This window comes from Acanthopagrus latus, chromosome 21 (genome assembly GCF_904848185.1).
Source record: "Acanthopagrus latus isolate v.2019 chromosome 21, fAcaLat1.1, whole genome shotgun sequence".
In the NCBI taxonomy this organism is placed as follows: domain Eukaryota; kingdom Metazoa; phylum Chordata; class Actinopteri; order Spariformes; family Sparidae; genus Acanthopagrus; species Acanthopagrus latus.
In genome coordinates this window covers 1,128,892-1,200,362 of record NC_051059.1, presented here as the reverse complement: position 1 = coordinate 1,200,362, position 71,471 = coordinate 1,128,892, and the positions used below count along the sequence as shown (strand labels likewise).

General features: G+C 41.0%; 3 protein-coding genes across 15 annotated transcripts in view; 1 reads left to right on the top strand and 2 right to left on the bottom strand.

The window, feature by feature from the left end:
• depdc5 (DEP domain containing 5, GATOR1 subcomplex subunit) overlaps positions 1–34,102 on the top strand; it is a 35,244-nt gene extending 1,142 nt beyond the window's left edge. For 2 of the 10 annotated variants that reach the window (XM_037084604.1, XM_037084601.1), the window contains 40 exons: positions 36–82; positions 1,763–1,848; positions 1,952–2,035; positions 2,136–2,185; positions 3,345–3,414; positions 4,892–4,970; positions 5,114–5,175; positions 5,255–5,324; positions 5,406–5,478; positions 5,593–5,696; positions 5,793–5,867; positions 7,111–7,245; positions 7,353–7,414; positions 7,491–7,564; positions 7,669–7,738; positions 7,829–7,865; positions 13,291–13,411; positions 13,500–13,723; positions 13,826–14,026; positions 16,671–16,806; positions 16,910–17,001; positions 17,843–17,902; positions 18,913–19,096; positions 21,211–21,371; positions 21,758–21,878; positions 22,533–22,700; positions 22,878–23,097; positions 23,755–23,891; positions 23,998–24,100; positions 24,343–24,405; positions 25,295–25,410; positions 26,735–26,815; positions 27,451–27,583; positions 27,761–27,860; positions 28,019–28,258; positions 30,243–30,412; positions 31,262–31,433; positions 31,522–31,582; positions 33,324–33,406; positions 33,496–34,102. In XM_037084604.1, coding sequence (XP_036940499.1) covers positions 36–82; positions 1,763–1,848; positions 1,952–2,035; positions 2,136–2,185; positions 3,345–3,414; positions 4,892–4,970; positions 5,114–5,175; positions 5,255–5,324; positions 5,406–5,478; positions 5,593–5,696; positions 5,793–5,867; positions 7,111–7,245; positions 7,353–7,414; positions 7,491–7,564; positions 7,669–7,738; positions 7,829–7,865; positions 13,291–13,411; positions 13,500–13,723; positions 13,826–14,026; positions 16,671–16,806; positions 16,910–17,001; positions 17,843–17,902; positions 18,913–19,096; positions 21,211–21,371; positions 21,758–21,878; positions 22,533–22,700; positions 22,878–23,097; positions 23,755–23,891; positions 23,998–24,100; positions 24,343–24,405; positions 25,295–25,410; positions 26,735–26,815; positions 27,451–27,583; positions 27,761–27,860; positions 28,019–28,258; positions 30,243–30,412; positions 31,262–31,433; positions 31,522–31,582; positions 33,324–33,406; positions 33,496–33,794 — 4,624 coding nt within the window. In that variant the 3' untranslated portion in view covers positions 33,795–34,102. The other 8 variants (XM_037084602.1, XM_037084605.1, XM_037084603.1 and 5 more) reach the window with 8 other exon arrangements.
• Positions 34,103–37,342: 3,240 nt separating this feature from the next.
• On the bottom strand, positions 37,343–48,057 carry LOC119011463 (major facilitator superfamily domain-containing protein 12-like). The gene is made up of 11 exons (XM_037084609.1): positions 47,230–48,057; positions 46,200–46,319; positions 44,863–45,073; positions 44,648–44,777; positions 42,093–42,287; positions 41,894–41,986; positions 41,701–41,793; positions 40,572–40,742; positions 40,383–40,477; positions 38,518–38,648; positions 37,343–38,403 (listed from the first exon to the last, which is right to left on the bottom strand). Exons 1-11 carry the CDS (start codon positions 47,375–47,377, stop codon positions 38,360–38,362), a joined length of 1,431 nt encoding a protein of 476 aa, XP_036940504.1. The 5' UTR covers positions 47,378–48,057; the 3' UTR covers positions 37,343–38,359.
• Positions 48,058–49,179: 1,122 nt separating this feature from the next.
• Positions 49,180–71,189, bottom strand: LOC119011464 (casein kinase I-like). Of its 4 annotated transcripts, none has more exons than XM_037084610.1 (12): positions 70,887–71,189; positions 62,654–63,604; positions 61,986–62,055; positions 60,432–60,580; positions 60,117–60,351; positions 58,659–58,744; positions 58,433–58,517; positions 58,155–58,303; positions 57,333–57,413; positions 52,996–53,097; positions 51,668–51,774; positions 49,180–50,323 (listed from the first exon to the last, which is right to left on the bottom strand). In XM_037084610.1, the coding sequence occupies exons 2-12, from the start codon at positions 62,915–62,917 to the stop codon at positions 50,269–50,271; spliced, it is 1,383 nt and encodes a 460-aa protein (XP_036940505.1). In that variant the 5' UTR covers positions 62,918–63,604; positions 70,887–71,189; the 3' UTR covers positions 49,180–50,268. The 4 variants fall into 4 exon arrangements, with proteins under 4 accessions (XP_036940505.1, XP_036940506.1, XP_036940508.1 ...); XM_037084611.1 differs by having other exon boundaries at positions 58,155–58,300; XM_037084613.1 differs by lacking the exon at positions 52,996–53,097 and having other exon boundaries at positions 58,155–58,300; positions 70,887–71,182.
• Positions 71,190–71,471: the final 282 nt, after the last annotated feature.

The window sequence follows — 71,471 nt, the reverse complement described above, 5'->3', positions numbered from 1 at the left end:
GTCTATAATCAGGCATTGTCTCTTGAAATTTTCAGTCCTCTGCTGTTGCAAGTGAAAAGCCTAAAGGAGGACCTTCAGAAAGGTAAATGAATCATGATCAAACACTGTTGGCTTGAATATGCCTTACTTATGCTGTGTTGAATTAAAAATGAATGATCTCAGTTTTACAGCTAAGGGTTGGTTGTTGTTACAGACAGCAGGATAATTGTAATTGTAGTAAAGCATAGAGCTCTAACGATTATTTGATAAGTCGATCAGCCGAAGATTAAAGAAATGGTTTTTGTGAGTTTTTTGTTAAAAATGTCTTAAAACGACTTGACCTTTGTTATTCATATGCATATATATATTTTTTTTTTGAGTTGCATATTTTATCCCAAATGTTAACAACAAGAACCTGTGTTTAAACCCAGAGAAATCCATGTTTCTGCAAGGCAAAGAATCAGAATCAAAATTCCTTTATTTGTTATGCAAACGGGTAAATTTCTGTGTCACAGCAGCCAAAAGAGAGTAATATTACAATAAGCAATAATAATAGTAAAAATAAACAATATAATAAAAGGGTAGGGTCTTCTCTTTGTGATGCTTGTAATGTTCAGGGTGTTGTTGCGCTGCGTCAGAGTTGTAGATCAACTCTGAAGTCAGTTTCAGTCCGTAGTTAGTGGTGTTACTGTATTTGATTAGAAAATTCAAGGTTATTTCTGTTATTTCGGCTATCTCTTACAGAATAGAGCAAGGATAGACAGATAGGCATTCAGTGTACATGTCCTCCTTAAAGGGATATTCTGAGTTTAATCCATGGCCTAACGTACCGTGACACCAAGTAAGACCCACCCTCCAGAGATCACTGTTTTTCCGACCGCTAGCTTATGTAGTTTTAGCAACCTCAGAAAAGACAGCACGATAACAATACCCTGCAGTCTCTGCCTCCAACCAAAAAACACCATCAAAAAGCCACTCAGAGCCACAAATAATGCTCAGAACAGCACCAAACTTCAGCAACAGTACAAATAGGGTCACAGCATGTAGTTTGATTACCGGCTACAGTTAGAAATGCTCAATTCCGTTCTTTTCCCTGTCCGCTCTCGATAATAACTGTTTTAAAGTGGTAGGCAAGACACAAATGAACTTTGATTGCTTTTCCTTGGAGTAATAATCAAACATTTTCATCCTTGATCGGTGGATCTCTACTGCACTCAGTAATCAACTCACAGGGCTTCCCCACAATGACCAAGCTGCTGCAGGAGAATTGTGAGCTGTGTTCTCTTTTCAGTAGAAATCCAGCAAAGCAAGCTGATGTTTGATGCCTCGAACTATGTGCTGGGACCCTATTTGTCCTGTTGCTGAAGTTTGGTGCTGTTCTGAGCATTATTTGTGGCTATGAGTGGCTTTTTGATGGCAGTTTCTTGGTGGAGGCATAGACTGCAGGGTATTGTTATCGTGAAGTCTTTTCTGAGGTTGCTAAAACTACATAAGCTAAAGTTTGGACAACTTGATCTCTCAAGGGGAGATCTTACTTGGTGTCACGGTGTGTTAGACCATGGATTAAACTTATACCTGAATGTCCCTTTAAAGTGAAATTCTCACCAAGGCTTTATTTGTGAATGTATATGAGTAAAACCTTCGTGTAAATGCATAATTATGACGAAGGAGGCACTTTTAAGATTTACCGTAGTTTAGTTTTCGGGCAAGTTAATTTTCAATGGAGGGATTTTTGCCAAGAGTTTCACTTTCACTACATAATAGATAATTTACTCTTGTCTAGAGACAATCAGTGTGGACCAGACTGTAGCACAAGCCTTCAAACTACGTGCTTACCAGGATGTCATTGTTAACATCGTCGACCCAAAGGTATGTTCACAGATTCTCCTTCTGACTTTGAGCCGTTCTGACTCATTTGCCAGTTGAATAGAATCTCTCACGTACAGTGGTTGTTGTTTTTTTTGCTTCACAGGATGTAACATTGGACCTGGTGGAACTGACATTCAAGGACCAGTATATTGGCAGAGGAGACATGTGGAGATTGAAGAAGAGTCTGGTGGGGCATTGTGAGGTTTCTGTGTGTGGATGTAATGTTTAACAGTACATTTACGCAAGGATTTAAGGACTTTTTACTCTTCTTCCCATCTTTATTCCAGGTGAGCACATGCGCTTATGTGACACAGAAAGTGGAATTTGCTGGAATCAGGTACTCTGCAAACATTTCACTTACACTTCATGTCCTCTACATGTACCAACATGTCATGTTTACTGTGCAGTGCGTACAGATGTTTAATTTAGTTTACATATCTTCAGGGATATAAAATACTTTCTGTAAACAAAAAGTACCTTTTTCAAAATAAAGTGTTAATGAAAGTTATGTTCACACTTTATCAATCCCAGTATGAAAACTGATCTGCCTTTGTAATAGCAAGCAATCTGACATGTTAAATTTATGTTTACGAAAGTTTTTCATCAAAAAGGCACACGTTCTTTTCAAGTAAGTTTGAAGGTGCACTGTTTAAAATGGCAGGGCAATTTCGTTTACACTAAAAGCATTAGAGTAAAAGCAATGCATTTTATAATTTCCTTGTCATTTGTAGTTTGTTTTTAAGAAGGATTTTTTCTTTTTATTAAAATCATGAATCGAGTTTAGTGTGAAAAAAATGGCAGATTAAATGTTTAGGCCATATCGTCCAGCCCTAATTTCACTCTACACTCATTTGCATGAATGTATTTAGTTTGACTCATGGACTGTGGAATAAGTCAAGTCAGTTTTATTTGTAAAGTGCCAATTCACAGCAAAAGATTTTTAATTGGAGCTGTTCCATACCATACTAACATACTGGACAATACTGCAAGCTTTTTCTGTGATTGAGCAGCACCAGAAGCAGCCAATATACACTTTAGGGCTGGGTTGGATGGACCAAATAAAACGGTTACATTTTTTGTCTTTCTTGTGATGCATGTAGGCACAGTATTTTCCTCCTTTTAAAGTAGGGATGACCATTGCTCTGGTAAATGACATCACTTTACCATAATGAGTCTTTAAAACTAGGATAAAACAACACTTTTGACCCATCACTATATAACCATATCCAACACCTTACACGATATAGTCTTATATATAGTCAATATGTTGCCCTTTGTGTCAAGAAAAAGAGAAGAAGTCAGTTTTGGTGTTGGAAGTTTCCTCAGGTTAAAAAACGAAGTGGACATTTGTACTATTCATGTGGCAGATTCTTTGTCTCAGCTGTGCCTTACCTCATTTTCTTTGTGTACAGTGGTATAATAACTTCGACGACACTGGGCTGAAGAGTTTGTCTGTTACCACATGCATGCTCAACATGTCTCTTTTCATTCATCAGAGCTCAGGCCAGTGAACTGTGGGTGAAGGGAGAGAAAGTGACCTGTGGGTACATTAGCGAAGACACAAGGGTAAGAACAGTTTTTAAAAGCAGTTGCCTGTGTGTGCTAGAGCTGCACAATTAGTCGAACTATGGTTAAAATCATACATGACAGTAAGTGCGATATCCAGATCGCAAAAGGCTGTAATTATTTGATGAAGGTAAACTGAGTGACAAACAGCAACATCAGGATTTCAAAGATTTTTTAAGAGGAAATGAAAATTGTGATTGTCTTCATGAATTACATTGCAATATATTTCAAAATAATAGCAACATGATTTTTAATTCACCATAAAATTGCAATATGGCCAGGGGCAATATCCCAAAGACATGGGCTGCAATTTGCTGATGAGGATCAAGTGTGTCATCATATGCCATTATAAATGAAGCATTGCAGTGCTACAGAGACGTCCTGGTCCACAGATCATTATGTCCAGATGTAAAGGAATATGCTTGTTTGGTATAGACCCCCAAAATAACATCTAAATGCAAAAATTACCATTCCCACAAAAACAGCATGACTCTTATAACAATCACAATAGAGTACCAAAAAACCCAGAAATAACTTTTGGTTCCCCCGTCTTGAAATCATTGTAATTTTTTAATGGGTTTAAGGTGTGGTGCCTGAAATAAGGTCTGTGGTTAACACATGATTATGACATTAATAATGATATGTATTAATTATTATACTACTAATAATAATAATATTAGTATCGGTAGAAGTCAAGCATTACCACAGCACCAAGGCCAGCTACCATCCACGTGAACCTGCAAGATGAGAGAGCACAGAGACTCCGGGGATGAATCCAAATTAGTAATGTGTATTATCAAGAGAGGAAGGGAGATGACCTCAGTGCATCATGGGAAATCCCACAGCAGTCTAAGCCTATGGCAGCATAGCAGAGAGCCTGTGCTGGCCCTTTCTATAAGCTTTACCAATAAGGAAAGTTTTAAGCCTACTCTTAAACACAGAGCAGGTGTCTGCCTCCTGAATCAACACTGAAAGATAGTTCCACAGGCGAGGAGCTGAACGGCTGAAGGCTCTGCCTCACATTCTACTTTTGGAGACTCTAGGAACCACAGAGTAACACTGCATCCTGAGAGTGTAGCGTTTCAGTGGGGTAATAGGGTACTGTTAGCTTGTCGGGGACATTAAACGTCCTCACAGCAAACATGGAGACTCTACCCACAAGTCTGTCTGTACAGGTGTTAGCTTCTTACTGCTACACATTTAATTCACTCTTCAAAAATCACAAACTGGTGTTCCTCTGTGAAGATTATCTCGATGAACAGAAGCTGGAAGGATCAGAAACGTGTTTGTCACAAAGATTATTTCCGAAATCCAATTCAGCAATCCCACAGAGGGAACCAGGACCATGCTAACTTCAGTAATCTAGGAAAATATGCCATCCTATTTGTCAAAATAATTGCAGCACATGCTTTTTGCATTTTGTCCAGCCTCAGTTTAAGTTATTCCTTTTGCCCAAATGTCTGACCTTGTGACACAGGTGGTGTTCAGATCCACTTCTGCAATGGTGTACATCTTTATCCAGATGAGCTGTGAGATGTGGGACTTTGACATCTATGGTTTGTCAAACCTCTCTGATTTGTAACTTAAACTTTATACGGCTGTTTTGTCTCTTTAAATTTGTTTTCTAACGACAAAGCGTCTCATGTCGACGAGTCTCTGGAGAAGAATTTCTCATTTGTCTCATTTGTTTTGCTCTCAGGGGATCTCTACTTTGAGAAGGCAGTGAATGGTTTCTTGTCCGACCTTTTCACCAAGTGGAAGGTTTGTGTTTTCTCTTGTTCCGCTTGTGCTGTAACTGTTGTAATTGAAAACAATGTTTAAATGTTGGCTGTTGGAACAGGAGAAGAACTGCAGTCATGAGGTGACAGTTGTACTTTTCTCACGCACATTCTACAACGCCAAAACTATCGGTGAGTCTTGCCTTTATTATCACAGTGAGTTATGATGCAAAGTAATACCTTTGTTACTGATACAGTTATCATTTCCCTAAGATGAATTTCCAGAGATTCTGAGAGGGTCCATCAGACAGGACCATGAGGGACGTTTCTATGAAGACTTCTACAGGTAATTGTAGTTATTGTTCATAAATACTTTTATTATATGCTTTACTTTAAGCTCATCTGATTTACAGACTGGATAATAGAGTTTTTGTCCAACTCTTAACTGCCTTGCAATTAGGGTCGTGGCTCAGAATGAGAGACGGGATGAGTGGACATCATTATTAGTCACTATCAAGAAGCTTTTTATTCAGTATCCTGTCCTGGTGCGGCTGAAGGAAGCAGGTAGTTTTTCCACTCTAGGCTTTGACCCTCCAGTTGATCTTTAGGATGAGGTATCTGTTTTATCCACAGTCTTGTCTTTATTTACATCAATCCCAGATGGTTTTCCTGTTGGTGTGAACTCAACTGCTGCTCAAGGAAACTACCTGGAGGCCATAAACCTTTCCTTCAATGGTAAGTTGTAGAACTGCTGTCAGAGAAATTTTTATGGAGAGCATCGTTATTCGGGTACCAGGGGCCTCACAACCAATGTGTACACACAAAAGAAGCACATGGGATTTATTAAAATTAAACTTGATGGGAGGAGGATGGGAGGAATTATGTTTCAGCCAAGGTTGTTTATGATGCCTCAGCCGGGCAGACACAAGTTCATAGATTGTTCTAATTTTGTTCACGTCGTTGCGCAAAACTGTTGGCGAGATAGTGTTATAATACTTACATATTATAAGAGATAATGTATCTAGCCAGTTGAAAAGCCACAGTATCAGTAATGTGTTAAGCCCTGATGTAATGACAGGTTAAGCAGACCTCAGGTATGCAGAGAGGTTGTTCCACCGGTGAGGAGAGTAGAAACTAAAGAGCAGCTTGCTTGTTATGAAGCAGTGAACGGTGAACCTCACTCTCACATAGGTCTTGTTTTTATGCATTTGTCTTTGTGTTGTATTATTGTGTCATCTTTTTCTGCTGCTGTTGTTATCTGACAATGGATGTGAAACAGCTGTAAAGCATTTTACCACCACCTACTGGATTATGGTTATAGTTGCATTCATTGATATATTCTTACAGTAGTATGACAGTCAGATGTATTCTCTGCATGACTGCATGCACTGGACTGTGACGGTTTGGGACAAACATATGTACCATGGCACCTCTAGCTTACATACATAACTGAAGAAAAGTTTTGTATCAAGGCACTGCAGGGGGGATGAGCTTCAGACCTCCTATTGTACTGGCCCCATCTGCCAATCAATGTTTTCCTTTGTGTCCAGCTTATGAGTCCTCAGGAGCATGGACAGTATGTTCAAATAGAAAAGAAAGAAAGATACCCTTGTATGCCTGTATACATTTATTGGAGTGAATTCAGAATAAAATTACTGAATTCAGACAGACAGAATCTTAGATTTAGATCTGTTGTTTTTATCCACGGAAGTCCTGACAAATCATGGAAAAAAGCTCGTTCCAACAAGATTAGAAATTTGAGTTAGCCCTGAATCAGGATAAACAAGATTCAAAGTAGTGGAATAGTCACCTACAGTTTGCAATGACAAGAAAATAAGTTATCCAAGTTAAATTGTGAACCTGTCCTATAATACACAAGGTCAGTAACAGTTCAGTGAGTGTCTTTCAATAGTGATCAGAGTAGACTACAAACTGGAAAAGAGGAGAATAAAGCTGACCTTCACCGTGTCTCTCACAGTGTTTGACAAGCACTACATCAACCGTAACTTTGACCGCACCGGCCAGATGTCAGTGGTCATCACACCAGGGGTGGGGGTATTTGAAGTCGACCGCCTGCTTATGATTCTCACCAAACAGCGTATGATTGACAACGGTAAGTGTGACAGTACAAACCCACTGGCTGAACTGTGCAAATTTGCTCATTGATTTAGAATTAAAATATGATTCTATGAAGTCATGACAAATATGCTCTCTCTCTAGGTATTGGAGTAGACTTGGTGTGTATGGGGGAGCAGCCTCTGCACGCAGTACCATTATTCAAGGTAATGCATAGATAATGTCTGTGTGGTTGCAGTAGGCTGTATACCTGTTGGTTACTGATGGCCATTGTCTCTGTAGCTGCACAACAGGACGACACCTGGAGACACTCGTGTTGGAGACGACTACAACCTTCCTCACTGGATCAACCACAGGCAAGACGGCACGACAGAATAAAACAAAGATTAATTCACATTATATCCAAGGGTGCGCTTGATTAATCAGTATCTTTCTTGGTTCATTTTCTTTCATGCCATAGCTTCTACACCTCCAAAAGTCAGAACTCATGCAGCTCCTTTACTCCTCGAATCAAACTGGCTGGCCGCAAGGTACACTAACATTTTTTGCAGCACCTACAAAATGTTTTGATTGATTTTTGTGTATGTTGTAACATCTTGTTCAAATTATCCTTTTTTCAGCTTCATGCTGAGAAATTCAAAAGCAGCAAGGATCACAGTAAGTTTAGTCCCATATCTCTTTGAGCTCTTTTAATGTTTTGAAGCGTGACTTAGATCATTTATTAATTAAGTTAATTTTTTCAGCTGTTTGATGGCACTGTTGATCTTTTGGTTGGATATTCATCCATTTGGTCCACAATGAATATCTGAGCAGCCACTTGATGGATTGTTGTGAAATTTGGTTCAGACATTTATATTTAGGATGAACTGTGGTGATCTTAGATCTGTTTAGGATTCTTTGGATTATGACCAAATTAAACCAGTGACTTAAAAACTAATGATACTTGCATTAATCTCAGCTGTGTGGGCTGCTATTTATCATTATTATGATTATTAATCATTCCTAGCGCATTGCTGTAGGAAGTATACATTCCTATAGAAAAGTGGGAGGTTAAGTAGCGTTTTCATGGATGGCCAAACGAGGTTGTGTTTGAAGGTCTGATATCAGGGATATTTAGGTTTGTTGTGAAATTCGATATTCCAGGATACAATTGGCCGTTTTTTGTCTATTTTTGATTTTGCCATTATATTTCACCTTAAAAACTAATTACCTCAAGAGAGTCTGGCTGCAGACCTCCAGTGTGGGGTCGCTTCCGGTGCAGCCTCCAGTCTCAGGCCTGCTCCAGTCTCAGGCTGGGAAGTACATGCAAGAAACTTCAAAATAAAATCGTTTAGACACAATAAACTTCAAAACAAAATTGTGTAGACACAGCAGTGGAAACGATATTGTCCCGATTTTATCGCTGATTTATATTTGATTAATCAACATTGTAATGTTAAAACCATTAGTTTCTTAAATGTGGTATACATGTTGATCTTGCCAATTATGTCTACGTAGCATGTAAGGTCGGCAGGCCTATCTATATCAGTGTAGCAACATATTGATTCAATACATCTGTCATATCTGTCACATTACTGCATTATTTCGGTCAATACGGCATAAACTCCGTCCATGTAGCTTAGCGACGTCAGTTCATAGAGAAACATTACGCTTGTTGATGGGACAGTTGGAGCCTAAAGCCTCTCTTCATGTCTGTATCAAACAACACACTTTTCGTACATAATTGACCTTTGAAGAGTGTAACAGTAGTAGTACAAACACCTGAATTTAATATGAAAAATGTATTTCATGGCACAAGAAGCTTTTATCTGCTTGTACTGCTTGTACTGTCTGCTTGTGTCTGTTATATTTTAACTATGCAAGCAAACTCAGTGTACATGTGGAGGGCAGGAGTAGTTACTTAAAACCAAAACATACAAACATAATTAGCCTCTGCTTTTTATATTTTATGTTCAATATTTATCATGTTAAATACATTATTTTATTGTGTGCTATTTCTGTGTCTGTTTCACCTAACGCTTATACATACTACACTTGAAGACATACAGGCCAATCAAATGTTTTACTATGTTTAAATAATAATAATAATAATAATAATAATAATAATAATGCTCATATAACAATGTCAGCATATGTGTAAGGGCAAGAATAGTTAAAACTATTAATTATCTTCAAATGTATTAACATACCTGTTTTCTTCATAGTATAAACAATGTTAATTATTTGGTGCTTGGTTAAAAAAAACACATAAAATGACAAAATGATCAAACAATCAGTTGCCCTTTATTCAGCACAGCAACAACAGTAGAGACCTACAAGGCCGTCAATCATCAGTTTGACATGTGACAATTTGACAGAGCATAGAATGTAGCAAAATGACACTTAACAAGTACCTTGTCATCATATTAACATGGATTAAAGTTCTCGGTCACTACGATGGATTTCCTTCATTCATACTTGAATACTAGCAAGGACTCGTCGTGCTGCTACGTTATCAATTATTTTTTGATTTTAGTCAACACGTGAGAACACGTCTGACATGGAGAGTCTACTGTTGTGTGCTACATGTGTGAAATAACAATTATAGTCTGGACTTTCTTTGGAATATATCTGTGTAAACGGCTTCCTTGCGTCTCTCCCAGTGTTGCCAGATCTTGCGAGAGAAACAAGCAAGTGGGCCTATGAAAACAAGTCCAAAACAAGCGACTTCTCTAGTCGTGGTTAAAAAAAAAAAGAAAGAAAGAAAGAAATCATTACTCTTTGCACACACACATAAATATCACCCTGAATCCAGAAATGTATTCAATTGTATCATTGCATTTATTATTGTTTTCATACGTTATGATCCTTTTTGGTTTTAGTTCCAGGACTTCAAAACATTATGACATACAATACAATAGGAAGAGGATCGAGGAAGAAAAAGCCCCAAAAACCTGTGACTACCAAGCGACTTTACAGAAAAACAAGCCCAAAGTCGCTTATAATAAACGGACTTGGCAACTGTGGTCTCTCTCTCCCCTCTGGCACCGTGACTTACCATGGTTACAGGAATGCCCTGAAACTTTATATCAATCACAAGTTTTTGGTTAGTTTGACTGTACAAATTCATGAATGTAGACTGATCGTAGCTCATTGCTGAAATCTTGTATTATAACATATAGAACAAATGTAAAGCCTAAGAACTTATTTGATTATTAACAGTATGTTAGTGATGACAGAAAGGTGATAACTTGCCATCAGACTGACAAGGCTGCAAAAATTGCTGTTTATATGATATATTTTTTTGTTAAATGATAAGAGGCTCACTTTAAACAATATTATTATTAATAATAATGATTAATGATGATGAGGAGGAGAAAAAGAAGTAGAAAAAGAGTGTACTGAAAAGTTCTGTAGATGGTTGATTCTTTGAGAGAGTAAAACTTGAGAGAAGCTTGGCAAAAAAAGGCACAGTTTGATTTCATAGATTGAAAATTATATTGAAAAGACGAAAAAACATTTTAAGTGTGAATAGAACAGCTGTTCAGATCATCCTCCTGTAAAACGCTGTTGTTCAGATATTTAAACTTGATGTCTGCATTAGAGAACATGGTGTGGGGTGAGGCCTTAAATCTTATATTATTTTTTTTAGCACGTGTCAAGTAATGTGCCCTGTAACGTGCTTCACAAATTACAAATTGGGAATTTGACTTGGATACAGCTCGAAAAAACATTTCAGTCAAAAGATTTTTTTTTTTGCTTTAATCCATGTATTAATCCCAGTAAAGAACAGGAAAATGCAATGGAGACACTGGCTTGCTGAGGCTGTGCGACAGGTTGTAGTTGCTCCTCCTCCTAAAAAGACAGAAAAAGAAAAAAATCCATCATTAATTTTCAATAGTCATTTACAAGCAATGATGCCACCAAGGAACTAATACACATTGACAGATCTAGATACTGATAATACTGATGAAGAATGTTCAGCAGACACTGCCAAAGTAAACCTAAATTAAAATAAACTAAACTAAACTACAGTACCTGAACTGCACACCCAAAGATCTGACTTCAGTGATGTCATCCAATCTCCGCTTCTTCAGTCTGAAGACTGGTGACACCTCATCTTGCAAGATGGCCTTTGAAGTGTCTGTCTAGTGGGCAAACATTTTGCCATGGCTCAAATAAAAAGAGTAGAAGAAAAAAAATTATGTCTTATAGGTATAACATAGATAATGTATTAACATCTCCAAGTCAATTAAATGTCAACATTTTTGTGCTCTCACCTCCCAAGGACAGAGTTCCCCATTGGCATAACACACCACCGCTTTTCAGAACTGGCATGTCCATCCGAAGAAGAAAAAAAATAATTACCACTGTACATGTATGTCAGATTAAATGTTATCAAGGGATAGAAAAGGGAAAGAATTAAGGGAAAGAAAAAGGTCAGATGACGATTTTACAGTGAAAACCACAAATATGTTTAACGAACCATTTTTATTACTTATAATGCAAATATGAATTGTTGTTTGCTAAATTTGTGCATAGATGTTTGAAATTTACGAAGTTATATGTAACTATTCACATTTAAATGCAGGCAATGCCTCAGGCTCAGGCCTCCCTCAGCTCCTTCCAGCTCAATGAAGAGCTGCACTGCCTGCTCCACATTCAGCTGTCTCCTCATTGTTTTGACTTATTAAACAAAAAACGACTCCACTACACACTAAACACACTACATAACACACTAACTATACATTCCAAACACGCTAAATTTCACAAATCTCTCAACTGTCAAAATTCGTTATCTCTGTCGCTGTCTCTATCACCATCACTGTCGCTGTCACTCTTTCACCGCTGTCCCTCCCACAACTTCTCCCTGTTCCTCAGCAACCAAATCACGTGGTTTGCCACATAATTATGTGATTGGTTGATGTGGTGCCTTTTTCCACCAAAAGGAAAGGGAGTAGCACAGGTTTTTTTTTTTTTTGCTTTCAAACACTTCCTGCTTGCGGACACTTTCGTGAGCGAAGCCCGTTTTGACCGTTTCTTCCTGCACCAAACGTACAGCAAACGTGACGGTAATGTTTGTGAAAAAGCTAATCATAAGTCCGGTTTTACTTAGCCTATCATCACGATTTAAAAACTGGTATATAGTTTGAATGCCGCACCAACACATATATCGGAACCGAGACTGACGGAGACTGTGTCTTGCTGCTACGTCATCTTAAATTGGTCACGTGATTTGGACGCACCGGCACGTCCATCGACTCAGGAGGTGGGGCGTGGGGGTGGGCTCTGCAGTGATTGGCTCTGATGCACACGTGGCTATGGTGTGCAGTGATTGGCTATGGTGCACATTGTCTATGGTTAACAATGCTAGCGGAATTGGTAAATCATTTATGAAATCATTTATTAACAGTATCATTGTAGTTCAAACAAATCCAACATTGCTCATCATTAAACCACGCAGCAGCCATGTTGAAAATCTCAGGTCAGTCTGATCCTGATCTGCAGAGATATTTGACACAGACAGACATACAGAGATTTCTCACTTTTATAGAGAGATTATCAGATTTGGAAAAAATGCTCATCCCAAGAAAAGGCACAAATCCTCGTATTAAAAAAACCTGGAATCAGCAAATGGTTAACATTTCTGCTAGGAGAATGAGTAAAGTTATAATCATGATCATTTTCTTTAGCGGTGCGGCTGTAGCGCAGCAGGTAGAGCAGGTCGGCTAGTGGTCGGAAGGTCGTTGGTTCAAATCCCGGCTCTGGGTTGGGCTGAGCTGCATGTCAATCTCAATATTATGTATATATCTATTGTATTTCTTACCTTGTTGTTTATTTTTCAGTATTGTTATTGTTTTTTTGTACATTGCTGTCCTTTGGCTGCTGTGGCAAACAAATTTCCCCTTTTGGAATTCTGATTCTGATTCATTATCATTGTAATCATGCAGGCTTCATTGATGTGGGGAGCATGCCCAAGTTAGCATTTAGCATTTTCAAGGCTCCACTACACAGCGTCACACAGCTGCCAGCATCGCTGTCTTTTCTTAGTGGTATTGAATTGTTCTCATATTCCAACCTTCTCCTTCGTAACCTTGTCTAGCTCTCTGTGCTCCAAAGGACTCTGAGAACAGCCTGCCTATACAGGTGGACTACGACGCCTATGATGCTCAGGTGTTCAGACTACCTGGTCCTTCACGAATTCAGAGGAGCACGAACTTCAGGTCTTTGACTGGTTACCCAACACAGTAGTTCTTTCAAGTGAACCTTTTGGATATTCTGGCCCATTGAATGGTAATGATTGTGTTTCAGGATGGGTCGAGACAAAGAGGCGAGTGGGAGGAAGAGCTGGGGTTCAGTGGACGTCAGTGCAGGTATTGGCGTGTCCCCTCCTGTTCGCTCAGGAGGTCCTGAGGAACAGCGCAGCCTGGCTTCTGATGAGAGTCTGGGCACTGTGTCCAACATGCTGCTTATACCTCGTATGCCTCCCCTCCAGTATGAAGTCAGCAGTTCCCTGGGATACACCAGCACCAGAGGTAACTCCTCCAGACGACTACAAGTGATACAGTGTGTTCCATCTTTTTCTTGCCTCCATCCCATCCTGTGTTCTTGTTGTATTTTGTAACTCTGCTGTCTAGAGTTGTTGGAGAAGATGATGGACTCTCAGCGGGACTCCAGTGCCCCGGGAAGGTTCACAGTGGGAAGTGCTGAGTCCACCCTGCACATTCGGCCAGGAGGTTACACCCCTCAGAGAGCACTCATTAACCCCTTCACCCCATCCAGGATGCCTATGAAGCTCACCTCCAACCGGCGGCGCTGGATGCACACATTCCCTGTCGGTGAGAGGACACGCACTCATTCATGCAGTCAGCAATTTAGTGGACATAGTTGAAGTGTACTGTGTTATAGGGGGAAGTGTTTATGTTATTTAGCCTCTCATAATTGATATAAATGGGTTGGAGAGAATAATAGAAACACCTGTCAACATAATCAGTACAACATAGTTTAACAGCACCTTAAACTGCAGAACTCCAAAATCCAAATCTACACCTCTGCAAAACTCTTTTAAAGCACAACTTTGTTGCATGACTGCCGTCTATGACTGACTATTTCCACTAGTGGTACCATATAGAGCGCTGGAGAGTTAACATATTTTTTTGGGCTAACCCAGAAGTTAACACTGACCTATGGGATTGTTGAATTGTATTTCGGATTGTCAAAGAAAATAATCTCTGTGACACCATTTTATGATATTTACATGTTCTGTTCATCAAGATAATCTCCACAGATGCACACAACTCTGTGATGTTTGAAGCATAAATTAGATGTGTAGCAGTGAAAAGCTAATGTTATTACATAACTGCAAACATTAGGGGTGGGAGAAATAATCGATTCTTTGATGCATCATGATGCGGACGTGAATGATTCTGAATCGATTTACAAAAATCAAAAATCGATTTTCTAAAAGTTAATTGACAATTTAATGTTGATGGAATGCAAGAGGCGGGTCTCGTAATTGCGGAAGTGCAGCGCCCGAACAGTTGACGGTGCACACATAACATGACATAACATAAATATGAGATGGCTGAGCGCAACATTCAACCCACAGCCTCTGCTTCAACAGCAAGCATGTGGAAGCATGGTTGTAGTTGCTTCCAGCTAGAGGACCATCAAGCAAGCATTATCAAATTTTCCACCCAGCTCAGAAAGAGCGAAGCGAATTACAAACTTTGTAATTACTTTGGACTTGTGTCTGTATTCAGTCGCGCTTTGTTGCACACTGCTTGCATTTCAACACATTGTGCAACAGCTTTTTGCACGTGTTGAAATGCAAGCGGCATAAAGTAGAATAGCATTGAGATATTGTGCCTATCACCTATAACAGGAGGATTTTGTGATAAGAGAAGTCTTATTCTTATCAAATCAAATCAAATCAATCTTTATTTATATGGCGCTTTTCATACAGAAAAAAAGTACCTCAAAGTGCCTCACAGAAATAAACAAACAACAGCAGAAAAATAGAAACAGCAAAATAAAATTAGGAGAAGATAGTTAAAAGAACCCAAACCCTCCCACCCCTTCAGACGTGGACAGAGACATACACACTCATACACACACTCACACATATGCACGCAGACGCACACACACTCATACACACCCATACAGTAGCTGTCACTAAAGAGACATGGCTGGACAGCGAGACCTGGTGCATGGAGGAAGCTGCCTTTCAGGAGCCAGCCACACTGGGAGAGATGTCGGGCCAAGGCTGCAGGGAGCACCACCACAGAGACCACCCCAACCCGGGCAGACAGGAGGCCCCACACCAAGGTGCAGAGCCCTCTGGTCACCCGGGCCAGAGCCGTCCATGGGACAGCACCCCCCGCGGCCAGACCAGAGACCACCCCCAGCCCGGCAGGCCCCCAGGAGGAAACACTGGGGATTAAAAACTGACAGACTTAAAACAAAAGCATAGAAGCTGAAAACACGAGGGACTAAAACATAAAAGTATATCGGCTAAAAGCACAAGGGACTAAAGGGTAAAATATGAGACATTAAAACAGTAAAAGAAAAAATAAATAAATAGATAAATAAAATAAAATAAAATAAAATAAAATAAAAAGGATTTAAATGAATAAATAAATAAATGAATGAATGAGTAAATAGAAAAATAAAAGTGCCCTGATTAGTACGGCATAAAGGAATTAAGAAGAATTTAAATTTCAATTAAAAGCCTGGTTAAAAAGGTGGCTGAGAGCATTTTTTTCTTTAATGACTCATAGAGAAGAAAAAATAATCATTTTTTTTTATCATCAGTGACCAAAAGTAGCAGTGTTTTAGTATGAGAGCTGATACATAAGTCCATAATGTGTTGAAATGCAAGCTGCATCGATTGTTGCAGTGAAAGATTTTTTATTTTTAGGCTACAGTATACTCTTTTTCTCTCAGGGAAATGCTCATTGTCTGTAACAGGAGGATTCTGTGTTCAAGTCAAATCTATTTGTGACAAAGAAAAGCCTTGTCTTCAATAAAATATTAGAGAGGGTAATTAATCTGTTGATGATCTGTCTTTAATGATCATCACAAAAGTAGGAGGAGATTAGCAAACTCAGATTGTATTATTATTATTATTATTATTATTATTATTATTATTATTAAAAAATGGTTGCATTGATAGTTGGTTTAGAATCGAATCGTTGACCTCTGAATCGGAATCGAATCGAATTGTGATGTGCCAAGAGATTCTCACCCCTAGCAATCATATATTCCAATCAACAACAGTCTAAATCAGTCAAATGGAAGATACCTTGAAATGTTCTTAACCAAAATGTCTGTGGTTATTTAGTGCCACGTTAAACATCAAGCTTGCCGCCACATTAAGTTATGATAGAGAACTACTTTGTAAACAAGTAAGAGCCAGAGACTATAGCTGTTATGCTGCCATTTTTCCAAGCACCAGACTATATGTGCCACTGTTATTTTCAGGTCCCTCTGGAGAGGCAATACAGATCCATCATCAGACCAGACAGAACATGGCTGAACTCCAGGGCAGCCAGCAGAGCGATCCCGCCCACACCTCAGCTGAGCTGCTGGAGTTGGCCTATCATGAGGCCACTGGAAGGTTAGAAAGGCCAACCATAAGGAACATAAATTGTCTTGGTAAAGATTTTTTCCCTGAACCATGCGCAGTGATTTAAATGCTTTTTGTTTGTCTTTTTGGTAAGGCGAACAACTTCAAGACACGCAGGAGAGAACAGCCTTTACATTGGTGGAGGGATGGAGGAGTTGACGGGAAGTCCAGGGAGCAACAGCAGTGGTGATATGCCAGTTTAAAAAAGTGTCTTCCTGAAACACACAGAGAAATATTGAGAGATGGACTGTTGGTTTGGGTCTTAAATGTAAAATAATGATTTAGGAAAGAAAATGATGATGAAGCCACTTTTCATTTTGAATTTATTTTACAACCTGACAAAAGAGAAAAAACTGAATGTGATCATTTTCTAATCCTCTCTGACATAAACTCAATAGAAAACAGTACAAAGACAATATATTTAATGTTTGCAAAACAAAAGCTTCTAAACACATGGTTGGAACATTCCACATAAAACTGGTTCAATGGTAACAGGTATCATGTTGGGTATGAAAGGAGCATCCTCAAAAGGCTCAGTTGATCACAAGCAAGGGTCCGGCTTGGTTCAACACTTTATCGAACACATGATTGTATAGAGGAGATTACTATCTGTCCTCAGGAATATTAAAACAAACTGTTGACAGTTAACACAGTTTGAATGTGAAAACTGATCTTCGCTGGTCACAGTTCAGCCCCAGTCTAGTTTCCAGACATGTTCACTGCAGTGATTATTGTGTTTGATGAATCATTTAGTTATTGTAAATAAATTGTTAGGTTTTTTTTTGGACTATTGATTAATCGCTCCAGTAATATTTGAAGCAACAATGCTGAAATGTGCAGGTTCCGGCCTTTCAAATGTGAAGCTTTGCTGCCTCTTTGTCACGTGTGACAGTACTGTTGGTTGGATAGGAAGTTTCCTTTTCTTGGAAACTGGGATGGGCTTTTTTTCTCTCCTTTTTGACATTGCAAAGACTCATTGATTTATTGTGAAAATTTAAGATGTGTTTTTTATGTGATGTCTGCACAGGACCTGTAACCAACCGTGGCTCCTCGTTTGAAGACTTTTCTCTCAGTGGTGCCGACCCAAGTGAGTCTGTCTTACCCTCACAAACGCATAAACTTGTCAGCTGTCACAAACATCGTCATTTAGCCTTACGTCAGGATCAGGTTCATATTGTTAATCACCTAACTGATTATGGCAATAAACCGTCGTAGGTATCTTTAAGCTGTGAGGGTTTATTGAGCTTTGGCGGACAGGTTTCTCCACTGGGAGTCTGACTCCAGGGGTTGCAGCTATAAACGACTCATACAGGTCATGTGGTTTGGGGTTACCCTCTCCTCCTCCTTATCTACCCTCACTTTTGTTGTCTGACTCTTTCTTAAATCTCTCTCTGGGCCTCCTGTTGATCTTAATTCTCATTATAGAATATTAACATGTCTTAATATCCTCTAATTAATTGGTACTCCCATAATTTCTCAACACTATGACCTGTTTGCATTCAGCAAGCCTTGTGTGAACATCTCATTCCTGCATGGCGGTGTGCATGGTACATTTCTCTTGATTGACTGTAACTTGGTTTTTCTCTCAAACAAATCTGACTTGTGCACAATATTTTTGTTTTGCTCACGATCTGTATGTTTGCATGATACAATGTCTCTGCTTAAATTCACTCAGTCACTGTACAGTTGACACCTTTTGCTGAGCTAAGGACACATTTTTCACGAGATTCTGAGTAATGCCGATCACTGACTGATTGTCACAGGGCTACAATCTGCATGTTTGATCACTGCTCCACAACCACAGGCCCCTCAGGAATCACCAGCAGGGGCAACGAGGCCAGTAAAAGTAACACTTTCCTTGTTTTTTTTCTTCCCCTCTCTTCTACTTTCTTTTTTCATTTTGTGTTTGTTTTTTCATCTTCACATTGTCATACTCTCCTTCTCTCCCCTCACCCACCCCACTGTACTTCCCCTACCTTTCTATATTCACCCCCGCCCCCCACACACATGTACAACTCCACTCTGGGTACATGCATTTGTCTCTGCTGTGGGGATTTTTTGTTTGTATTTGTGTGTATGGTGTGGGTGCTCCTGAAGCCCTGCTGCTGTCTGCGCCCCCGACAGTGCCCAGCTTTTGCTGCACAGTGGGGGTGGACTGGAAGTCTCTGACCACACCAGCTTGTCTGCCTCTCACCACCGACTACTTCCCTGATCGTCAGACCCTGCAGAACGACTACACTGAAGGCTGCTATGACCTGCTGCCCCACAGTGACTTGGAGAGGTAGAAAGATGTCTGTCTTTAGAGTAAAACCAATAAGTTTGTGCCTGCAACTGGCAGCTGTTTATTGATTCACAGGCTTAAGGGAGTAAATATTACTGGGGAAGAAACTGATCAAAATGTTGAGCAGTTGCCCTCAATTATTATGTGATCACACAGCAGTAAACTGTAGGAGCAGCCCTGAGTGATGCAGTAAGTGCTTTAAGGAAATATCATGCCCTGGATTTTTCCTCTTAGGCTACATACAGTCTGCATTATGTTTGTTGCAACTCTATGCAGCCTCTATAGAAGACTGCAAACATTATTTGGGAATAAGGTAAGCACTGTTACATTCTCTGCCATATATTGGGTTAAAAAAAATGAATATACAATTCATATTTTTCTGAAAAAATGCTAGAATTGAGCAGAGAACCGTTAGGGTTAGAGTTAGAGGCTCATTCATACGGTTATATGTAGCAACGTCCTTGGCAGTGTGTTACTGGCCCGCAGCCCTCACAGCCTGCAGACAGACAGAGACCTGCTCCAATGAAAGTGCGCCTGAAAGTCTGGTCAGATGCAAACAATGCAAATGCAACAAGTATGTAAGGGTGGAAACATGAGAAATCTTTTCCAATATCTAGCCAAGGAACATCAGTTAGGTCTACATACTGGCAGTGCAAATGCTGACTGCTGAGCCCGGAGTTCATCTCTGGTTTCCTCATCCACCTCGGTGTTAAAGAATTAACTATACGAACATCAGTTAATGATTAAAGGTAACCACTAGTCTGCTATTGTTTGTCTACGGTATGAACATGTTGCTTTCACACATTCAGTGAGAAATGGATCATTTAGAAATTCACAGTTCCAGTTTCAGAGCACTCAAAGCGTCCTGTATGGAAGATATTTCAGGTCACAATCAAAAATAGAAATTAGAAGTAAAACAAATCAGTAAAGAAAATTAATTAAATTATTTCACAGCACAACTAGGAATAATCCTGCTCTTTAAAAATCTAGTCTGGGCTTGACAGTTTTACTGACCTCATCTTAAAAATGTAAAAAACACATTTTGAATGATAATCCCAAATCAAATTTAAATTTGCACATTAGCATTTCATATCCAGAAATGTATATTATAAGCCCTACCCCTGACAAGCCCAGTAATGAACTGGACACATTTTCGACCAGACCAAACTCTGTCCAGCCATATGCTAGGTGGTGACCTAATCTGGTTTTAAGTGGGGTTCACACAGTTGGTTATAACACAGAGGTTTACAGAGCCTTTCCAGTTCTTTGGATTGGTTTGTTATAGGGCCATTATTATTGAAGCTTCCACCTTTGAAACCACGCCTACACCACTTCTTTTTTTTTTTTTTCAGACCAAGAATCTTTGTTGTTTTGGGGACTGAGAGTCACGACTGTATGGTTGTGACATCATGGCCTTATAGAAGTCCTTCAGAACCACAAAAGGCTTTAAGCAACCTTGTTTCACATATGCAGTAGCACTTCCTAAGACCTGTGAAAACACGTCACACGGAACATAAATCAATCCAAGTGTTTGGTTCCCTCTAAGAGCCAGAAGCACCTGAACCTGAAGCACATTAACCAGTAGCACTCATCTTCAGTGAGGGGCAGGGATGTGGTCCTCTTCTGCTGGACTCTCTGTCCCACTGTTACACAATGACGTGTTTAAAATAACTGACAGCATCCGCTAATCTAATCATAAAATAAGAGTGTAGGAACGGTGTGAACCCACCTGTGTAGGAGCATCTAATGCGTCCTTTGAACAGCAGGAAGCTGACTGTGGTTTAGATCGAGCCCACCGTTTCTGAACACAGGCTGTGTTTATTTCTCCATGGATTGAGTGTTTTGATAAATTCATCCAGCACCTAGACATGGAGATCTTACTTTCTACAATGGCGCCTTTAAAATTTGAGGCGAAGATAACAATGGCATTACAGCAAACCAAACTGACATGTTTCCTGCCTTCTAAATAAGCAGATTTACATATATGTACATCCTTTGTACATCCTGTTGCACATAACAAAATCCTCTGCATAAGAACTCCCCTGACCAGCATTAAGCAAACCAAGGCTCCGATTGTGTGTTCATCTCTTCCTAAGCGTCTGTCTCTTTCTCAGGAGGGAAGATGAAGCCCCAGTGATGAGTGCATCTCAGGTGTTTGAGGAGTTTATCTGTCAGAGGCTGATGCAGGGATACCAGATCATCGTCCAAACCAGTAACAGGAAACCACAGCCCTCTGTGGCCACGCCACTCGGCAGTAGCCCTCTTTACTCCAGAGGTAAATTAATGTTTGACATCATTTGTTTCTGTCTGATGTATTATTTTTTAAATCCTACACATTTTTAGGTTGACCACTGTAGTGTATCAGAATGTGATTATGTGTTATTTGATGGATCATTAAGTATGGCTTATTTCTCAAATAGCCTCATGTAAAGTTATCCCTTGAAATTGGCTCTTCAACGTAATTTACCTGGTCCACCTTTTAGTAATATTCTCAATTATACTACAACTTGATAGATACTTGTTATGAGTTGTTATGGAGCAACAGTCTGCAAGCAATGGTTTCAGTATTTAAGACAGTTTGTCTCTGAAAAGACATTTCAGTAGAAGATGTCAACAGAGCCATGGTGACTCCATGTGTCTTCTTTCATCATGTGTTTTCAGGTCTGGTGTCTCTGCGTCGAGCAGAGGAGGAGGAGACTGTTTACTGGCTCAGCATGGGACGGACCTTCCACAAAGTCTGTCTTAAAGACAAGATTATCACTGTTACTCGCTACCTGCCCAAGTGAGTATGACTGGCAACCATGAGAACAGATGGGACTAATTATGCCATGCCAATGCTCCCAAATGGGTCAAGTATCTTGAGAGGTTAGAGGTAGTGTTCCAACTAGTATTAAAACACTAAGTGTAACTGGACATTAACTGTCAAATAACAGTAAAAACTATTACATCTTTTAATAAAAAGCTAGTGAGAGGATTTTAAAGGATGCTGTCTGGAGGCTGACTGACAGTCAAACAAAAAAGCTGCTGTAACCCAGCTGGAGGGTTAGGGTTGAACTGCTGTATGTATAGGGAGGAGGAATTCTTAATCTATAGTGGGGTCCAAAAGTGTGAGACCACTTAGGACATCTCTAATATTGTCAAGTTATCCAGGAAATATTCAGGAAGTAAGTGAACACGTCAGAAGTTAAATTGTTATTCCAAACAAAGAGGGGCTTTCTCAGCATCAAATCATGGCTGACTTTTGGATTCCAATGCATTCCAATGAAAAGGAGGACCAGTGTCTGTTATAGGCCCTTAGTTCTATGTCATATGTCTCAGAACTGTGTTTTCTACTTGGCTTGGCATCCCCAGGCTCCTTTCCCAAAATACCAGAAAATTACAGTACCAACTAGAAATAACTACAAAGCTGATTGTCCTGTGCTTGTGTGTGTTTAAGATATCCTTACGAATCAGCTCAGATCCAGTACAGCTACAGCCTGTGTCCTCCACACTCTGATGCTCAGTTTGTGTCCTGCTGGGTGGAGTTTGGCCATGAGAGACTGGAGGAGTACAAGTGGAACTACCTGGACCAGTACATCTGTTCTGCTGGCTCTGAGGACTTCAGGTACAAACATACAGACAAACACGTGCACATCATGTGTATGTTGTATTACCACTCAGATGTGAGCACTTCGCTTTTTATACACTAGGATGTATGTACTTTATTTTTAATATAGTTATAAAATGATACAACAATGGAATGAGTAAGATACAGCTCTCTGTCATCCCTTGTCCTCCACAGTTTGATTGACTCTCTGAAGTTCTGGAGGACTCGCTTCCTCCTGCTGCCAGCCGGGGGAGTTCGGCGCGTGGCAGACGGGGAGGGGCACTGGGATGTGTATGGGGAGGGAGGTGCTGGGATGGGTGGCAGTGGGGACGGGGTCCTGCTGGATGGCTTCATTCGCTTCTTGGAGGGCCTTAACCGCATTCGCCGTCGCCATCGCTCCGACAGGATCATCAGGGTGAGGCTCTCTCAGGTTACATCACGATTGTACAAGAAAACAGCCTCAGAGCCCTCACAGTTTGCCATCATCTTCTTTAGAAGGCTGCATGATGTTGGAATACACCAATATTGCCAGATTTTCTTTTCTGCAATATGAATGGTGATATGGAGAAAGACTGTAATTTGTAATGATATATACTGTATATATTTATAAGATGTTATAAAATAGAAATAAAATAACGTGGTCCAACAATTCAAAATAATAAAGCAGCTATGAAATCTGCAGGAGGACGAGTTTGAGTTGACATGGCACGTCCCACAATGTGACTGTTACCCATTTGTGCACATGCTGAGATGATATATCATGCAGTCCTTATATCCGCTTTCTTACAGTAGTGAAAAGTAACTAAGTAGCTAAGACATTTCATGAGAAAACCTGTAGTTGATTGATCAATACAAACATTTTTGGATTCATTTCATGTGACTGTGCTATGAAAATCAACCTCTGAGACTTCAGAAAGTCTGCCTGAAGTTTGCAGACAGCAAAGACGCATTTCTTAAGATATGTCTCTGCTGCGCCCTGAAACCAATCCAACAGATCACTTGTCACAAATACAGTTTCTAATCAGCATAAGAGAGTGATCATGATTCACATCCCTCTGCTTCTGTTCCACAGCAGAAGGGCACACCAATGAAAGGACTGCAGGTTACCAGTCCTCTCCCCTCATATCCCACTGAACCTGTGGCCCCCCCACAAGGCAAGAAAGGCACCTCGGCTTTGTCAGCCTTATTAGAGATGGAGCAGAACCAGAAGTGAGTTTCTCATGGGACTGCACACTAATGTGTGTGTGTGTGTGTGTGTGTGTGTGTTGGAGTTTTAAATCTCAGTATTAACTACATTCTCTCTGCATCATGTCAGGACGCTGGATGAACAGCAGCAGCAGCAGGCAAAGCCTTCAGCAGCCGTCAGCGACCTATCAAATGTTGCTACTGCTCCCACATATGTAGACAGTCCCCGCAAGGTGAGTGTCTGTTCCCTGTGTGTTCATTAGAATTGTTTTTGCTTCAGCCATTTAGCTTCTGCAGACACATCTGAATGTATTTTTTATCAGCAGCAAATGCTTTGTTCATCTTTGTTGGTGCTTCAGAATAGGGGTTTTGTTTCTCTCCTTCCATCTGCTTTGTTCTCCATGCCTCTGTTCTGTTCCTGTTGCTGAGCTTTGGGTGTTTGATTCTGGGTTATGTTCCTCCTGTATGCTGACAGGACGCTGCCTTTATTTTGGATTTTATACGTAGCCCTCGTTCCTCCTACATCTATCACTCTCAGGTCAGTAACTAGGTCCATGGGCATCACTGAAGCTGTGTTTTTGTTGTGTGTGCTTGTGTGTCTGTGCTGTAGCTCCTCTAACACAGTCTGCATTGCTGCATTAGCATGGTGTGCGGAAACCCAAATGTTGGAGTCACATGATGTTTGTCAGATTTCAGTTCTCACTTTCATTGAGTTTGTACTTTGTGCTCAGTACTGTAGTGCCTGCTGGTAGATGCCATTGTCAAACTCTGGGATCATAATTAATCCACAGTACCTCTGTGATAGTTTGAGTTGTTGAAACTTATAGATATAAAAAGTATTCAGTGAGGATAGTGGTGACGAATGTAATGCACTGACAAAAATGTTGACACCATGAAAAGTTAGTGATCTGACAAAAAGTGTAAAAGAATTCAAGTTGTTAACACTAGATGTTTGTATCCAATAAACGCTCAACACAGGTCATATAGATTAATTAGCTCCACTTTAGCTGTTTCTGGCTGTTTACCAAAAATAAACATATTTCCACACATTTCTCCAGTGCTATCTATCCACATGCTGTATATGCCTCCACTATACAGTGAGGTCTGTAGGGTTGTGTTTTTAGTATTAACAGTACTAAAAATGACCTTTGACACTTTACATTGTAAGTTTGTAAGTTTTTAACAGCACACTTCCTTTTCTCTGAGACGGTTTATGGAAAGAGACACATTTTCTCTAAATGTCATGATCTGTTTTAATATCAGTGCATGTCGAACAACATTGTATGGACGATACCAATTTACCTGGTACAGGCCTGTATTGGTCTATAAAAATGGACATCTGCATGGCTGGATACCACTAGATGTAAATGAGGAAGCGTTTTTGTTTGGAGCATACTGATTGAAGCAGCTCACCTTTTGAAGTATAGTTGCCTGCTGAAGCCAGCGAGGCTGCAGATAAAGGAGTCCAGCCAGCAGTGACAGCTGGAGCAGCAGCACAGCCTGCAGGAGAGACGACAGCCGGCAGCAGCTCTGCAGACACCAGGTAACCTCTTAGAACATACTGCAGGGATGCTCCTCACAGCATGTACAAATGATTGTTAAAGCAGTGTAATATTTGATTATGTTAAAGCTGGGGTTAGTCAGTTAATCTAGAAGCATTGTTTGTGATAATAGTAGAAAATCTCTTGACATCCTGACAGCAGTCAATAAATCAAATGCTTTGACAATAAAAGAACAAAATCCAGTAACTGTAGCTTTCATAGACTTATGAAAAACCCATCCAATCATCTTATTTGGCCATTATGAAAATACTGGACAGGCTATCTGTCTGTCTACCTCCAGTTGTGGTCACACGTTTCTGTCCACTTGTAAAGAACAGGTACATTATGGCAGTCTTCAGTTCCATTGATTTCTACAGCTCTCATTTTTGTGTAGTGAAATGACACAAACTAATTTGTCACAAAAACAACACAACAAGTGGACGTTAACTTTTGACCGTGATTGTACATATTTGTCTGCCTACACACACTACCCCGTGCAATCATTGCAAATGACCAGAGTCTTCCACAGAGCTAGGCGAATGTATTGCAAAACTGATTAGAGAGCTAGTGGCACAAAAATGACAGTAGATGAAATGAAAGTAGAGTCAAAATGTTAACTTACTATCTTGACAGTGATGAATATTAACAATAGCCAGGGTTGTTGTTTATGCTCATCATGAAATTGTGAGGTGCGTTTACTTAGACTTTCAGACTGTTAATGTCTGCTAATGTTAAAATAAAGCACACATCCTGAGCTGAACAGAGCTGTGGTGAAAGCAACAGCCTCCTTCTTTGGCTAATGTTAGCATAAAGCACACCTGGAGTAACTGTAGTGCTGGGTAGGCTTTTTCGCACTGAGGTATAATTGTGGTGGCTATATTGCTTGTGTTTAAATTACTGTTATTTCAGAATTCTTTGATGTATATATTGGTCTTAAAGGCTCAGTCAGCTTGCTGAATTTAGCGAACTAGCCACTAAGACACCTCCCAATTGACCAGCAGCGAGGGCTGGGAGGCAGTCTGAAGCCAGGCAGTGCACATTCATGTGTTATGGAGAGTGGCTGTGAAGGGAGGAGGAGGAGGAGGAATTTTCTCGGCTGGATACTTTCAAAAATTGACTCGATATTGTTTCTACAGCCTTACCAAGCCCAGCTTTAAACAAGCTGTAGTAATTGTGTCTTGGATGTTTTTATTTTATGACATTAAATGTAATTTCAGTTCAAATTTACCAGTAAATAAACTGGAACTGAAAACTTGATCATAAATTCCTGATAATGGCACTAAACAGTAACATGTTGTCCAGCACTGATCAGGGATCTTTTCACAGTGGGCAGTCTGCAGCGGGAGCCCTCTCTCTGTCCTCTTCCTCAACACTTTTGGAGATCCTGGAAGCCATCAAACATCCCACGTAAGCTTTCTTGTTGTGTCTATTTGGCCGTCACTTCCAGCAACAATGTTTTGAGTAAAATTTGAATGTATTACAATGTAATGTCTTATAGTTTTTTTCTGTTAACTTATCTCAGGATTCCCACTCACGGTGTCATGATTACCATTCTAAAACAAAAATGGACCAAAATTTAAAGGTGGATTTGGATTTGTGATGCTAAATTTGATCTCTTGTTGTTTACTTTTGAATCACTGAAGTTGGTGTATTTTGTAGGATAAAGTCAAGCTGTTGTTGTGGAATACCCCTATTTTTTAAAGAAGTTTTAAAATGTAAATGAGATCTGTCTGAACATAAAACCAATGATCTGTTGAACTAATCCAGATCCAATTGTCTAACAATGGCAGAACCGTCAGTGCTGAAAAAAGGTAAAATCAATTTGTGAATTCGTATCATGACACCACTAGTTCCTATGTAGTATGGAAAAGTGTGAAATTTAGGGTGAGTAATTATCATGTCTGGAGAAGTATGGAAACATATTTGTGTTTCTAGACAAGCCCAAGCCCGTGTCTTGTCCAGATTTAATCTTTTTTATCTGGTACCTATTTGGAGAACATGTTTTTCAGGTAGCATAATGTCTGTGCTGTCCGGTATCACAGGACAGGTGTGCAGCTGCTCGCAGAGCAGAAGGGTCTACCACTTAACTGCTTTATTAGCGCAGAGGTCGTTCATTGGTTGGTCAACAATGTGGAGGGCGTGGCCACACAAGGGATGGCTGTGGATATCATGCAGGTAAGAACTGGATGTTGAAATGGTGAAGTGATTAACCCGGAAGTCACTGCTGGTTGCAAAGAACACTTAAACGACCTCAACTTTACAGACTCAGACAGAACAAACATGAATTAGTTAGCGAGCTTTAGAGATCTGTTAGACAGCCTACTCCTGTCTCTGTGTGTGTGGTTTGTGTAGAAAATGCTGGATGAAGGTTTGGTGGCCCACGCTTCTGGAGATGCCATGCGCACATTTGTCTATGGATTCTACTTCTACAGAATTGTGGGAGAGAAGGATGGTGAATGGATTTAAGATACACTAAGTTTTGCACATGCTTGTACAGTATACCCATACCCATGCACTATACTGTATCTATATATCCATAATTACTGCTAAGTCATGTAAAGGTTTCCAGTGGGTTTTGTCATGAAACTCTGTCTGTGCCGTCCTGTGCAGGCCTGACATCCCAGCCTCCACCCTCGGCAACTGGAGGCTGGTCAGCTGCAGCCCTAGAGGACTTTGCCCTGTTCCAGAGGAAGTGGTTTGAAGTGGCCTTTGTGCTGGAGGAGCGGCGACCCTGCGACCTCCCAGCATTCCTCCTGCCCTGGCTACCCAGCCGGCCAGCTTCCTACGCAAGTAGGCACAGCTCTTTCAGCCGCAGCTTTGGAGGACGCAGCCAGGCCGCCGCACTGCTAGGTATACCCAGCCTGATCCTCCTGATCCAGCCCACACCGCACAGGAGCTGCAATGTCCTCACTCATCCAGTCTGATGTTGATCATACAGTCCAGTTCAGAGAATTGCCTGAGTCCAATATTTACATGCACCACAGGGCAGAGAGGGTACATGTGTTCAAGGGCTCTTGGTCAGGTAGTTTGATAGAAGCCAAACATACAAACAGAAATCCTACATGGTTCTGCGTTATTTATGCAGACTTTGTGGCAGTACAGTTTGCCCTGCCCTTCACACGACAAGGATAGTCCTGAGTACCCTCCAGTGGGTGATTCTATACAGTTTTCATCCACATCAGTCTGGCCATTAAATACCTGTGAGTGTTTAGAGCAGACCACACTCCCTGACGGCCAGTCAGGAGGACTTACGCAACCATGTCTACTGCAAGGGAGTGAATCAGTCCTCCCAGCAGTCATTTCCTGATACACTGTATGTTTTTCTTGCACAACTCATACAGGGCTCTCACTCATTTGAAAAAATTGTAAATGAGCAAATTAGATCTTTGGAAGTCAGAAAAGAACACTATGGTAACGGCCCACTGAGAGATGGTGTTTTTCAAAACCCAACTTTCTACTTTGAATGTCCAAAAGAAGTCAAGCTGAAGGGTAATGCCACCAAGTTTACACATTAAAGTGTGTTTACAGGTCTTGGGGAGTGCTTCTGCATTTGTGAAAAAAAGGCGATATAAAGCCTTTTGTGATGAAAAGCCTGCACTGATGGCTGCTGAGTTGCATTGTGGGTAATGTAAGCACAAGGTTTTAAAGAGGCAGAAGAATGTATGGAATAAAGCATGTGATATCTCTAGTTCTGCTCTATTAATTTTGATCAATACTATACTACTTTATTCACATTTGCAGCGGTACTCCTCAAGACCTGTAAACACACTTTAATGTGTTTAAGTGGTGCAGGTACCTTCATTTAATGATATAATAATACAACAAAAATAATGAGCCCTACACGCACATAAAAACAGATATACCGCTCACCATTACAACTTAATTCACAATAAATCATGTTCCATCTCACACAGTAGGATTCTCACCATCACCACAGTGTTACATTTCATGACTTCTAGGTGGACTCAGCTTCCTGACAGTGGACTGTAGATCTGCATGGAACAGCTGGTGGTGTGTTTTCTAGTGTGAAGTGTATAACGAGTGTCTCCTGTAGCTGCCAGTCTTATCCCCCCTCATCCACACAGGCTCTGCCCCTGTGTGATGTGGTCACGATCAGATTTTCTCACCTCCATCATCTAATCAGTGCATGCTGCGTGGTGCAGCTGATCCAGGAGCAGTGGACAGTATGTGTGCTGTTTCAGTGCATGCTGTGGTATTTATTGGTGGCTGTGGTTTAGTAGTGCTGTGGTGTGCAGTATCCTCACCTGTCGCTCTCTTCCTAGCTCTTCAATATGAAGCACTATCACAACACAGCACGTTGTGACACTGTTTCTGCCTCGGCTCCATTCTTGCTTCATGCGATCGCTCAAAGCTTCATTCATCAGCAACACATATGCAAATAAGTGCTTTCTCAGTTTGCTCTCTGACCCCTTGGACTGGTTTCCTGGAGTACACCTAATGTGAGGCTGAAATCATTTACCACACACTGGCTGCATTCATAGCTTATTAATTATTCAAAGTGTTACTTATGATACCAGGAAACCTCTCTTTGAACTGAGTTGACTGAGACATTAATGCTGTTTTCACTTCCCCATGTTTATACCCGTAAGCATTCATATGACTCAGTGTGTCAGTGTCTTTAACATCTGTAATTGACACACTGAATAACAAAGCTGCTCATCTTATGACATTTAAAGTCAATCCATGCTCACCACCTGCGCTGTCACTCCTCCGTCTGCCTGTCCATCCTGCCATTCATCTCCTCCTTTGTTGCTTCCTTTGTCTCCCGTCTTCCTGTTTTCCACCTCCCACCCTCCCTCCATCTGTCCTCCAGCTGCTACAGTCCCGGAGCAGAAGACAGTCACTCTGGACGTGGACGTTAACAACCGCAGTGACCGAACTGAATGGTGCAGCTGTTATTATCATGGAAACTTCTCCCTTAACGCTGCCTTTGAGATTAAGCTGCACTGGATGGCTGCCACTGCTGCAGTGCTCTTTGAGATGGTAACGAGACACCTCCCCACCGCCCAACTATATTAAATGCCATTTTTTGTATGCCATGGCCATTATGTTTTCAGGTTGTCCGTCAATCCATCTGTTTTGTGTTCCAGAGATATCTACTAACCATCTGGCCAAAGCCCATCCTGTTTCCTTATACCACTTTGTACCTCAAGAGGAAATAGCCACTATAGTTTCAGCTGTCAGATACATGGCATAAGGTCTAAGTTTTCAGTGTAATAAATGAGGAAGATAAACTCACAAAATGTCATGAAAGGAAATATACTTACACCAATACCAAACAGAAGAATACAACCGCACAGCATCTGATTTTGAGTTTCTGTCTTCTGTCAAACCAAGACGATCATCAAACCTCGTTTACTGATCGCAAAACACAGCATAAACAAAATCACGTTTGTGGTTTGGTTGAAATAAATCCTCAATACACAGTAGTTTAAGATGTGAAAATATTGTGTCCCCATATTATCCCTCCACACAGGTCAAGTTTCTGCTCCTGATCTATGACATTGAATGATTTGTAGAATATTATAATGTCACATGGAAGTTTACCTTTTGGGATATTAAATCTCATTACTTCATCATTCCATCCTCTTTTCATAATTCTTCTTTGAATAGTTTAGTTGTGTTTTGTACGGTCACAGTGACTATTTCTCAGGACATTTTTGAGATATCACATTCACAAGTACGGGACGGACAGACATATACATAGCTGGACAACCTGAGGACATAGTGCCTCCGGCTGCAGCTATCACTAGCACAGAGGCTTAACAAAAGGTGAAATGAAGGAACAGATTGGAAGAAACTTATTGTTTAAAACCAGTTAATGTCTGCCAGGTTCAAGGGTGGCACAGGAAGGCAGCCTCCTGTGGTTTCCTGTTAGTCCCGGTGCTGGAGGTTCCCTTTGCACTGACGTCGTACCTGTACGGAGATCCACTGAGAGCCCAGCTCTTCATTCCTTTGAATTATCACTGTCTGCTGAAGAACACCAATGACAACCTTTTTGAAGGTACAGAAGCCATCTAAGTGAATGATGTGTTCATAAGTGTGATATGCACAGTAGCTCAGTCTCAACATCTGTCTGGTCAATTAATCAGGTTTTGAACCAGAGACATACTGGGACAGGATGCAGCTGTTTCAAGAGGCCATACTCTACAGGTTAGTGTTATGTGGTATTGCTAAATTGCAGTAAGCTATGGGGTCATACTTGTACAGCAATATTTGGAATACGATGGGACATTCTGAACACAAAAACTTTTTTGCAAGCTCATTGATAATGTTTTGAGAAATTATTATTACTGGTGCATTGCCTGTAGGAAGCTTGTATTCCTATAGAAAAGTGGGAGGTTAAGTAGCTTTTTCATGGCTGGCCAAATGAGGCTGTGTTTGAAGGTGGGACGTCAGGGATAGAATTGGCTGTTTTTGACTACTTTTGATTTTACCATTATATTTCACCTTAAAACTATTTACCTTGCCTTGTTTGGTGTCATTATTTTCAGCACAACCTCACATGTGACTTTTCATTTTGACATTACTATATGAATACTGTGAACCTAAAATCACAAAATAACATAAAATAAGAATAGGAAAAAGTTTGATTTTTTAATGTGAAAACCACAAATATGTTTAATGAACCAAATGCATTAGTTATAATGCAAATATAAATTGTTCTTTGCTAAATTTGTGCATAAGTTTTTGAAATTTACAAATTTATATGTAACCATTTGCATTTAAGAAACGACTTTTGTCTCTGACCTAAAGCTAGCATTCACCAGATACTCCCTTTCTTTCTGTTATCCTCCAGTGTCATTTCTTTCCCCATCTCCTGTCTGTATGATCATAATATCAAGAACATTTTTCTCCAATCAGCAGTCAAATAAGAGAGAAATACAGTACATTACTTTATGGCACTATCCACTACCACTATTTGAGCACCCTTTGATAGCTTGAGAAACCAGTCAATAAGAAGTTAAGAGTGAAGGTAAATCCTCTTTTGTTTAAAAACCAAAGCCTGTGCTCTCCTCCACTCGGGCTCTGACCACGGCTGTCTCCACCAGAACTGTCCAGCTCCAACAGCTGTCTGCTGCTTAACACTAACAGGGTCGCTCATTAATCCAACACATCACGTGTCCCTCAAATCCAGTCTGTTAGTACAATGACAGCACAGAAAGACAGATGAGCCTGTTTGTCAGATATTTGCATTTAAATGCTCCAAAAGGCACAAACACGTCTGAGCAGTGAAGATCAGTTCCTGCAGTTTGCTGAGATAAGTCTCGTGGCTAGCTGTCTCTCAAAGCAGCCACAACTTTACTGATGCAAGTCTCAGCCTTAGCATTATTTAAATGTGTGGTAGGTTAAAAAAAAAAATCCCCACTGTACAGCTGTTATGAGCTTGAAGCAAGCAAGAGCAACAGATTGAAGACAATAATTAAAGCTCATATTAATAATATTTCTATACAGACAATATATATGTGTGTGTGTATATATATATCTATATCTATATATCAGATTATATATATATATATATATATATATATATATATATATATATATATATATATATATATATATATATATATATATATATATATATATATATCTCACAATATCAGTGCTTTTAAATGCAAACAATATAATGTCTTGGATTTATTTAAATTTGCATGTGTCATTTAGATTTCCTAAAACTGATGCATTATATTGAGTGATAGTAGTTTCTCTATAAAATGTCATTTATGTCCTTCAGAATCTTCTTCTGTGCTCAAAATGTCCCATCACGTGTTTAGTGATTACAGTGTTATAACCATCCTTAGAGTAAAGGATTACAGTTCCCAACCAAACATTTTCCTTGAATATCTGAGAGACATTAGGCGTGAATGTTTAAATATGCTCTTCTTCCCAGATTTGGATTTGTCCATGATAAGTTCTCTGCCTCAGCGTTTAATTTCCCATCAGAAAACAAGCCCCAGTATATCCACGTCACAGGTTTGTCACAACACACCGTTCAAACATACATACTGTCTTTCCGTGTTACCTGGAGGCTGACGAGCTTCATGTTGCTTTTGTTCTGCCAGGCACAGTGTTCCTGCAGCTGCCGTACTCCAAGAGGAAGTACTCGAGTGGGCAGCAGCGCCGACGCAGAAACTCCACCACCTCCAACAACCAGGGGCCATTCGGCGGCGAGGAGCGGGTCGGTTACTACTGGGCCTACAACACCATGCTAACCAAGGCATGGAGGACAAGCGTGCTGGGTGACGAGAGGCTGGCTGACCGTCTGCTCAGAAACTTCACCGACTTCTGTGCTAACAAGGACAACAGACTGCTTAACTTCTGGGACAGCTGCCAGGAGAAAATGAATGCCAGCGCTCCCTGACAGGAGGAAAACAAGATGTCACAGAAGAAATGTTTTTAATTTGTATTTACCTAACGACTCTGCTGCTGCAGTTCAGAGTCAGATAGTGACTTTGACTGGCCTGCATCTCTGAGTGACCCTTTGCAAGGATGAACCACTGATCTCTGTGGATGTTTACAGCTTTACAGGTTTGACTCTACAGTTTGGAATGATGGAACGGGACATTTTGAATATCAGTTTCATGCCTTAAGAGCAGAAATTGTCCTCCATTATTGTCTTGTACTATTTCTTTATAATTTACACAATATAAAGAATAAGACACTTGTTCATCTGGAAGTTTCTTTTTTCATGTCAAACCAATCAAATACAAAACAGCAGTTTTAGATTTCCCCTTTTTTTTTAATTTCACATCCCACATGACATCACTTCCTGTCTTTTTCAGTCACATGCATCGTTATGATGAGACATGTCTGTTTCAACACGGCAAACTGTGTCCAATCATCAGTGTTGGAAGATGAATGGACACATTGGACATTATTCCCAACAAGTCCCTCCCTACCCGGCTACTTTTAGAGGAATCAAGTAAATATATGAAAGCAAATAACACTCCGACTCCTGTTTCATAGGGACATTAAATGAAGAAAGTGAGAAAACGGTCCTAAATCCATCCCTTTACCCACATCCACAGCAAATGGAACAAAGATACTCTGTCGGTTTTTGCATGTCCAAGTCAAGACACAAGTCTCTGAAGGCAGTAATGACCTTTCTCTCATTTGCTGTGTAGCATCTAGTCTGCAGAACACTGCAGAGCTATATATCTGAGGAATTCAAAACGTGTGTGATCGCTTATTATGCTGAGCTAAACCAGTTTGTTAACGACCGTAGATGCTAATGTTTTAACTTGGCATGGCACCTATGGTTAGACCTACTAATTGACCTATTCGGGTTGGTTACCTGGTTACAGGTGCCTGATAAAGTTTGAATCACGCACAAACAGGCGAGGTAATGTTTTAAACTTGTTTTCATGTTCATTTTCACTTCCTCCCTCACTCTCTGTCTCCTGGATGTGCAACACTTCGCTGCTGTGAGTGCACATGTGGATTTTTCTGGTTTGAACATCGGTGGAATCATTTGAGATAATGTGAGTACACAGCTGAACAACATATGGAAGAAAGATCGAGCTGCTTGTCAAAGTTTTATTGCAGAGATATGACATATTATCTCTTCAGATCTCTTTTGAAGTGGTAAAACCCTCCCGTATTTTATGAGAAAAACAAAGAAAGCTAAACAAACTTAATTTTTCTTTACTTTGATTATAGTTAGTCAAGGTCAGGATTTCCCTTTCAATCATAATCATGTTGTGTCAACACGACTAGCCGGCGCAGCTCTTCTGGAAATGAAACTTTGTATCGTTCTGAACCCGCTGAAAACTTCTCACTCATGTTTGCATCAAATCCTTTTTCAACGCATTTTTTTTTTTTTCAGTTTGTTTTTGTTTGTTCATGGTTGATTTATATGTCATTCCACAGGGTTGTGCGACAAAAAGCAAACTGTTGTCCATTTATGCTACACAAAAAAGAAAAGTAAATACATTTCAGAGTGTTGAGGATGAGTTCAGGAGTCGCTCAGTCTGACGAGTGAAGCTGCTGTATAGTCTGGTGGTACAGCAGCAGGTACTTCTGTACCTGTTGTCAGATGGCAGCAGGGTGAACAGACTGTGGCTGCTGTCTTTCATCCTGTGGGCTCATTGCAGATGTGACCGTACTATTGTATCATGTGTGTCACTGTTCCAGAAACAGTTCAAGTCAAGTCAAACACGGACACATTTGTAGTTGCACCTCATGAAACTTAGTTTAATGAGTGTCTCTTTATAAATCAAGAATGACACGCAGGATCATGTAAGTCACCATGGCAACAAGAACATAAAAATAAACCCATAAAGTGATCAGAGGGAGCTGTGCAGAGATCATCACAAAGACTCCTTCTCTACCGTCCCACAGCTCCCAGTGAAACATCAGTGCCGGCTCTGATGAAAGTATGATTCCCTTAGATTAGTATTCACACATTATAGCATCGATCCCTTTTAAGTTACATTATATCAAATACAATGTCGCTCTTCAAGTTTATATTGATTATAAAAATATCATCATATTTATATTCAGTTTGGTTTGTGATTAAAAAGAAGTGAAAAATTACTGGAATAGAAAAATCTCAGTAACTGTTGTTCCATCAGTTACAAAACCCAAATATAGGAGTGCTTTATTTAAATGATCCACAACCATGAGGCATCAACAAAAGTCCCTTATGTCAGCAGTTGTAAATGAAAAGCTCCTCTGAAGGGCATGATGTCAAATGACACAGCGACCGACTGCTGTAAAGAACATTCAAGGCAAGTTCTCAAGACTTGTTTAAGATGTGTCTGTGCGTTTCCCTTCATTTCCTGTCCAGTCTGGACTTGTCAGTTTTTTTTAAAACGTAGCGCTGTGTCAGTGACGGATTCTGTGGAGGAAATTGCTGTGGAGTTATCTTTTCATGAAGCGCTTAGATACAGGGGGAGAGATGTTTTGGGGGGAATTTGGTCGTCACATCAGCGCATCGATCAAGCCAATGTTGCTGAGTACAAACACAACATGACCGCCAGAGTCAATGATTCTTCTTCTGTTTCTGAGCTTCATTCTTTGAATTCATCTCATACTGTATCTGCTGCCCTCCAGCACCCTTTTCACGTCTGGCTTTGATGTCCACACATCCACACTTCCCTTTTAGAGTGATGAGGTGTCTGCAGTGAGCTCTACATGTCAGTCTGTTCCCAGTCTTTCCTCTCATACAAAGACTTTTACTATTGTGACCTGGACCTGTCTTCGCATCATTTTCCAAAGTTCTGCACAACTGTCATTGTTCATTGTTCCTTTAGCTGCTTCACTGCACTCTTGCAATATGTAGGAAATGCCCACCTGTTGAATTCATAGTCCAATTAAATAGGGGGCAGTAAATCATCAGTACCTGAAAATGTGATCCTTTGCTAATCTTTAGCAAATATATACGTATACTGAATAGAAATCAGTAATTCATTGATTTCTGTTAGTAAATTCATATTGTGAGTTTGATGTCAGCATCACTTTTCAAACAAGTTGTGACAGGAGCAACAAAATAAGTTGTGGACTGCTCCTAAAACATCTGTTTGAAACACTCCACAGGTAAACAGGCTCACTGGTAACAGCTAGAGTATCGCGATTGTGCATGAAAGGAGCATCGTCGAAATGCTCAGTCGATCACAAGCAAGGATGGGCCGAGGTTCGACATTTTGTAGAACACGATTGTATACGGGAGATTACAAACTGTTCTCAGGAACAGTTCGTTTAAATGTCCTCAAATCCAGAAATGAGTTATCATTTATGCACTTATGGTCCCCTCGTCTTGAACTTAGCTTGAGACTTTCGCATTTTTGTTCTCCAACATAAAATCCTCTTTTGAAAACGGTTAGCGGTTGCTAACAAGCATCTAAATGAGACTTCAGAGGTTGTCGGGGACATTAAAACGTCCTCACAGCGAAGATGGAGACTAATCTACTCACTCGTCCGTCTTTACAGGCCCACTTTAGTTACAAACTATTCTAACTCTGACTTTACAACTTCACAACAGTTTATAGAAAACCTGGATACTAATTGTGTAGTAAAATGCTTAGTGGTGGTGACGTTTAAGTCATGTGACCGTGATGTCATCTGTTTGTAGCCTAACATTAGCTTCTTACTGCGACACATTTCATTTAGCTTAACATCACAAACTGGTGTTCATTTGTGGAGACTGTATGGATGAACATGATCAGAAACTTGTTTGTCACAAAGATTATTTTCTGTGACAATCCAAAATACAATTCAGTAATCCCTCAGAGGGAACGCAGGCCATGCTAACTACAGGTAGCTACATAAATAAATCATCCCTGCATATTTGCATACCATGTAGATTCTGCAATAAAATGATTGTTATTGTCCCGTGATAATTTTAAGGTTATTTACTTTTAGGACAGGACAGACTTGTATTGTTTCTTTTGTTGTAACTGACTGTATTATACTTTTCCTTGTTGTTGTGGGCTAAATATTGTTTTGTTAAATATAAAAAAAAAGAGAAGAAAACTGAAGAAGCCTCTCGGATGAGAAAACAAACTGAAAAGTGAAAGTCCTATGATACAGCACTTGGAATCAAAATAAAGTATTCCAAATGAAAAGGTTTGGAGACATTATACTCTCTGCTCCCTGTATACTGTCTGAACGTGTTGAATCACTTATCACTTCCCTATGACATTAACAGAATAAACCTAATTGTATTGTTTGTTTGGAAAATAACGTGAAAACAGGATCCAGGTCGTGAATGTCTTAATTGTCAGTTAAAAATTTCCCCTTTTAGTTCCTTTGGTTTCCCTGGAATCTGCTGAACTCACTGCCAGAATCAACATCAACAGTGAGTCGGGAGTTCCTGGTGCTTTCCCCTGAAAGTCTAAAAATGATTCTGAAAGACAAATGAAAGTGAAAGCTCTTCCTGTCCAGCTGAAACCGCCCTGTCGGCTGTAAGTAGTAGGGAAAGTGCTGTTAGTTGATTCTGGCTTCATCCTCAGGTTTGACTGGCAGACCACCTACACACACACACACACACACACACACACACACACAGAGACACAGTAATGACATAAAGAAACAGCTATAATGAGTGAGACAATGAGCTACATTAGTATAGTTGTCTGACTTACGTGGTCTGATCCTGATTGGCCAGATGATGATGGAGCACAGTGCCAATGTTGCAATGACTGCCACGCCTCCTGTTACTATGACCATGATGTAATGATAGAACCACACACAGGCCGGACAGCACAGCGCAGTGCTGAGAGGAAGAGATAGAGAGAAAACGCAGCATGTTGAAGGAAGCAGCGCAGCACTGACCGCTCGGCTGCTGAGCACTGCAGCAGCGCTCAGACCGCAAACCTTGTTCAGCATTGTGTCGAGACAACAAAGTCCAGTTCTGACACGCTACGCCACGCTGCGAGTCAAGTTATAAAAATTGCTGGCTCGAACATTTCCGATGATGCAACTCATCAGCATCTTTTTCATTAGACACGTCATCGGCCACACAGAAAACATCAAACTTATTGTGTGTATCGAATGTGTTGTTGTGTGAGTGTGTGACTGGCATGGCCTGACGGAAGAGAATGTGGGTCCACCACTGCAGTCCACACTCAAACAAGTCAACAGCTACTGAATTCAGAATACTTTATTAATTATGATATTGATCTTTGGTTCATGTGAGGATGGATTCTGATAACTTCAGTGATCCTGTGATGTTTCCTCCAGAGGTGTTAGTTACACTTCGGTTTAAAGTAAAATTCTCATCCAAGAGACATGAGTCAGTTAGAAGTGAGGAGGCCTTATGGATTGCCACTTGCCTCCGAATAGCACTTAGATAAAGCTAGAGCCGCAACGCTTAGTCGATAAATCAATTAGCCGATTTGAGAGTATTAAGTTTTCTGTCATTTTTTCATAGAGATGTCAGAGATTTTCTGGTGCCAGCTCCTCAAACATCAGGACTACTTTTTGCCATTCGAGTTTTTCACGTTATAGATAAAACAATCAATCAGTTAATTGTGAATAATAATTGGCAGGATTATCGATAATGAAGATGATTGTACAGTTTAGACCTGAACATCGTTGTCAGCATCAGCTCTGCATTGGGTTTAGTGCAAGTTAACTAATGTTAGCTGACATGCTACACTGAGAACACAATGTTAGCACTGAGCACAACTGTGACGGAGAACAGTATATATATAGTATGGAAACATCCAAAGTAAGCATGAATACAACCTTTTCAACCTTTGCAGCACTGAAGGAGGTTCCATGGCAAAAAACGATCCATGTGACACATACAGTAAATACAGTAACAGCTAAGTAAGAGCAGTAATGGCTTTGTTAGGTAGCAGCAGTGTCACGTTGCGGCTCAACAACTTTACTGTATGTGTGTACAGCTGATGACCGCTGACTGCAGAGTGATGTTATTTCCAAAGGAGCTGATGAGTGAAGCTGCTGATTTCAGGCTCTCTTTTTTTTTTTTTTAACTCTTTTTACAATCAACAATGCAATTTAGTAAATTCTCTGTATGTTTTGATTTATTTTACGAATCAATCATTTAACTAGGTTATTTTGTTCCACTGAACTCCTTGAGATTTTTGATTTTATTCATCACTAATCTCCAGGTGTGTCTACATGTTACTGCATGCTTTATTATGTGTACAAGGCGGCTGCTCAAATTGCCCCTAGTGGGATTAATTAAGTTGTCTGAGTCTGAATCAGAAAAAGCCTGAACATAACCTGGTCCAGACAAGGTTAGGTCTGCAGCATAACTTACAATGGTGATGTCACCAGGTTAACAGAGCCACGCGTGTGATACGGAAACTTCTGATTTTAGTCTCATCCTGGCTGACCCTGACCCAGTACACCCCTCTGGACCAGTCGACTGTTCCCATCATGTAAAATCAGTGTAATGTCCCTGTAAGTTAGGTAAACATGCGTACATACCGTGTGTGTATCAATACAGTGAGTAGTAAGTTTGTGTGTTTGTACTAACTGGCAGGGATGCAGAGCCTGAATGATCATCACAGCCACTCCATTAGCCAACTTATCAGTGAAGCTCATGGCCCCGTACACAAATGCTCCGCTTTGCTGCAGAGACACAGATGAAGAAGAGGAAATGTGATGTAGAAAACACCATCAGTGAAGGTTACACACACACACACACACACACAGGCCGCCTTACTGTCTGGTCGGCGATGAGCTCGGCGGTCATGGCGAGCGATATGACCAGGATTGTGGCTGACCCCGCCCCCAACAGCACCGCGGCCCCGTACACCCGCTGACCCATCGTATCATCCAGCAGCACCCAGTAGGAGAAGGCCATGATCAGCAGCAGGCCCACGAAGTAGGTGAGCTGGACCAATCAGAGGACAGACACAGTGTATGAAAGGCGAGCTGACACATGGATTGTAGAATAAATAAAATCAGAAATTGCTCAGTCTGGAATTCATCTGAATTGTTTCTGCTGAGTTTACAAGAGGTCTGTTATGATGAGTTGTGCTTGTTCAGTAAAAGAGAGACACTTGAATTCACACTGCGTCCCGTTGAATTCTTCTGTTTAGAAAAGAAAATAGATGTAAGATTATTTCCTTCCTTGGTGTTTTGTGAGTAAATTTTATTAATGTATCACACTAATAGAGTTTATGCGATATATCTCCCAGATGAAACTATGGGGCCATCAGACCATCACCTCTTAAGCTAAAAAGTGGGATAAGGGGGCCAGACGAGCCAGGACTAGCTGACAGCATGCTAACCTCGAGGACATCTCTGTAACACAGAACTGTCACACACAAGTTAATTTACAGTTAAATTTGCAGCTTAACCTGTTGAACTGTTGCTGTAAGCACATTCCACAGCTAACGTGGCTGCTGTCTATTGTAGCAGGGTGAGCTGAGCAGGCTCTGCTGTCACTGTGACCATTAACACTCCTTCTGCTCTGTGATCCTCAGTATGTGTGTCTGCTGCTGCTGGATGTAAATGTTCTTTATAGAAAATCCCCTCAGAGAAGGAATCACATCACATTTACTAATAAACCCAGATTATCAGGCAGTCTATTCTCCCAAAACACTCACCGGCCTGGACCTCATTTCTATTCCTATGTGAAGCCAATAAACATGTTCATCTTTAAAATGTGTTTTCTATCTTAAGATCCCTCTATTGCCAACAGAGTGATAAGAGCTAGAATAATGTTTGACTGGACAATCCCAGTTGTTTTTGTCCTGCTGTAATATAACACCATCACTGGGATGAAATATAAAAGGATATATATTTAAGGTCATGTGTCCTGCTATAAGGTGTGAGGAATTACTTACACATTTTCCAATGAGTTTACTGAGAGGCTTCATGATGAAGGAGGACAGGAAGCCACTCAGGTACATCACTAATGGGATTGTTGCGATGAACTTCTGTTGGAGGGAGAAAGAAGCGGAATGAAGGGACAGAGCAGAGACTGCTGACAGAATATGACTGAGAACTGATGACACAGATATGAAACAGAATGGTTACCTTGGGCAGACCCAGAGTGTTGATGAGATACATTGAGATGTAGGTTTGAGACAGATTGACTATCAACCTGGTGGACATGTAGAGTAAGGCCACCTGCAGAGATCAACAGTAACACACACACACACACACACCCGTCAGCCAGAAGCTTCAGGTGAGCTCAGGGTCACATCTGGTGTTTGACGTGTTGCCGTCCTCCTACCTGGTAAAAAGAGGGCTGCTGCAGCCAACATTTCCACTGCAGAAGAGACGAGACCGTCCTCGGGCGGCGCAGCAGCGGTCGCCGCTCGCCCTCCTCCTGCTCCTCCTCTCCTCCTTCGGGCCTGGACTCGGTGGTTCCCAGATGGAAGAAGATGCAAAAGACAGCGCCGATGCCTAGCACGATCAATGCCAGATTCTGTGATCAAACACAACAGGCCAAGGTTAATAAACTGCAAGATGACAGCCTGTTTTTCCCTTTCTCCCACTTCTCCCACTGAACTGTGTGACTGCAGACTGCTTCAGTGGGATGTGGGTTACACACAAATTACACACTGGGTAGATCACGCTCCGGTTTTGGTTTCATGTTCGTGTTGACCTCTCAGGAGACACAGATGTTCCAGGACGTCGAGGAGGACATCTGTGTTGTCATGCTTCAGTAACGTGATTTAAAGGCTTCACGTTACAGTCATAGTCATATCTGGGTAAGTTACAAGCACAATAATGTCTCCACTGTAAAAATTGTGAGAAACAGTTGCATCATAATCCTGAACATAAAATCTTCAATATGACTTTGAATATCCAGAGGAGGGGGGAGTCTGGAGTTTTGTTTTAAACAAGCCACAAGGACCCTGCAGGTTTTTTGTTTCTTTTATTCCTCTAATTGTTATTCTCGATACAACCATATCATCAGTTACATTTGCTTTGGCTGTTTGATGTGACAAGATAGGAAAAGCAAAGAAAAAAAGAAAAGAAAATGAAATAAAAGAATATAGAAACACAAAGGCAACATGCTAGAATATCAAACAATAAGGAAGCTTTTCCCTCTATTACTTGTGGTTTTACCCCCAATACAGCAACCAATGGGTCTTTAGGGATGTTAACATAAAAAACCTCTACGAGAATTTTATATACCTCATCCCAAAATGGCCTTAGTTTGTGGCATGCCCAGAATATGTGTAAATGATTACCTATGTGAGCTCCACAGCTACTCTGACATTTGTTACTGTGTGTTGGACCCATTTGTGCCACTATGTGTGGTGTTCGAAAATATCTAGCGAAAACTTTCCATTTGACTTCCCTCCATGTGTTTGAGCTGGTTACCAAATGTGCTTCGGTACAGATGACCTCCCAGTCCTCCCTCGACATCTCTTGTTGCATCTCAGCCTCACATCTCTCTTTAATTTGTACTGAATTATTTGGGTTTAAAAGTAAAAATCCCTGGTAAAATCTGGAAGTTACTTTTGCCTCCTCATTTCCCAAATGTAAATGCATCAGAAATTGCTCCTGTGGGATTTACAATTTTTTTTTTTTTACAATCTTTTTGTGCTGTTAGAAGGTGACTCAGTTGTAGATATTTGAAAAAGTCAGTTTTAGGGTGGAGGAACTTATTCCTTAATTTTTCAAATGGGTTCATGGTTCCCTTCTCACAAAACTGAAAGTTCATATTCTGACCATCTTCTGAATCCTATATCTAATTGGGCAGCCAATTTTTCAGTTGTTCATGTGGGAGTGTTTCAGTAGTGTATGTAAGAGCATTTCACATATGTTTGTGAGAGGTAATTCTGAATAATGTCCCAAACGGCCCCTCATACTTCAGTGTGAGATCAATGTGACCTTCCTCCAACTCATTCACCTTCACTTTTATCCAAACCAGCGTCCCTGATTCCTCTTACCTCCCTCCTGCTTCCTGGAGAAGCAGCCATCGCAATACAAAACAGTGTTTGCAAAATTTGAGATTTTTTTGATAGATATAAAATTCTGAATATTTCAAACTGCTTCAATAACAAAACACCAGAACCAGCTGTGATCTCTCACTCTCTCTTCTCTCTGATGCTGTTGTGCTAAACCTACAGTACACAAGCCTTGTTACATCTAACATTGTATGCCCTGTGGCATCAAATATCAGTATTTTTCAAGTATTGTATCGAAGTTAGAAATTCCAGTACCGATTCCAGTAGTGATAACGCTACTAAATATAGAGGGGCGGAGTCTGTAGTCCTAAAACCTGAAATCAGTTAGCATGTTAGCATGTCGGCACTTCCTGTTCCCTCGTCTCAAAATCAGAGAGTCTGTTGAGAAGTCTGACTTTACAAGTTGTACATTGATCAGTTTATAGAAAACCTGGATAGTAACTGTGTAGCAAGACGCTTAGTGGCGGTGAACGTTTGAGTCATATGACTGTGATGTCATCTGTTTGTAGCCTAACATTAGCTTCTTACTGCCACACATTTAAATTACACTTCAAACATGACAAAGTGGTGTTCATCTGTGAAGATTATCTTAATTCACAAATTATCCTAAACCTGTGTTTGACACACATATTTTCTGTGATGACCCAAAATCCAATTCAGTAATTCCACAGAGGGAACCAGGGCCATGCTAACTTCAGTATTAGCTACATAAGTAAGTCATATACCACTCTATAGATACAAACACAACAACAAGGCTTCTGCTACAGGCTTTGAACTGGTAGGAAATCAAGGCCTGTTCTGGTATGTTCAGTAATGTTCATTTTCAGCTCTTGAACACTGTCATGTGATTAGAACGCCTCCTCACCTTGAAGATTTTGACATCTGCTGGTCCAAGTGCATCACTGAGCGGGTCGTCGTCGCCTCCGGCCTGGACATGGAACAGCAGGTAAGCCACTGCATACACTGTGATGTTTGCTATCACTGTGAATGCATACCTACGCGTGCACACACACACAGACAAATCAAGGTTTAAATCAGATCATGAGTACGAAGTTTCTCCGCGTGCGTTGCAAAACGTACCGGTATGCAGTAAGTTCGACTTTAGCGTGCTCACAGGTGACCAGCTCCGGAATGAGAGACAGGTGTGAGATCTGAGTGGCTGCCCAGCCGAACTGAAAGATGATGATGAACGGGACAAAATAGGTCAAACTGGCCCACTGAGGGGTGTCAGTGCTGCAGCCCAGACACTGGTTGAATATGAAGGCAAAGGACAGCAGCACGCTCAGAGTCCCTGGAGAACACACACACACACACACACACACACACACACACACACACACACACACACACACACACACACAATGAATTCAGGGTGTTTTCACAACTGTGGTGGAGAAAAAATGACATGTTGCTGTGTCTTAGTTCTGACTTTTTGCGAACAGATCAAGAGGATTTAAGACAAGACATGGAACAGCCTGACAGGGAACTCACTGATTCGACAGTTGTGACACAGTTGTTACTGTGAAACTGCTGACACACATGTTTTAATGAACTACAGAGTGGAGAACAGCACAGCTGTTTCAAGTCAGGATAAATTCCAGCGCTGACGTGTTACCATGACGTGATTTAGCATTTAGGGCGGATAGGCTACAGATCAGTAGAAGGTCTCTTCTGCACAGAATTCACAATGAGCAGATCAATTCATTAGTAGATTAGATTGTGAAATAATCACTCTATCTATTATCAAAAATGTTACGTTTCCTCTGTTTGTTCTCACACTACAAGCAAACTGCACCAGAATTCACATGAAAGTGGACTAAGACCCTCCTTTCGTTCGCACCGTGATTTGGTTGTACTGCTAAATGTTTGGCTTTCTCAATCTCCATGTGCCCCCATAAATATTGAATGGGGTTCAGGTCATGTGACTGTGGAGGACCTTCTCTGGTCTTCAGTAGTAGTACCAAAGCTTTGAAGTGTGTTTTGATGTTACTGAGTTTCACATTTATGTGAACACTTGTAAGACGGAAAGACATAATATAATTCTGTGACATCTCTCGATGGATAATTTTATGCAAATTCAAATGCAAAACATATTAGAATATTTTGCTTCATTACATACAAAAAACGTCTGCATCACTTTTAAAAGCTGTCATTAAAAAGTCTTGTAAAATGACTCAGATCAGTAAAATATATGCTTAGTGTTCAGTATGGGAGCATAGTCCAAACAGCACCTTCATAAAGTTTACATGATCCTAAGCCTTTCACCACTCGAGAATTTGTCAGCATAAATATGTATCCATGTATACATAGGTTAGATGCTTAGTTATATTATCAAATAAAAAACAAGCTCCTTTAAAAGATGACAGCAGAGAAGACATGGATACCACCCTGTCTGCCTGTCGCTCTGTTTGACTTACCTACTAAATGCCATGTTTTCCTCTTGCCGTAGTTGCCACAGCCAGGGGTTCGGTCAGATTCATATCCAATGAGAGGCGTACAGATAGCATCAGCTACCTGCCCAACCAGCAGCAACACACCTGCATCATAGGCAGACATTCAGTAAAATACAGCGATGACAGGCAGAGAAGAAATATGGAGACAGACAGACAGACAGACTGATAGAGAGACAGACAGATAGATAGATAGATAGATAGATAGATAGATAGATAGATAGATAGATAGATAGATAGATAGATAGATAGATAGATAGATGGGGGGGGAAACAGTGTAACAATGTACCGAATTTCCCAATATCGCACTAAAATGTCTTAATACCATCATTGGACTGTGACGATATCTGCCAACTTATTATGCTGTGATTTTGCTGGTAACACTCTGACCTCGCCACTGATTCTCTGGAGCTACTTTTTGCTGCAACAGTGTCTCTGTGTTTGTTACATGGAGCAAACAGGCCGGCTGTCCTAGGGTGGCCTGCTCCACCACCCTTACTGTCTGCTTCACCTCACCAGCCCAGAGACACTGCAGCTGTGGCTGCAAGTCATGGTCAGCTCAAGATCCGCTGCGTCAGCTCGTTCGAAACAACCACAAGAAAAACACAACATCAAACCACTGTTACCACATAACCACTGTCACATGTCTGTGATGCTGACGGAGACTGTCGTGGAAAACCAAAAGCAGGGAGGGACTGCTGCTGGCGGCTGTACTGGTTTGACTGATTTGCTTGGCTACTGTTTACACATGCGTAAGTGATGGATCCTGCTCTTATTTTTTAATAGAAGGAAAGCAGACGGGACTCAAGTTAAAAAAAAAAAAAAAAAAAAAAAAAGTAATAAATGCTGTCCTCATCACATTTATAATGAAAAGACATTGTTGAGGTCATCTCTTGTTTGTTTTTTTATATCATGACCATATCTTATCTCTGTGGGTTTTTGGTATGGTACATCCCTAACAGAGACACACAGACTGACAGACAGACAGAGTACTAACCTGCGTAAGTGTTTTGGAAGCCCAGGACTGAGTGGTAGAAGACCAGCAGGTAAGTGAACCACATTGAGGCACACAGGTCGTTAAGAAAGTGTCCCACCGCATAGCTGAGCCTCCTGATGGCAGGCAGAGAGCTCGGTGTGTCCGACATGATGGCTCCTGGCAGACAAACCCCGTTTAAATGAAGATGTCAGCACTTCGCCAGCTACATTAACAGGAACAAGTTAATCGGACTGATTAAGCTGATGTTTTTTTCGCGTTTAGGAGAAGTAGATCTGGTTGAATGACGAGAGACCTGTTTTCGGTTCCCCTTCTCACATGATACTATATTTACATATACTTCATATTATCGTGTCAGTCCATTCAGCAGGCTGTACGTTCCCAAATGTTTCCTTTCATCTCGGCGTCAGTTTCCTATGGCAGTCAGGTGATCGTATCGAGCTGTGCCCCAGCTAGGAGGAGCATCAGAGGAGAAACCGAAACAAGAGCCGGAGCAGAGGACCGACCGGCTGACTGCACACTAACTCTGACTGAAGCAGATGGACATGTTTCACCTCAGCTGTCTGTCAGGTGGGAGTTAAAGACATCGAAACGTTCCCATTAAGACCTGACGTCGTCTTTACACAGGCATCTCTTGAATGGTATTCTCTAGACATTCCGCACAGCGTCTACAGTTGGGTCCACCTCGGTACAGAGACCGGCTCCATCGGTGACATTTAGCTAACTAGCTACAGACGAACAGCACAGAGACAATCAGACCAGACGTAAACAACAGCGCAGACCTGCGGTGACGCTGTCGGCAGAAACGGCCCAATAGCAAACGCTCAGTGCTCCTCTCAGCCAATAGTTGACGCCTCGTGGGTTACACTGTATCACGTGACGGCGGGCTGAACACCAAAGAGCACGTATATAACAGATAGATATCCTCAACTCACCTCCGCTGTCGCGTAATAAACTATATAACACATAATTAAAGTTTAAAATCCCGATCAATAGTCACTTTAAACGTAGAAAAGCACGCGCCGTTTAATATCCATCTACATGTTAGCAGTTCCCAAATACATTACATAACAAAACTGATTCCAGTCTATTCAAAAAATACATAATGATTTACATAAACACACACAGACGTCTGAGACCACTAGTGATGATACTTCTATTCTACCTTTGACTCCACAAGTTCGTGTAAAACCTGCTGACTTGTGTTATCCCAGCATGATCTGACAGTGTTCTCAGAGCTTCAGCACGCTGGGCTTCTCAGTTTTGAGGGCAGGTGACCGTGGAGGACAGTTATCGGGACTCCTTGGTCTTGAGTAATCGTGTCAAAGCGTTGAGGTGTGTTTGGGTTCATTATCCTGCTGCACTCTTCAGCCAGACTAGCGGTGGGGCTCTCAGGACGCCAATGTCAGCTGGTTAATATCATTACACCACTAGATGTATTTGATTCAGATATTAATTTTCCTCTCAGGATGGATTATAACTTTGATGATCCTCTGGCACCATCATCCGGTCAAAGTTTCACTACAAATACTTTGGTGTAACATCATATACCAGAAAACAAAGATGTTCCCATCAGTCTCATCTGGACTTTGTGTTTTAGTGCCAGTTTGCGCATCAGTAGATATTAACACATAGTTTACTTTGTACACATCATGTACTGCACTTCAGTTCAACTACTGACACCTTAACAGTCAGACTTAAAAAACAAAATTTATATCTAAACTTTCTTGCACTAACCATTGCAGCCATACAGAGATGCTATTATTGGGCTGCAGACGCATCGTATTCAGTTTTGTTTGATGGATGAGGTCATTTTTTTTAGTATGGCAATTTTCAGTCATATTTTGTAAATTAACCACCATCAAAACATGAAATGAGTGACAAGCATGTTCTGTTCACATAATCCAAAACAGGTATCTGCATGATCAAACACTTGTTCATATTGTTGCTGGTTCCATTAAATAAAGATCAGATTTTATTTTGTTTGGTTGTTTTTAATGGAGTTATCTGCCTTTCCATCATTCAACCCAGAGAGAAAGAGGGAAAAAAAACAAAACATAAATTTTAAAATACAAGTTAAAAAAAAAAAAAAAAACATTTTGAGGAACACACTCAAAGCTACAAAACACAAAATCTTTTGAACAATTCAAGACAGAAAGAAACACAGGCTCCAAATTGTCGACAGTCTGTTTAGTTACAAATTAAAACAGGAAAAAGCATAGTTTTCACATAAACATCTTTTAACTTTTGATTCTGGTGGTTGTGAGGTTTTTCTCTGAGGGTGAATGATTCTGAGAAGTACACCGAGTCTGATCCATTGCAGGAAATAGACCAAGCCGCCCACAGTATACTTCAATCGACCATAGGGAATAAAAACTTTATAGACTATGTGCAAGAGCTGCATCTTTGTGTCCATGATGTCTCTTCATGATGAGCTCCAGTGTGTGTGTGTGTATGTGTGTGTGCGTTCTGACAGTCTCATTGCCTCTCATCCTTTTGTTATCCTCTCTTGTGTATCTCCTCAGAAATACCCGACTCTCTTCTGAACCTGTCAGTAAGGAAGAAAAAAAGAGAACAAAAAGATGGAAGTAGCCAGTCTGAATCCAGTCTGTCAGCCAATCAAATGCCTTTGACAGTCTTACTGGTCACTTGTCTCCACACAGCAGTTTGTGTTGATCCAGTTTCAGTTCAGTTTGTAAATGAAGACTCCCCAGCTGGTACAGCTGGTCCACCTTTGCAGCCTCGACATGGAACAGCGAACATGTTGCTCTGTGTCTGTGTGCTCAGTTCAGAGAAGTCAAAACCAGTAGATCAACTTAGCAAACATATTCTGCTGCATGACGGTCCAGCCAGTCCAGCCGACCCAAGACAGACCACAGGACCTCCAACAGCAGAGGAGGAGGGTCAGAGGGAGACTGAGGGTGGAGGGTTATATGCAGAGGGTGAGAGAGAGCGAGAGAGAGAGCGAGAGAGCACGAGAGAGAGAAAAGGAGAAATAGAAGTTGAAAAAGGGACTGGGGGTTTCTCTCTCATCCCTTGTTTTCATTTGTGTCTCTGGAGAGCTTTCCTCTTCCTCCTCTTGAAGAAACAGCAGCACCTGCAACACACAAACCTTTATTAACATACATAAAACACTGCTTACCTATTTGCTTAAGAATTTTAACTAACAATGAACATCAACATGTGAGCCCTCCTCGGTAGTGCTGACTACTGTCAACACCTAGTGGTACTAGGGATGTAACGGTTACCGGTGTCACAGTAAACCATGGTAAAATTCCTGACGGTGAAGGTTACCATGGTAACTGTTGATAACCATGGTGTGGAAAACTCACAAGATACTTCAAAGTCTCACTACGCAGGTGCAGTGTGAACTTGTTATGTAGTGAATAAGACATGGCAGAGGGAGGACGTGATAGTAGCAGCCCCCTCAAGGTATTTTTCCCCCTTCAAAGAGAACCAGATCTGAAGTCTGGGCGTATTTTGGTTATTATAAGAATGCTCAGGGACAGTTGGTTGAAGATGGCAGCCCTATCAGCAGGAGCTGCAAGAACAAAGTTGTTTCGAGGAGCGGCAACACATCCAATTTACAGGACCATCACCCTCAACTGTTCAGCGAATGCAAGGTAAGCTAACCTTAAGCTCTGGTGCATGATGTATGTGTATGTCGAGTTTTCTCTGTCTAATTTGCTGTTGTCACTAATGTAAACTGACCAGATAGTGGTATAACTGACATTGGCATGTTATCTGAAGCACTTATTAATTGTAGATTTCACTTTTTAAAGTCGACCTAATAATTCCCCAAATATTGATGCAGAGCTGCAGTGAGGAGGATTTGAGACAAACACGTACTGGGTGGACTGAGTTAGTGAACGCAAACTGACTAAGATGACTGACTTTCATCTCAGCTCTGTTCACCAGAGCAGCATCTACCTGTGGCTCAGCAGCCATTTAACCAATCAGACTGACCGAGTCCACTGACAACAGACGAGCAAGCAGACGTTTCAAAAACATGCTGCCTCATCACAAAAAGGCAATGACCTATTTTCAGTTTTGATACATACTTTTATACTTGTTTAATGTTGATTTTGCTGTGTTACTATATAATAAATCTATTGAAATATAAATCTTGGTGAAATTATTTCAATTTATCAGTGTGTCAGTGTTTTTTCAACATTTTGAGGACATTTTAAAAATACCGCAGTAAAATAACTGTGATAGTTTTGGTCACTATTACCGCAGTGTGAAATTTTCAAGCCATTACATCCCTAAAAGTGACCAAATATGACCAGCATGGCTTCAAAGGAGGAAGCTATTAAAAGACCTGAGAGCAGCTATAGAAACTGAGCACTTTACTCAAGCTAGATACCTGAACTTAAACAATGAAACTGATGAATAACCAGCACAATATTTGACTTGTGTGTGTGTTTGTGTGTCCCTTTACTTGGTATCATCAGCCACTTCCACCTCTGCATTAGCTGTGATTGGTGCGTTGGAGTGTCCTGCGGTAGGGTCATCTGTATTCAGCTCACCGTTGGTTGAACTCATCACCTGGAGGTAAAAAATTGAAGACAGATGGATGAGTACAGATGTGCTGACACAGACATCCTATCCTTTTGGGATAAAATGATAAAGACTTGTATTATGTCCACATCAAGGCAGATACATCTGAAAAGATACAGCTCCACGCTGGTGCTTCCAGGTCATTTTTAAAAAGGTTATTTTTCTACATAGAAGACACACCTCATCAAAAAAGAAATCATTTTGTTTTTCCTTTCAGTTGACAGCTACTTCAAAGTCCAACTGTATTCTGCTCTCCATCTACACAAAGTTAAAGACAGTTTTCAAATGTAGCCAGCTTAATGTGGACGTGCTCAAGCTGTGACTGCCAGGGAAAGCTTCAAACCTCTAGAGATGCAGACACTATCAACAGTCATTTTGCTGCCATGCAAAGTAGCTACACCTCTGCTTTAAGACTGAGTGGCCTGCAGGAAGAGACTGAAGGTGAAATCCACAAACAAAGGCCATGACTGAAATTTGTTGTTTTCACTGATTTACCCTTTTAAATAAACTTGGCCAAAATCTCTCAGGTTCACATACTCCATGCTGATAAAGTGGCCTAAGATACAATACAATAAATGGCCACTGTGCTCTCCATTAGAAACGCCTTCAACACACAAACTTAGTGTCCCACTTTGTTGCAATTAAAGACCAACAAGACTCACTTTTTTGCTTCTGTTGTTTGCAAACAACTTGATTCACATTTACAGACCTGTGTCTGGGCTTTTTTTCAAATGAAAGGCTGAATGCAAGTTGAACTTTTCTTAATTGAACACAACTACACACACAGGAATTCAAAAACAAGAGGAAAAAAAATGCACCAACTCATATGATCGCAGCCATAACTGTCAACTGAACCTCTACCAATTCTCTATTGTTTTCTAGCTGTTGCTGCAAACACAGGTGACCCATCTTCTCCTACTTTTTCACAAGCCAGCGCACAGAAATCAGCTTATATCGTGTGGTTTCAATAGTCAATAGAGAAGCAAGTCTGTCCCCTTGCAGGTAGACTATATTCTTAGAGAAACGTGCAAACCTGGATAAGTACAGATTTTGGTTTGGAATTTTTATTACAAAAGTCACATGTGAGGGAATTGTTGAGGTTGTGAGGAAACAGACTTGAGGTCAGCCCTGCTGTAGAGACAGAATAGGTCATGCAGGCAGACAGACAGCTAGCAGACAGACAGCAGTGCCAACCCTTCCTCTCAGTACCTGGACAGACCCGCCCAGCCTATCAGCAGTGAGATGGGAGCCCAGCAGCTCTCGATTGGTCACTGGAGTGGGCTGGGACTCACTGCCTTTCCCCTCTGGAGACTAGAGGAGACAGGAAGCCGATCGCGGGAGGGAGGAGGAGGAGGAGGAGGAGGAGGAGGAGGAGGAGGAGGAGGAGGAAGGGGGAGAAGAGGTGTTGGTGGTGGTGGAGAAGGGGGAACAAAATAAGACAATAGGTGAGATGGAATGGAAGAGAAGGGTTGCCATGGAGAGGGGAAGGAGTGAGGTGGAAAGAGTAAAAGAAGAAGGAAAAGTAGTAAGGCGAGGGAGGGGTGGGAAGATGAGAAGATTGAGAAGAGGACCAGTACAGTGAGGAGAGAATGAGGAAAGAGTGAAAAAGAAAAGAGAAAAGCAATAGTGAGTACAGACTCAGTATTTAGTGGAGGAGCAACAGGAGGGTGAGCACTGTGTGCAGTACTGTGAGGATGCACCTACGTGGAAGCTCCATGCAAGAGGAGGTGGTTGTCAATTTCCTGTGTTACCTCAACTTCTCCTGCCTCACACCTGCTGTTAATAATAGCCGCAGAGTAACCTCACTACTGGTGCCTTTGTAAAGATGGGCTGAAGTTCATTAGTGCTTGTGAATGTAAAAGAAGCGATAACCAAAGACATTAGAGAGGAGAAAAAACACTTGAAGCTTCTTGAATAGACAAGTCTGTAATGCCAAAATGGCAAACATATGACACATATTCTGCCCCTTCCCCCCAAAAGCCAATCATCTGCTTTATCACAGCCGAACCAGGAAAAATACAATTCAATCAAGTCACAGTCGCACAGGTGCGGGTGCAGATGGAAGGAGGATATCACACCCAAGATTAACAAGAAATGTGAGGTTCAAACATTAAGATATTGAACTCGCATTTGTTCAAAGGCTGTGCAGGGATGAGCTGTGTTTCAAGGCCCTCTGGTTTAAGCCATTAAAGACGCTGGTGTCGAGAAATATGCACACATCAGGAGACGTTTTTATGAACCTGAATTTGGGGCAAATTCCCCACACTGTTTTCCTTTTGGGAAGATGTGAATTTCTATGCATACAGTATTTACGTCACTGTGACCTTTGAAAGTCAGGTTTTGGCTCTCTTTCCATTCATTTCTATAGTGGTGTGGGACATTTTCAAATTCAAATTTCAAATCTCTTAAGAGAATACGAAGTACATGCTTGTGTACTAATAAAAAAGAGGAATTGAACGCAAGAAAAAGCATCAACACAACTGATTTATAAAATATTTCCTTTGAAAAATCCCAAAGCAACTTGGAAATGTGTGCACATGGATCCGTCCAATATCCTCCAGAGAAAAAGGGCAGTGGTCTTTTCTTTTGCTCAAACGGTAGAGATAACCTACAACAACCAGAATGCACTGAGCCACACCAGACCAATAAACACTCCCACTGATAGGTGACAAGTTGGGTGGCGCTTGTTTTTTGGTTCAAAGTCTGTTTTGAAACAGTTTTCAACTGGCAGCTTAAAAAAAATATGGCATTCCACTACAACTGTTCAGTTAGTCCACTAGAGATGTTTCTGACAACATTTTAGGAGAGAAATAGAGAGAGAGAGAGAGAGAGAGAGAGAGAGAGAGAGAGAGAGAGAGAGTGAGAGAGCGAACCATCTGATTTTTGAAGAAAAAGGAAATGGAAAGAAGTCTGTGTGCCTAGAGGTGTATACTACAGCTGCCATCCTCCCTGAAGAGCCAAACAAAAACTTTTCACAGCCAACACTGTTGAACCAACAGGGAGAGAGGAGCAAGTGTTCCAACTAAGGATGTTAACAGACTACAGTAGATTGTTATTGTTAGACTTACAGTGAAACTCTCACCAAAAAGCAACCCAGGCTTTATTTGTGAATATATACAAGTCAAACCTTCATGTAAAAGCATAATTATGGGGGCGCCGCATAGCTCAGTCGGTAGCGCGCGCGACCCATGTGCCGAGGCTCTGCAGCGGACCCGGGTTCGACTCCCGGCCCGGGTCCCTTTGCTGCGTGTCACTCCCCGTCTCTTACCCTGTTTCCTGTCTATCTCTTCAGCTGTACTATCAAATAAAGCCAGAAAGGCCAAAAAAATACTTAAAAAAAAAAAGCATAATTATGATGAAAGAGGCACTTTTAAGATTTACCGTAGTTTTGTTTTCGGGCAAGCTAATTTTCAATGGAGTGCAGGGGCACTCTTACACTAGCATCAAAATCGCTACAGTGCTCAGCGTAAATGAGTACACCCCCTTCGAAAAATAATATTTTAAACAATATCTCAATGCGCACAAAACAATTGACAAAATGTTGATAAGACTAAGTTTTATATAACATCTGTTTAACTTATAACATGAAAGTAAGGTTAATAATGTAACTTGGAGAACAAAATTTTCAGTTTTACTTAAATTAGGCTGATGCAAAAATGAGTACACCCCACTGAAAGTCTCTGGAGCAAGGCTACATTTTAGACTACAAATGTCTAATTTAACAATAATCAACCACAGGTGAGTCTGATTATTCATTACACAGGTGTCCAGCAGACAGTTGACTACAAAAGGGTGTAGAAAACCCCTTCTTATTTCATGTTGTTAGCAATGGCACCACATGGAAGAGAAATGTCTCAAAACCTGAAAAAGAAAATTTCTTTACACCGCAAAGGTGAAGGCTACAAGAAGATCAGCAAAGCTTTACTTATCAGTCAGAATACTGTAGCAAAAGTGGTCCAAAAACTTAAAAAATGGAACTGCAACCATCTCACAGAGACATCCAGGTTATCCACGGAAGTTAACACCTCAACAGGCGCGTCTTCTGATGAGAGGGGTCGACGAAAATCAGCATGCAAGTTCACTACAGTTATCCAAGGAAGTAGAAAGCCAAACTGGGGTGACTATTTCCCGTGACACAATATGGCGTCCACTGCAGAGCAATAGCATGCATGGGTGCCGTTCCCAACGGAAGCCTCTCCTAAAGCCCAGGCACAAAAAAGCCCACCTAGAGTTTGCCAGGGCCCATGCTGACAAAGATGAAGACTACTGGGACTCTATACTCTGGAGTGATGAGACCGAGATAAATGTTTTTGGAACGGATGGCTTCAAATCTGTATGGCGTCGCAACGGTGAGAAATACAAAGAAAAATGCATAGTGCCTACAGTGAAACATGGTGGTAGTGTCCTTATGTGGGGTTGCATGAGTGCTGCTGGTGTCAGGGAGCTGTGTTTCATTGATGGCATCATGAATTCACAGATGTATTGCTCTATACTGAAGGAAAAGATGCTACCATCACTCTGTGCCCTCGGTCGTCGTGCACTTTTCCAACATGATAATGATCCTAAACACACATCTAAGGCCACTGTTGGATCTCTGAAGAAGAACAGGGTGAAAGTGATTCAGTGGCCAAGTATGTCTCCTGATCTGAACCCAACTGAACTCCTAAGGGGAATTCTGAAGAGACAAGTTGAGCATCACTCTCCATCCAGCATCCAGTCTCTAAAAGAGATAATTCTTGAATGAAAAAAGATTGATGTAGCAAAATGTTTCCAACTTAAAATGGTACTTTTCAAAGGGGGTGTACTCATTTATGCCGAGCACTGTATTCTAAAAACACTAAGAAGGCTTGACACAACATGAAACTTTGCTTTACACAAAAAATGTTGATCCCTGCGTGCGACATAATAGGTAGGAGATCCATCATTACTCATCTTCCTGTTAGGTCGCACTTGGGTAGCGACACTTTTTGTCTGCCATCTTAATGCTCGTGTTCATGTGTAGAGACCCTGCTGATACTATGAGCAAAGTTTCATGTTGTGTCGAACCTTCTTAGTGTTTCAAAAATAGTGATTTTTGATGCTAGTGTAAGAGTGCCCCTGCGCTCCATTGAAAATTAGCTTGCCCGAAAACGACACTACGGTAAATCTTAAAAGTGCCTCTCTCATCATAATTATGCTTTTACATGAAGGTTTGACTCATATACATTCACAAATAAATCCTGGGTTGCTTTTTGGTGAGAGTTTCGCTTTAAGTCTAACAATAACAATCTACTGTAGTCTGTTAATATCCTTAGTTGGAACACTGCAGCACTGCCTACATATTGACTCCTGTCTGAAGTGCTGACTGAAAAAGAAATCAAGCGAGTTGACTCTGCGACATGGCAGCAAACACAAGTGGCAAGCGGGAGCAGCACTGTGAGTAAGAGGCATTCACTTGACCGGCTCAGTATTGAAATGGTTTCAAATACTCAGATGCAATCAAAATTTACATGAACAGCAACATTAACTTAGCCCTGCTGTGTATGTATCAGAGTGAGTGCATGTACCTGATTCTTGGTCTGTGGTGCTTTCTCTCGGTTGCTTGTCTGAAGTGGAGTCTCACTGGCCACTGGACCAATAGGAGTGGGCTAAACAAAGGAAGTGAAGTCAATATGGGATCAGAGTAACAAAACATACCTTGATTATATGACATTTCTTTATGCAAGGCAGGAGGAGCCAATGTAGTTTTATAAATTTAACAATAAATCCTTCAATGGAAAAACAATATTAGAAACACATTATCAGTCAAAGTACAGTGTTATATATACTTCTTAGAACATGTCTGGAGGGGATCTTTAAACACTGGGGAAGGAGTGCCTGTGATATTCTGAAGACATCAGTCAGGCTGGTAGAAGAGGTCCTAAAGCTCACCATTGATTAATTTTTCTAACTTGCAAAAAACTAAGTAGATTTTTTGGAATCTTCAAGTTGCCTAGTAAATGACTTTTTATGTTCCCAACTCAAGTTAATGTGCAAGGGGTCTGTCTTGTGGCCATATTTATGGACATCTTGGATTTTATACACAAATTGTAAAACAACATAACTTTTGAAATAGACATCATGCAGAGAGAGACATTAATAAATACAATTGACAGTGATAATGGAAAAATTACAAAATATGAGTTAAATAAATCAAGAGGAAAATGTCAACAGCAATGCTATTCTTTTTTATCATACATCTATTTGGTGGCCATCTTAGATTTCCAATTAAAATAACTTGTAGTACTCTAGATCGATCTCGATCGAGAGACTTATTTTGTCCCTGCAGCGAGTTCAGCTCAAACAGCTTAATGTGTGTGTGCCAAACAAAACACCAATCCCACACTAACCAGTGGCTTTCCAGTCCAGTCATACTGGTAATCAAAGATATATCCGTTTCGGTCAAAGAGGTCCGTGAAGAGTTTCCTCAGATAGTCGTAGTCTGGCTTCTCGAAGAAGTCAAGCCGACGCACGTATCTCAGGTAGGTGGCCATCTCTTCTGTTGCATACACAGATTCATACACAGAGACACACAGGGTTTGATCAACATATGCTAGCCTCAGCACACATGCAAAAGCTGCACAGCAACACCGCTTCTCTGTAGAGGTGTGTATGTGTGAATACCAACCTGGGAAGCTTTCACAGAGGGCCTCGATTGGTGTGTCTCTCTTTGTGTCTCCTATCTTCTGATAACGTTCTTTCAGAGTGTCAGCCTAAAGACAAAGACAAGCAAGAGTTGATTCATAACAGCCAACTAAAGTTGGAGGTCCATGTTTAAAAAGAAGGAAAACAAACAAACACAGGTGACTGGAGAGGGACAAACACTCTGGCTGATCGGTCAGATTTCTCCTCACCTTGAGTCCCTGCCAGGGTAGGCTGCCTCGCAGGAAGTACATGAACATGTGGCCTAGAGCTTCCAGGTCATCCCGTCTGCTTTGCTCTGAAATAACAGAACAAACCTGGAGGCTTACACTACTGGACCACATCACTGGTGTTAAATTCAGCACCTCTCATGCTTCAACATCCAGTCTGGTTCTTACATTATAAACTATTTCAACTTGTGATTTCCCAAAGGTGTTGTTATATTTTGAGAAGGTCAACTTTTTAAAAATGTTACTGTAGACCACCTTAAGGTTACTACTGTTCCCATCCGGCTGGTTTTTAAAATTCACTTCATGTGTTCAGAAGAGATTTTATGTGTGTCAGTCAGGACATTTGCAAGCTGTCACGATGTGTTTGCAGGAATGAAAGCTGGCTTGAAAAAGGTGACAGTACTGAGACTCCCTGACATGATTTGGGGATTTAAAGAAAATATGTAACTTACAATTCTGATGTTTTATTCAGCAAATATGTAAATGATTTTCTCACTGACAGACTGACAGAACTGAATGGCAGCCCATATCACAAATTATTGGAGATAATGTAGGCCGCTTTTTATGACTATGAGATCGTTTAGACTCAACATTTAATCAAAACATTTTTGAAATACTATTGAAATATTACTGTAACTCAGCAATAACAGTAAAATAGTTCCGGCAGCCTGCACATTTCCAACCTCACACAAGGTAACCAACTACTTTTCTTAAAGTACATAAACCAGGTTCCCTATTAGCATTGGGTTTAAATTTGAAAGAGGTTCTTTTGCTCTTCGCTTTGACAACAAATCCTTCACATTTTCTTCTGGGCAACTCTCCTTAATCTCAACACAATATGTGAAATGTGACTCCTGCTACTCTGTGCTGCCACTCTGCTGCCGCTACATGGAGTGGACAGCTGTAATTTGTAATTGGTCGTCCGTCAACTTAGTATTGATTACATAAAAAAGCAAAACAGCAGGGCATAGGCAAGTAATGTCATTTGTGTACACTCAGACACAACGTAACACTGGTAACAGAAACATATGCAACAAGAGTAAACTGAATGAAGTAAAAACCACAGGAAGCTGCTTCACAATAGCACTGTCGGCTTTAGGGAAGTATCTAGTTTTTCAGTGATTTATAATCACCAAGGAAACAACCTTAGTGAGGACAGCACCAGAACCATCTAGATGCTTTTCGATAGCAATACACAGGTCTGGGTTGCAACCCTCCAACAGTACTTTTCATCTTACAGGTGATAGTTCCTCTTCGTTTTTACATTATTGTTTTTCTTTCTTTCACAGATCAATAAAGCAAAAAATTAAACCAATAAACCTCTCATTCAAGATCAGTGTTTGCTCACAAACATACAGATGTTGCGAGGCCTGAGACATGAATGGTTGATGTGGTGAGAGAGGTACATGTGTGCATATGTAGCATGAGGGAGCAGCTCACCTTTCCCTAGGTGTGTGTTAATGCTCATATATCTAGCAGTTCCAGTCAGACTCTTGTGTTCTCTGTATGGGATGTGTTTTTTGGTCTCCGGGTCTATGTATTCTTTCGCCAGGCCAAAATCTATGATGTGGATGGTGTGTTGCCGTTTGGTGCCAGGTCGGCCCAACAGGAAGTTCTCTGGCTTCACATCTCGATATATCAGGCTTCTGGTGTGGACGAACTCCATACGAGTTATCTGCAGAGCAAAAAAGGCAAAGCTAAAAAATATAGCAATAAACTGCTTGCATTTAAGTGAAAATGAATGTTTTGTCTTACCAGTTGTATGGCTATCATTAGCACAGTCTTTAGAGAGAAGGTCCGGTCACAGAGGTCAAAAAGATCTTCTAAGCTGGGGCCCAGCAGTTCCAGAACCATGGCATTGTATTTACCACATGGTCCGAAGTAAAACACTTGGGGTACACCCTCTAGATACACATAAGGAAAATTCACATAATATAGAAACACTGTACAGGCGAGCTGATTCACTAAGCCAAGTCCCAAGTCCAGAGCAACAAGTTCTATATTTTGTGTTGAGTCCAAAAGAAGTCATAATGCTGGCTACAATCAATTAAATTTGATTTATACATTTCTTAAATGATGAACATTTATGCAACAAACATACAGAGATAATGCAGATTTTAAACAGCATCAATTATTGTCAAATAAAATGTTACATCATGACCGGTTCTTAACTGACCACAGAGTTACTGACATCATTTACCGTTATCTGGTATGTTTTGTCCATCTACGGGTCTTCATTGTCAATGTCACTATTTTCTACTGCTCCCCCAATGCAACTGACTGTGAAGGACTCTAGCCAGTCCAAGTCAATTTCAAGTGGGGATTCTGAGTTGGTGGTGTTCAAATTAGTCTAGTCTTGTCTAGTTTTAAGTCCTCACTGATTTCAGATTGTCTGAGATCATAAGATTTATGATGATTACAATTCAGGACCTTTGTTCATGGTCTGTCTACACAGGAGTAGTTTCAGTTGTCTGTCACATGTGAGTCTGAGGAGACCAATACATTTCTATTTCAAACAATCCAGTTGTCTGCCCAGGACACGCAATGACTTGTAAAGCATTTATTTACATTTCAAGACATGATTTTCCATTTTACTCGGGTAACTAACTGAAGTAATTATGTGTGGGCTCTGTGCGCTGCCAATGCGTGTGTGTGTTCACAGACTACAGCCACAGCTGCTAACATGCTGCACTTGCTAGAAGTAGTTAATAGGACCATCTCTCTCTGTTATAAAGAGTTAGGTCCCTAAACCTATAAGATGTTGCTTTAATTGTGGGATGATAAATTGGGACTGCTTAAGCTGGAAGTGAGGACACATGCCTAGCACCTCACTGCCTGAGTCCAAGTGCCTACCCTGCTTCCACTGACTTGGCACCTGACCTGAATAGCCCCTGAGTCAGAGACAGCCACCAGTTGTTGAGTTTGTACTGAAGAGGCCCGGGATTAATTAACCAGCAGCAATTTTTTTGGCTTGGTTGTGTGTTTCAATTAAGAATGTGTGAGTTAGGAAACCCATCAAGTGGTTTTATGCTTCTGGAACACTACCAACTGATACTGGTTGGGCTTGGTGGGGCAATAGCATGGACCTCCCACAAGTTAGTCAAAATAAAGTATGAAGATAAATCCAAAGGACAGCAGTGCAAGGGGAATGCAAATCCCAAAAGGGGCAAACATACGGGAAAATCAGGGGAAAAAATAAGGTACTTTACAAGTCTTATTTGCTAGTTGGCATTAGTGTATATGCTTCTTTATACATGTGGGTTATCAAAATGTGGCTTGATTCACCTGAAAAAAGACAGTGGTTCTCACCTGAACTTCCCAGTTGTTTGTAGAAACGATATTCCAGGTGGAGCTGTGGTGCCCGTGACTTGATAGGTTCCTACAGAGGATTATGTTTGAATTAGAATCATTCTTTGTGATACAGCAGTGGTAGAAAAAAAAGATATCATAAAATAAAAGTTATAATGCACATTTCCTGACAATACTGCCATATTCAGGTGAGTCAAATTTTAAGCATGTTCTAAGAGGAAATGAGAAAGCAATCATTATTACATTGCTATCATGATATGAGACTTTATGGTCTGAGCTCGTGGATATTGTTACATACTGATCTAACGTGTTGTTTTTTCCTGGTATGTAAGTCTCATTACAGTAAAGTGATGTCATTTTCTGAGCTGCCCACTACTTGATCTCTAACTGGTCTTTACACACTCCAAAATACTGATGCTTATTGATCAAACATCTCAATGTTTAGCGCAAGTTATTGTCATCCCTACAATGTTGTCAAAATATTGATATCAAGGTATTTGTTAAAACATGTTGTGATATTAGATTCTCTCTCTCTCATAATATTATTTTAAGGCCATATCGCCAAAACCAGCTATAACAATTTAAGTCCAATGTGCAACTGTTTTCTGTCCCTTAAATATGGATTAATTATAATATTATAAACTCTATGAAGAAAATGTAAGTTTTACCAGTTTGATAGCGACATATTCATTGGTGTACAGGTTCTTTCCAAGTCGCAGCTCTCCAAAGTTCCCACAGCCGATCTTCTTTCCGACCCTGAAGTTTGGGCCGACCATTAGAACACCAGAGTTGGAGCCAGCACCCCGGCCACTATGCCCTGATCGACTCCCCGTCTTCCCAGACATCCTCTTCCCCTCCTCTGTCTCACCCTTTCCTCCCCCTCCACCTCCCCCTCCCCCTCCTCCTCCGACTCCTCGCTTGTCAAAGTCCATCAGTTTGTGGTAGCCTGGCCTCTCCACGGTTAAGCCTATTCCATGCAACCAAAGAAACTACCAAAACAACTGCCTAGCGGCTTGAGAGGGCTTAGTACTGTAAGAAAGTGGTAAGCACTGATGAGAGCGAAAGATGGAGCTTAAACTGATGACTGTGACCGATGGATAGATGACTAAATGACAAAGGAATGAGAAGATGACGGGGTGAGGGGGAATAACTACCAACTAGTATATACCCCCTTGTAGGGGCCAGAAATGGTGATGGAGGGGTGGATAATGGCCTGATCCGTCACCATACGTGGCTAGCCATATGCTAACATGCTATATGAAACTGAGAAGCAACGCTAGCTTCAGGCTCAGACATACCAATCCACCATGACAAGAGCCTGCTGTCAGCACAACATCCATACAACCCCAGTGCGGACTTTGACAGCAAGAATGAAGTGAGTTTCTCAAAAACTGAAGGAGATCAGTGGTTCCTCCTTTTTACACCTGACATTTGGGTCAGACAGTTTACTTTAGACATCTGATTCATTGCCATGTGTCCGTTGGTTGGCTAGTTTTGAGAAGTGTTTCTCAAATGCTGGACTGCCCACTGTCACACCACGTCTCAGTTCTACAGAAAACCAGATGAGCGTCGCACCCTGGCTGTGAGAAATGCTGTGCGCTGAAGTTTCAATGCGCCACCTGAAAGACACAGAACATGACATTAGATTCTCATTAGACTGATTAACAGACCATAATGATGATAGAAATCTACTGAACTGACTGGATACGCAGCACAAGTCACCCAGGTTACTGTAGATCTAGAGCTGCTGCGACACGTCGATGTAATCAATATGCAAATAAATTTGCTTTTAGCAGACACTTTTGTCCAAAGAAACTGACAATTAGTACATTTGTCACAAGAAAGAAACCACAATATATCAACATTGATAGAGATAAAAGAAAAAAAAGGTGGGTGACATTGGTGGGGAGTTCTTTCTATCACTGAGGCAACAGAACAGAGAAGAGTCACAACTTCGCTGAGCAACCATTGTTTACTCTCTGCGATGGTGGTACCAGCCAGCCAGCAGATGTAGTTGAGCGTGGTCTGACAAGTGTTCAGTGGTAGACAGGGGCAGTTCCGCTGAAGCCCTTGAAGGCCAGCACCATCATCCTGAAACAGGAAGCCAGTGGGGATCACAGAGGAGGGGGTCACATGGGAGAATTTGGGTAGATTGTAAATGAGGTGTGCAGCAGCATTTTGAATATGCTGCAAGGGTTTAGTCACAGAGGGTGGCAGTCCAGCCAAGAGCGAGTTGCAGTAGTCCAGACAGGACTGGGAGTTGCGTTGTGTCCTTTGTGAGTAAAGACCAGATACTGCGAATGTTGTAGAGGGCAAGTCTGCAGGATCAGGCCACAGCAGTAAGGGGGTTGGGGTTGGGGGTGCAGGATAGTCTGTCGTCGAGGATTACACCCAGGTTTGTCGTAGTAGATGAAGGCCATACTGTGATGTCCTCGACGGTGACTCGACAGGTCAATTTGAGGGCAGTCTTTCCCCAGAATGAAGAGGAATTCAGTTTTATGAAGGTTGAGCTTGAGCTGGTGCGTAGTTGTCCCAGGTGAGATGTCTGTCAGACATTCCAAGATGCGCATTTCAATGCGAGTGTCAGAGGAGGATGGGGGAAAAGAGACATTGGGTGTTGTCTGCGTAACAGTGGTAAGACAATCCGTGTGAGGTGATTGTAGAGCCTAGTGATCTAGTGTAAAGTGAAAACAGAAGTGGCACACAATATGTCTATGTATGTTTACATGTCGACGCGGAGGATGTTAACTGTACAAATGCCATAGTCGAGCACTTGATGAAGAAGCATCTTGGGGCAGCAGGATTCACATTGGCTGCCATGGTGTGGTGAAACGCCGCAGGTTGGTGCGGCATGTGGGAGTGTCACTCCATGGTCTGTGTGTGTGTAACATGTTGGGAACCTAACCACAAATTAGTTTGCCAAAAGTCAAAGCTACTATGTTGTTATGCTACGAACATGCTGGTCTTTCTGGTGACTGTTTCTCCTCATCGACAGATTAAAAATAACAGTAAACAACCAGGATGAGGCAGATCATCGGGGGGCATAATGCCCTGTAGCACATACTTTGTCATATTTGATTGGTGATGACTGAATAAAATACTGAAATATGAAGGACAACTTTTAAAATGTTGTTTTGGGTAAATTCATTGTTATATTAATCGAGTCATAAAAAATAATAGTTAGATTAAGCAAATCAGTCCATTAGAAGAGAAATAGAAAAAAGACAGAGAAAACCCCTTGAGCCTGTTGCTGTAGTTACCACAATTTCACCCATTTAGCGTGGGTTCTGTTATTCCGTCAGTCCGACCAGTCTCTTGACCAATACAATTTTTATTTAATCAGACATTTTCTTGATTATTTAGCTATTCTAGCAAGAGTGGTGTCAAAAAAGAGTTTGTATATCAACAATCATTATTACGGTTTTCATTTATGAATGATGAGTTCAGACTACCGCTATCTAGTGACATGGAGTGTTATTTCCTCTCATGGGCGCTGAACATTCGGCCCACAGCTGTCATCTTTGCTGCGTGTTGAAGACACAGGCGATATGAAATGACGTGAGGCAAAACAACAAACATTTGTTGCTGCTTTGTTGCTTTGATGTCAGTTTGGCGTGTTTGGTATGCTTTATAATAATAATAATAATAATAATAATAATAATAATAATAATAATAATAATAATAATAGTGATTTATACAGCCCCTTTTAAATTTCAAGAAATAATTTAAAAGTTGCAAGTGTTTCTACAAGCTTCAGATACTAGCCTCTGAGTTGACATATCTGACTTTTTCTTTAACTGCTTCTCTGATATTATGTACAGATCAGATAATGAGTTACAATCACAAAAATCTGAAGATAAAACTGCCAAACTGTGAGTGAAAGCGGAAAAAAAATCCTAATCAGGGAACATGCCAATAGTTTGTTAAAAACCAGGTCCGATTTTAGAAAATCTAACAAAATTTATTTTTTTGCATCCCGTAATTGATAATAGTAATAACTGACAGAATTTGGCCTATGAAATAAAAAAAAAAAAAAAAAAGTCCAGAGCTTCCTCCAGGAGGACAGGACATGTTCTCCAGCATTTCTGATTTCTTTTTCTAATAATAACACTCCTAGCTGCTACAGTTCCTTCTCTCTCTCCTGTACATCCAATCTATCTTCACCTTCCTTCCATCCCACCTTTCATGTTATTACAAGCTCTGCAGAGGAATACACACCATGTAGTCATCAAACTTTGTTGTCACTGGTTTCTACAAACATAGCTCACTTGTGTAAACTTGTCAAATTCTGAGTCAGATATTTAATTTCAGTGATATGCTTGCTACTAACCTGCGTTGCTGAGCTAAAGAGGTGTGATGGTACACATCATAATGTTTAGATCTTTACTTGTTTCCAATCTGTTTCTGTAAATCTAAAAAATGTTTCAGCAAACTTTTTATAATCATATGGATACTGTTATAATGAGTTGTGATTGAGATCCTGACACATCATGCAGCATGAGTAGTGACAAAGAGAAGGTTGTTGCTTTACATGACATCACATACCTTATTGACCCGAATATAGGAAGAGGGTTTTTCGATGAAAATAATGTGAAAAAGTGGGGTCATCTTATAACCGGGGTCAAAAGGCAGGAACACACCGGCCCAACCGTTGGACGTCTGAAGCGTTTGGGGAGACTCGGACGAGGTCGGGAACATTTCTGTTCAGTGTGTTCAGCTGTGTCGGAAGCTTTCAGAGCTGTTCGGATGTTGTCTGCTCAGACTCAGCATGCAAAGTCTGAGGAGGTGGGTCGTCGGACATCTGAGCCATTGGATTCTCTTATTGGTGGTGTGCTAACGAATCAGCGCGGTGTGTGGGAGGGGTGGAATACTGTATGCGCATTGGTTTTCTACACACTCCTTTCCGTTGTTTTCATGTTTTGGAGTACTGGCATGAGACTAGCTGTTATTATGTCAGTTTAGGACGAATTAATTTGTGTTTGTTTGGTAATGCCACGCTGCATGATTAGTATGCAGCTGTTTTTGTCTGAAATAGTTAAGTTTCGTTTTGATCGAAAGTAAAAAGAGTTACGTGCATAGGGTTAGGGTTAGGGTCCAGCGTCTTTAACACTAGAGCCACCCACTTATTGCATCTCACGCAAGCGCAGAAGGTACACACTACTGTGGAGCTGGCAGCACGTCGAAGCGGTGTGTTTCAATGCAACTTTTGTGCTGAAGAGGTCAGACGAGAGGCAACAGAGTGGTCGGAGAGTGGTCGGATAAGGCAGTTAGACGTCTGGGCGGTGTATGGGGGGCTTAACCAGTGACACGTGCTAATAGTTGTCTAGGGTCGCTACATGACCGCAACAGCAGAGGGCGCCAGCTTTTTGTAGAGACGTCACTGACACTGTGGCTGGGGTTATCTTTCAATCACAGCGGAGAAGAAGTGACAGGAGATGAAAAATGGAGAGGCGCTGTGATTGTACAGAGCAAAGTGGATCAAAAGTGGGGCAAGTTAACAGACATCTGAGGCAGAGCTATGATGCTAATTTTAAGATAATCGTGGTCAATGCAGCAGAGGCGTCAAAAAACTGTCAGCCTGCCAGGAAATATGGAGATACTTAGCGCAACGTCCGAAGATGGCGGGTCCAAAAAGACTGTCTGAAAAATGCAAACAGTAAGAGAAAAGCTTATCGTGGTCCTCAAAGCGGCTGCTTCCAAGAGATCGACAGGAGGGTATGTGAGTTTGTTATTGAGAAACAAATTTTGGTTATCAGAGTCCTTTTCTGAAGTTCAGTCTTGAAAAGAGGGGTCATCCTATAATCAGGGTCGTCCTATATTCGGGTCAATACGGTAGTCAGTGAATGTCTGGCTCTGACTCCCAGAGAGGGATGCTGTTTTCTGGGGAGAGAGAGAAGACTCAGCAGGGAGGGTTACAAGTTGCCAGAGACAGCATCTACAACAACACAATATGGAGGGTGACAAAGACATGTGAGTTAAGATTTTTGCTGTTACAACATTACAGGGTGTGGGACATTTCTCTTTTATTTTGAGTGACATACAGTGGACTGTCACACCCTGCACTGGTAACATGTTGATTCACCTCTGCTGCAGCTCTGTTACTACCTCTGCTGGCAGATCAGAGGCAGAACGAAACTGTCCCCTCATTCCACCTCTGTAATGTTAATAGAGACAGCAAGGCGCAATGCTCCCACCTTGAAAAGGCAGTGCGAAAGGGGCTACAGTCAAGAAACGGGTCGATATACAATCTAGTCAGATTCTGATTTCATCCACTATCACTAGAGACACCCAACACAGGACATGCAAAGCCAATAACAGTTGCTGAATGCATGTTAAATATAAAATGCTGATGCCGATACCAATCTATGAACACAGTGGGATTTCTGTAGACTTCTGAGCTATGAGCGGCAACAAGTTTAACTACAGTGCAGCTGCATCAACTCTTTGCCTGGTTGTTTGTGTGAGCACTGCACTCAGCTGAGTTTATCAAATGAAGGAATTAGGTTGTGCCAAACTTAACAAACAGGGTTGCAAAAGACTTTTATAAAATCAGATTGCATAATAAAATAGAACAGCATTTGGATCTGACTGAAGTTACGTCTATGCTTTTAATTACACCCACTGTGGCAGGTCAAACACTCTGTTTTCCCTCCCACAGAGGCCTCTGTCATATTGAGCAACTCACAGCTAAAAATCAATGGTGCTGTATATGCCATATGTGAAAAAGGGTTAGGCCTGTGCAAAGCAAGAGGCAACATCACTCCCACACACTTTCGTTCAGCTAAAACAAGAGTTTGCAAATATTGCATGAGTATGTAAGACTGAGGCCTTTGTGCAAACATATATTTGAGCAAGCTGTCATAAGTTAAAAAAAATATGTTTGCTGCACCAAACCTTTCATTAAGCAATTCTATGTACTTTCACCCATGCCTGTTCTCTTTATCTCTGAACAAACTCTAGGGTGACAAATTATTGCCCAGGTTTGACTTTCTCTCCTATAAACTCCTTTACACTCACGCAGTGGAAACAGCTCAGAAATACTTTTTTTTGGGCTAGTGCTAATACCAGTGGTAAAGCTGCCTGTTAATATATCGTCAGATACACAGTTTTTGTAATGAGCCCTCAAATGTGGTTATCAGGCATGATAAGGCATCATTCTACCTAAGGCGAGGCATGATATTTTACAGTTTAACAATAAACTTCACATGCCTGATGTCATTGTCCTTTCCTTTCTGAATACATCGACCTGAGCAGTCCAAGATTAGAAGTTTAACACATCCACTATGCTCCATGCTGCCTCGCATCCAATATTACACAACACACCACCAGCTACACACCTGACCTCGATTACTCCACACCTGGGACGTCAGATCCAACCATTCCTCCATAAGACAAAAATCAGACCCAGTTTGGATCTCAGATATGCCAGTAGAGATGTCACTTATTCAAAATTATAAACAACTCTCACACAGTGAAAATGGTGTCTGTGTTTTGTTTGTATAGATAACAAAGTACATTTCAAACAATAGTAATCTACTGACTTTACAATACAACAATCAATGTACATTCACTTTTTTATCTATGTAAAGTTCAAAAAATCAAATGCTGAAACTCATTGAATCAGTGTTCTACTTTATAAGAGAATAACTAAAAAAGGGGGGGCCCCATCTATCTGTTGCACCACCTGTAAAATGAATTGCCTCAGGGGTATAATAAAGTTTACATTGCCTTTAAGTATCATTTACACTGCTGGTCAACATTAAGGTTTTCAATTAATATTCATTTATGACGTTTCACTCTCTATCTTTCCTCCTATTGTAGTTAATGGTGATTTATACTCCGTCTATATACCAAATTGCTACCTTTAGTGCTGTCCCTACTTTGCTGGTCCAGTGTGTCCACTATTAAGTGGTGGTGGCGGTATTAGGTATGGCATACAACATGTTAAATGTAGATCCCTATTGAGGGTTTTCCATTCATGCATCAATGGAACCTTACAGTGTATCTGCCAATGAGTGTTTGCAGTACTGAAGGACGTCTTTGTCCAAACAATCATTCTATTCATTTCAAACTCTTCTCAGCAGCTCTTGATGAGATCTTTAGGAGAAATAGAGTACATAGCTGGTCTAACATGGCCTTGTCTCACCACCCACACTCCACTGATTAACTTAGCTGCACCACCTCTTACTCATCCCCAAATATGACTTTGAGTCCTGGTGAATATTAAAGAGGCAACCTGTAACAAAACAGATTTGTTCAAGACGGCCATGAACGGTCACCTTTTCACATTTTGGATCGGTAAGGTGTTAAAGTGATCAGCTTTCAGACCAGAGGAGCTCGAGTTTGTTACTGGAGCTAATGTTAGCTGATACGACTGCAGCATATTTCCTCATCTAAGGAGCAGTCCCTGTTCAATCTGATAACTACACGCCTTCAGTCGCTGTCCGACGATAGCTGGTCGCCTGTTTTGGAAAAGACAATAATGTGGGGTTTTAACATGTCAAACTATCAATCGAGCTAGGTAACGCAGGAAGTTAGGTTTAGGCCAGAGTAGTTTGTGTGTGTATTTGGCCTCAGTGAAGCTTGACAACGTTAGTTTCATTGAAACAAAAGTGAAAAGGCCAAGTAGAGAGAATGCAGGAGCAACGGAAGCGAAGTAATGTTAGAGATTACACGCGCAATATTAACGTACAGCAATGAATCAGGTAGATAGTGAACCATGTCAACAACTAGCTACCCAGCTAGCGTGTACTAGCCAAGACCTAGCCTAGTAGCAGCTAACGCTGGCTAACATGCTAACTAGCCAGCTAACGCTGAATTTCTGCCCATACAGTCATTCATAAACATTGCTAGCGTATTCAACAAACACATTTGTGCAATTGTCAAAAAAAGTTGACATACCGAAACAGGTTTTCTTTCGTCGCTATTTTTGTAGCTTGTCATAAATTGTTCTCATTTCTTCGTCTCGTTTTCCTGCTCATCTCTTTTTTCTGTGGATGTTTGGCTAACCAGATGAAAGCCTCGCCAGAGACCATAACGCAGTTTACGTAAATGGAGCTGAGCACAGCGCGGTGGACGGACGAGTCGAGCGTAACCCGCTTTGAAAAATACTCAAGTCTGTGCGCGTGTAAGTGTGCGCGAGAAAGGGTCACGCACACTTTGATTTGCAGAGAATATCAGTTGTTACTTTAACCATGAGAGCGCGTGCTTCACACACGCGCGCGCACACACGCATCCACTCAGGACGGAGGGACTTGGTTGCGTTGGTCTGCATTCAGTTTTAAAATGAAAAGTCTACAGGCTGGGTTTACAAAGTACTTAACTCAAGATGATTACTTTTTTCTTTTTTTATGGCGCTCGCTTTTTCTTTTGATTTTTTGGAGCTGTTATCTGTAAATAGCTATTAAAACTATTAAAGTTTTCCTCATCTGTGTTATGTTCAGTATACCTTCAGTTAGCTGCCAAATTAATATGCAGAGACAGTGG

Excerpts from the sequence above, each read along its gene's own strand:
- LOC119011464 (XM_037084610.1), bottom strand. The coding sequence starts at position 62,917 with ATGGACTTTGACAAGCGAGGAGTCGGAGGAGGAGGGGGAGGGGGAGGT. Across the intron at positions 58,745-60,116 it reads TAACACACACCTAGGGAAAG|AGCAAAGCAGACGGGATGAC; the intron begins GTGAGCTGCTCC and ends CTGTTATTTCAG. Across the intron at positions 58,518-58,658 it reads TACCCTGGCAGGGACTCAAG|GCTGACACTCTGAAAGAACG; the intron begins GTGAGGAGAAAT and ends CTTTGTCTTTAG.
- LOC119011463 (XM_037084609.1), bottom strand. The coding sequence starts at position 47,377 with ATGTCGGACACACCGAGCTCTCTGCCTGCCATCAGGAGGCTCAGCTAT. Across the intron at positions 42,288-44,647 it reads CAGATGTCAAAATCTTCAAG|AATCTGGCATTGATCGTGCT; the intron begins GTGAGGAGGCGT and ends GTTTGATCACAG. Across the intron at positions 38,649-40,382 it reads CAGGCTCTGCATCCCTGCCA|CACTGCGCTGTGCTGTCCGG; the intron begins GTTAGTACAAAC and ends TCTTCCTCTCAG.